The following is a 72089-nucleotide window of genomic DNA, read 5'->3' on the forward strand; positions in this document are numbered from 1 at the left end:
GAGGAAGGGATCTCTAGCTGATGTGGAGGTACAGGCCCAGTGGCAGTAAGGGGTGGGCAGTCAGCTGCAGAGGCTGCGGGGCCAGCGGCCCCACTGTACACATGGACCGCAGGGAATCTCAGCATGTTGTGCCCAAAGTCCAGCACACATGCCGTGCTCCGGGGGAAATTCAGGCCCAGGATGGAGGGATCGAGCATGTCAGCCATCCACATAGTTACTATTCACAACTAAACCCCCCATGTCAAAAGGGAACAACCCCGTCCCTCTTAAAGGGGCCAGGTCACCAGTCATTGTTCTCACCTGCACCAATGTCAGTTCTAGACAGTGTCTGGTCTCACCAGGGTTGCAGTGGAACCTGTATGGACTAGGGCAGTACATGCGACTCACATCACTATGGTGGGTATGTGACAGAAGTTGCCTCTGTGAGTCCAATCCGTAGTCACAACCTCTGCAGCAGGTGGCAGCAGGGCCACCTCCCCGGTGTCAACAAGGAAGTTCCGGAAATTAACCTTGTTGGCCCACATCTTCCCGGCTATGCGTGCCCTTGGCGGAACCCTGGGTGGCAGTGAACTTGGGACACTGTCTGAGGATTGAGGGGTGGGGGGGGGTGCTGCTGCCTGTCAGCCTACAGGCAGTCTGCCTCCAGGAAGTAAACCTGAGGGCCTGGGTCCTCCAAGCCCTTTGGCGTTTACAGCTTGGTTGATTTCTCCCGCCTCGTTCCCCGCCACCTTGCTGCCCACAATTTCTCTCTCCAAAGCCAGTTCCAGGGCCTCGTCTAGGGACGCAGAGGGGTTGGCTGTGTCTGAATGTGAGCTATCTGGGGTTAAGTGTCTAGATAAACTGATCCCTGGCCAGTTCACTCTGTACTGATAGAGCCATGTGAGCACAGACACGCCTACACAACCCCTTGATATCATTAAGCAGGATGCAGAGAGACTCATTTGACTCAGTCCCTGCACCTATTGTTTAACTGAGAGGGCAGAAGTCCTCACACTGCCCACAGCGATTCTGCAGGGCACTGACCAGTGTCTCATCCAGGGGCTCAAGCAACCAGCAGTGTACACCTCAGAAAAACATGTGTGACAACCCTGAGGACCTGCTTGCATACCACAATGGTATCCCATCTCCCCTTGCTCTTTGAAGGGGTACCACCCATCCAGTATAGTTATCACTGGGCTATCACAATGTCATCACAATACTAAAGACTGAAACAAAGCCGTGAGGTCAGACCCTCTGTATACAGCACACAGTCTCACCCTCACATCCTGTATGACCACATTTCTGCTGTTCACATGGCATTTCTCCAGCTTCCATTGCCCTGCAATGGACTGACGTGCTGTTGAAGGTCTACCTCACTTTACACTTTGCCCATGTCTTGTGTGTATACCCTGTCCGCTCCTAACGTGTATTTAGTTTGTGTAAATCTATCACTGCATCTGCATTTCGCAGTTCAGCTTCTGACAACATTGTGTTTCCCATCTGTGTATTTGGGTTCGGTGCTTGTTGGGTGCCTGTCGTGGTCCTTCTATTTACAATTGTACGCGGGGCGCCAATTCATCTTCTTTATTCATCATGAATATTTTAATTCATTAATGCAGGAGTCTGTGATAAATCGCTATCAGCATTTGGTTTATAATGGCCAATTAATGATAACTAAAAAGAAACAGAGAGACTGAAGACACAACTTTCAACCATGATATGAGTGCTGTTGCTGCATAATTTGTCCACCAGGGGTCACAGCGCAACCCCCATCTCGGCAAGATGGATGACTTGAAATATGTTTCTATATCAAGTTGAATTATTTTTATTTCTATAGCACATTTAAAAACAATCTATGTTGTGCCAAAGTGCTGTAGGTCAAAATAATATAAATATATAGTAAAAGTAGAGACATTGGCCAATGTTACACAATGTTACACAAAAAAATAATCAGAATCAGACTGTGGTTTATTGCCAAGTAGGTTGACCCTACAAGGAATTCTTTTTGGTATAATGGTGCTCCATGGAAAAACAAGACTAAGCAACAACCAAGTTCAAAAAACAGTGCAAAAGTTATACAATAATCTAGTAATAAATATAAAATCACTATAAATGTTAAATACATGATGTGCAAAGCAGAATAGTCAGATTAAATAGATAAATAAAATGTGTTCCTGTGTGTGCAGGGTCAGTACAGAGATGCATCTAATAAGAAGCGGTGTAAGGCTGAATTAGCTCCGAGACGGACTGGGGACCTATGCCATGTATCGCCTTAGAAAGAAATAAGAAATCTTTAAACTGTATTCTCAGAAATTCTCAAAACTTAACAGGTAGCCAATGCAATGCAGCCAACACAGGGGAAATTTGGTGTCTATTTTTTGTTGAGAGCCTGGTAGCACCGTTTTGAACAAGGTGTAGTCAGAATAAAGATGCTTCTGGTAAACCTGGGTACAGAGAACGGCAGTAACCCAATCAGGATAAAAGCAGGAGTAACTCTCCAGGTCTTTGGCTGAAAGGTGTGGTTTAAGCCAGGCTATTGAACTCAGCTGACAGAAACACCCCTTCACAACAGCATTTATTTGTTTATCAAACTCAGTGATGAATCAAAGATGACACCAAGATTTTTAGTATGTGACTGGAAGTTTTCTGAATGAGGCCCTAATTGTTCTCTGAGATCATGAACAGTGACCAGAACTCATTACCTCTGTCTTGTTTTCATTAATCTGGACGAAAGTCATTGCTGTCCTGTTCTTAATATCCTCCAGACAGTTAGAAAGGGCCACCAGAGAGCAGCAGTCACCAGGTTTTAATGGCAGATAGAGCTGCGTATCACCAGCATAGCAATGATATTTTACATAATAACGTTCACAAATAGAGCCCAAAGGAAGCATGTATAGAGGGAATATGAGAGGGCCTGTATCACAGGACTGGATATGTTTACAAATAAGGCCATAGTACTGAAGGGGTGTGGCCATCCCACACAGTGACAAGCCCATTCATTCACCTCATCTAGGCCTTTTACTAGGGATTTAAGGTCCTGGTTTTCCTCTCAGACCCTAGAGCACACTGCCAGGCTCAGATTCCCGATCCCACATCCTGCTGAAGCCCTTCCCAAGATCAGACACTAGTTTTGTTTTCCTTGTTCTTATAGTAAAATGATGGTCTTTGACTTCTATACATCATCACTGTTCTGTTAATTACACATGACCTAATCTAAGTATTACACAAACCAAGCATAATTACTTAGAGATGTCATGAGATGGAAAATCCTTATTCAGTTAATTATTTTCCCCACAGGTGCTGACAGTGTGTCTACAGTGAAATGGGCCTGTGTACAGAGAGGATGATCTGTAACAATCCCATGTTCCTATGGTGACAGATATAAAACTCATGTGAAATACTGGTGCAGAGGGTATAATGTGAGGTCATGTACTCCCATAGTACACACTGACTCTCCACTGGAGGGTAAAGTGTGAGTCAGAGATGATCCTGACCAGCGAGTCTTCACTGTGACCATCAACAATCTGACAGCTGAGGACTCCGATCGGTACTGGTGTGGTGTGAAGATCAGTGGAGCCTCTCTGATCAGGTTAATCTGTCAGTCACTGATGGTAAGATGTCTGTACTGCAGACTGTAGCCAATGAGATGCACAGTATGTAACATGTCACTGAGTCAAAAAGGAAGGACCTTAACACAAACACTGATGGAAAAAATGTTTTAATATTTTAAAAATCTGCATTTTAATTTAATTCAATATGATAAACGAGACTTGGAAGAAGTAACAGTGTCAGCTAAATCGGGCGACTTCATGAGGTTAAATATGATAAGCAATATGTTAAAAAATGTCAGTTTATTGGCCAAACATTTACATACAGTATGTATGTTGTAATGGGCTGATATTCATAAACATTTCATTGCTGTGCAAATCTTTGAGTGTTTTACCTGTGTGTTGAAGTCCTCCAGGGCTGACAGTGGACAAACAGGAGGTGACGGGTGTGGATGGAGACAGTGTCAGTGTTACTATGGAAACAACAAAAGACAAAGGATGTGGTGTAAGATTGGGGGCTCCTGTGCATCAGAGAGATCAGTGAGTTTGCATGGGAGGCCTGTCCTGATCAGGGATGACACAGAAAATGAAACCTTCTTTGTGACAATGAGTGGGCTGGAGAGGAAGGACACTGGCTGGTATTGGTGTGCTGCTGGAATCCTGCAGATTCCAGTTCATATTACTGTTAAACATAAGTAATTGATTTAAATCTGCCTGTGAATTATTTATGCTTGAATATAAATAGATACATACTAATCAACCCAGCAGTTTCACTCACGAAGGGGTTTGTGCTTCTTTGTGGGGATAATCCCCTATTTATCAGCTGTTGTGAAACAGAGTTATTTATTGGGATTATTGTTTCAATGATAGTGGCACGGTGGTCCAGTAGGCGGCGCTGTTGCTTCACGCATCCATGTTTAGGGGTTTGAATCTGGCTTCTGCTCTGTCTGTGTGGAGTTTGCATGTTCTCCACATGCTGTGTGGGTTTCCTCCAACAATCCAAAAACGCACAGTCAGGCTAATTGGTGTCTTTAATATTGAATGTGTGTCTTCTAGTTTATGATCAGTCTGTAATATGACAAAAATCACAGCATTTTCCACAGACATACAGCCAGTCACTTGTTATGTATACAAATCCAGACAAATCCATGTAGCTTGCAACATAATTCAGGCATTTTTTCATCTTTGTGAGGATGAATTGTTACTAATGGTGTGCAGACTGACTAACATGTCTGTAGGTGGTTTTTCATTGCAGCGTAGACCAGTGTTACAATTGTACTCTGTAATATCTGTTCCAGTGCTGCATCCATCCATTGTCTGAAACTGCTTGTCTAATTCAGGGTCCCTATGGGCGCAAGGCAGGGAACGTCCCATGACAGGGTGCCAACCAATTGCAGGACACGCTCACACTCCATTCCCTCGCACAAGCACACCTACCGGCAATTTGACAACTCCAATTAGCCTCAGCATGTTTTTGGACTGTGGGGGGAAATCAGAGTCCCTGGAAGGAACCCCACAATGACACAGGGGGAGCATGCAAACTCCATACACACGGAACTCCAGCGAAGACTTGAGTACACGTGCCAGAGGAGTGAGGCGACAGTGCAAACCCTGCTTTTTATTAACTATCCTTTCTCCTGTTTCCACTGCTCTCCTTTTCTCTGCACATGATGAAGAAGGAGGGGATAATGAAAAACGGAGGTAAGCATTCAGCAGCATTTACAGTAGTGTGGGGGTCCAGCTAGCAGCATTTACCTGATCACACAGTAATGGGAAACTGTCATTTTAATTTTAAGGGAAAAAAATATTTTTTATTTGATTTTCTTAATAATAAACTTGAGATCCCATCCCATCCAGGGTGAGCCCTTGCCTTCTGCCCTGTGCTGCTGGGGAATGACTGCAGGCCTGTTTTTACAAAATAGTGTAACATGTTGTGTGATAATCTCTAGCTATTTTCATGCTCTTTGTTAATGTCTCCTGTTCCTCACATGTGTCCTGTGTAATAGTACCGATGTGGCTGTACCGTGTTTCTATAAAGCATGTAAGACTTTACTGTTCACATCCACCCTCTTATTCAGCTCTTTGGTCCAGCTGGCTCTGTATGTAGGACTGAGCTGATCGGTGCTGCTGTCGATTATCAAGGTGGTTTTACTTCAGTCAGAACAGATTCACTGTTTTGTTCTTCAGGTTTAAATGTGATATGTGTGACTGACAGACACACTGGTGTATTATATGTCTCACAGGTGGGAGCAGGTTCTGGATGCTGTACTGAAAGCTGGGACTGGTGTGTTTTACCTGATTTGCACCATCATCACCATTCAGCTGCACTGGACCTCCTGTAGAAAGCAGGAACCAATCAGAGAGAAGCAGAGGGTCTCCCTGGATCAGAGGAAGCTGGCAGAGGAGATGACCTTCGTGGAGCAGAATGAGTCAGACGAGCTGTAAAATAAACGGTTATGCTAACTGCAGTGAAGCCTCTCTCACTCGGCCCTGCTCAGTCTGTACAGTCATAGCATGAGAGTCAGTTAAACACAGAGGGGATGATTATCTGCTGGCAACCTGTACAACCACGTATTGGCCACTTATTCACAAGTGCTTTGCTGCCACCTGCTGGTTAATGTTTAATAATCGTTATCTTGTGAAGGTAAGACTGGTTTTTATTAAATTGTCTCTTGATTCTGAAAAAATATGGTACTATGCAAAAGTCTTGGGCCATCAAAGAAAACGTTTAATGCTATTTAATTGGGTTGTGTATATTTGCTCAGAACAAAAACACAATTATCATAAAAATATATGCAAATTAAAAGTGACACAATAAAAACTAACAAGAATTTCTTCTTTTCTCCATAAAGTTACTGATGCCTTGTTGGATCGCTAGATGAACCACGCTTTGGATCCTAAACCTCTCCTCAGGGGCACCCCAGCCATTCCATGTATTTGTTAAATTCTGCCACCAGCTCACTTAATTAATTAATTTAATTAAACAAATGTGTCATGCCCGGCTCGTCCGCTCCTCCTGTGTGCCACGCCCCCTGATTACCCACGTGTTTTCTCCCGATTGTACCCAGCTGTATCTAGTTAATTTGCTCAGTCCTGTGTATTTCAGTCCGTGTCTTACCCGAGTCCTTTGTCCGTCATTGATGTCAGTTGATGTTCGTGCCCTCGTCCCTGAGATTAAACCCCTCGTTTGCCCTGATTCTCGGCTGTCTGCCTGCTTCTTACCCGCCTGCCCGCGATCGCTGCCGTCTCCCGTGACAAAATGTTAATGATGCATTGATTAGCCATAGGAGTTGTGTTATAAAAAGATATAGGTCTATTGGATGGTTGGTGCAAATGTTTTACTAACTTTAGAAGAGATTTTGAAATGACTGGGCTGCCACACTTTGACGGACAAAATATTATAATTCTAGACCAAGATGAAGATCATTTGAACATCATTTTCTTCGACAGCCCAAGACTTTTGTACAGTTTTGTATGTGTCTTTTATACTGGTCATAATTTGTTTAAATACATGATTAATAAATTGATACTTTACAAAACATTTCATATTTTTCTGAAATTGGTAATTATTAAAAATGAATTTCACAAACTTAAATGGTTTGGCTGCGATGGGCTGGCCCCCCATCCAGGGTTGTTCCCGTGCCCATTGCTTCCGGGATAGGCTCCGGACCCCCCACGACCCAGTAGGATAAGCGGTTTGGAAAATGGATGGATGGATGGATGGTAATTATTAAAAATGAATTTCACAAACTTAAATGGTTTGGCTGCGATGGGCTGGCCCCCCATCCAGGTTTGTTCCCGTGCCCATTGCTTCCGGGATAGGCTCCGGACCCCCCACGACCCAGTAGGATAAGCGGTTTGGAAAATGGATGGATGGATGGAGGGATAAATGGTTTGGAGTTTTTAGGTCACCCCTCCTCGTCAGAGCCCACCAATCAGGGACTCTTTAAAAGAGTGATGTAATCGGGAACGCCCACTTTTCAATCTGCAGTACAAATACACCAGCTTGTCTCTGCTAACAACAGCCTGTGAATGTCAGTTAAGGAGGAAACAGTACCACATACATATTGGCCAACATCAAATGAAAATGTAACACACGAAAACAGGACTGCCCACTTATCACTCTGCGTAAAATCACACCAGCTTGTCTGAGCTGACAGCAGCCTCACATATCAGCTAAGGAGGAAGACGGCATATCAAAAGTAAAAAGAAAGACACCATCAAATGAAAATATCCCTGTGTGATCTATTGGTTTCTGCTTTCACTCCCATTAAATGACAGTAAGTCTAGTTGGTGTCCGTGGTACTGAAAACCTGGATCAGTAAATTCCAAATGAAACTTCTTTACCTGATTTAACTGTAACTCACTTATTTTGTTGGCAATGATGCTTTGTTGAGTCTAGAAAGGCGCAAAGTGGGTTTCAGATAAATTAAATGAAGTAGTTTTGCTTAAAAACCAAAAAGCTTTGAACAATCAGTTCAGCTTTGGACTGTAGTGCTTCACAAAAGTAAAATCCATCCAGTTAAATCTCTTTATCCCCAAGTCAAGAAGATATCAAATGCAGAAGCACATTGTGGGAGATACAAGGTGCAGACACATTAAAAGCACTTTTTTTGTGTGAACATTATAAAACAGATTGATACACATTAAGCAGTTTGTAACTTTACATCCAGACCTACATCAGTCAGAAAAAGCAGGCGATGACCATCCCATCCAGCAGCTTCATCTCTGATTGTACAGAATCCCATGTCAGCGTAACTTCTGAAGTCATGACTAAACTAATTTCCAGCTCTGCCTTCAGTTTCATCTGTTAAATTAAATTAGGAACTAAACTAAACTAGGAGGGAAATATAGTCAAGCTACTTAAGTAGCCGAATTTTGTGTATCCACTAGAGGGCAGCCACACATAGATTCCCTTATGAATGGTTCTGATGCTTCCGGAAAGCACTGCACAAAGACCCAGGTATGCCAGTGAGGAACGGATAAAGAGCAGACGGATCCAAATACTAGCTGTAATATATAGTATTTTCAATGAATTTAAACAAATTAATATAACAGTGTCAGAGTGTCAGATCCATGTGACTTTTTATGATTGAAGAACTTTGAAAGCCTGAATATAACTGAGGAGGCCCACGGACCCCATTATGTGTGAAACATCATTGTGGTGCTGAGAGAAACACAGGACTGCTGATAAGACCCAGATGAAGTGAATTACCTGACTTTGCCCCCACCCATCCCCCCCCCCCCAGGATACCCCCACCCCTGTCATACAGACACCTTCCTAACGGACCTCATGATTTGTGCTGATCCACACATATGAAAAAGACCTACTGCAGTGACATTTTAAAACTGTATAAAACATAATAAAGACTGAAATAAAGGCCTGAGGTCAGACCCTCTGTATGTAGCACACAGTGTTTCTGCAGAGTCTCACACTCACATCCTGTATGACGACTTTTCTGCTTTTCAGAATAAGTCTGATTTCACTGCTCTTTGCTCATTTGCAATATGAGGAAGTAACAGTTTAGAAAAGAACTAGACTTATTTGATTAATTTGTTTGTGAGCATGAATGATTCACTGTGAAGACCAGCTATCAATAATTTTGCTATGAAATCATGTTTCTAAAATGATAAGATTCTAGATGAAATCAAAATATTTATTCCTGGGAAGAGCAGGACAACAGCAGCATCAAACTGTTTTCCTTTTTACAGACAAGAAATAGACAGGAAATGCATCAGTGCACAAACAGTTTATGAAAATCAAAGATAGATGGATGATTTTTAAACATTTAAAACCCACAAAAAGGGAGGCAGTGAGGTTAAGGAGAGTCAGGAAGTCAGTGTCAGTCTCCACAGATCTGAGGTCAGCGATACACACATAAGGCTCCTCTGATGCTCCTCTTCATCCTCTTCTTCACTGATGGGCCTCCAGGTGAGGATCACTTACTCTGGGACTCCACCATTCAGCGTAGTTAAGATGAAGATACATTTTGCACAATATACTTACTACATCTGTTTGTTTATATTCATATTGTTCCATGAAGTTTGATCACTTCCCGATTATAGTCTGTGGTGGTAGCATGTTGACCGACTGATTTTAGAATTGACTGCAGTCTTCTTTGTGTCCACTATGTGGCAGCAGTATAAAGGAAATATCTTATTCTGTCACAGCTGCTGGTGTGTGTAAAAATTCACATACTCTGATAACAAGTAATTCTGCCTCCAACTGTTTGTCAGGGATCTGGGCAGGAATGAATTACATGCCGACTGTACATACAACAGAGATAGGCTCCTGGGAGAACTTTGCCAGAAGTTGAAACACGACTTTAAGAATGACACTGATACAGAGTACTCAGCTGTTTGGTTGAAACTAAATCTTGGTCTGGATTTTTACATTCTGGACCTGAACTACCCACTGCTGCACTGACCCCCACCTTCTTCTTTTTTTTTCCCTTTGTCCTGTCCGGCAGCTTTAGCAGAATCATGGTCTGAATGCACTGCTGTGACAAACATGTTTGCTTTACCATGAGGGGTTCTATAAACTCTGTATAGGCCTCTCATGTTGATCGATTTCATTTTTTAAATTTAAAAAATGTATTTATTTCATTTTTAACCCGTAAAGTATTGCAGTGGGTGAGCTGGCCGAAGAGGATGGACAGATTAGGAGGGAAAAAAAGAAGGAAAAAGAAGAAAGGAGCAAGTGAGATGAAATGAAAGTTTTTAGCGGGTGTCTCTAACTTTGCTCTGCCATTGCATGCACACCACTTCCAGGGCCAGCCTTGCTCTCACGCTGATATACTGTCAGATTATGCACATCTTATATGTTGTTTTAACCCTTAGCGTATTAGTAAAGGCTGTTTTGTACTTACTTGATGTGATGGTCCACTTTACTGTGGCCTTGAGCCACATTAGAAATTTATTTCTGATATATTTAACTTAATCCTCATTTTTCTTTTGCCCATGAGCACGAAACAGCTAAATAATTAGCATGATGCAGAAGTTATTCTCAGACAAGCACTTAATCTAAAAAGCAGAAATGTCATCATACACGATGTGAGGGTGAGACTGCAGACACACTGTGTGCTGCATACAGAGGGTCTGACCTCAGGCCTTTGTGTCAGTTGTTATTATGTTTGATTTGTGATTCTCACCTGGAGGCCCATCAGCGGATGAAGAGGAGCATCAGAGGAGCCTTATGTGTGTCTCACTGACCTCAGATCTGCGCAGACTGGCACTTACTTCCTGATTCTCCATAACTTTGCTGTTTCTCTGTCTTTATCTGTTACTCAGGAGTCCTGAAGTCCAATGAAAAATCCGCTTTCTCCTGTCTATTTGGCTGATACAAGTTCTGCTCACTTCTGCTTGGGTTGCATGGATCACCAGCCACTTGTCACCAACTAACAGACCACAGCCTACCTGACCAATGTCATAACTGGTGCACCTAGGTATAAAATTTAGTCTCACTGTCTCCAAAAAAGGTCACTGTCTGGAACCCCATGGAACCACATTTTTGATTCCTTAGGCAATTTTTACACTATGTGACAAACAAAAACAACACACAAGTTTGTCTCAACACAGGCTCCATAGTCAAGAAAGCACAGCAGCACCTCTACTTTCAGCGGAAGCTGAGAAAAGTCCATCTCCCATCCTCACAACATTTTACTGGGGAACTACTGAGAGCATCCTGAGCAGCTGCATCACGGTCTGATTTGGGAACTGCCTCGCCTCAGATCATAAGACCAGCGGATAGTGAGGATAGCTGAGAAGATTATTAGAGTCTCTCTCCCCTCCATCATGGACATTCACATCACACGCTCCATCCGCAAAGCCACCAACATTGTGGATGACCGCACCCACCCCTCACATAATCTTTTCACTCTGGCATCTGGAAAAGCATTCAGGCCTCCACAACCAGACTCAGAAACATGGCGCCTGACTACTGAACTCTCAGGGACTGATCTGATACCACACACAACACACACACACACACAGCTGTGTAATTATATCTTCGTGGGGACTCTCCATTCATTTCTATGGGGAAAACTGTAATCCCAACATGACAACTTTAACCCCTACCAACCCCTAACCTTAACCATATGTAACCAAACCAAAAACAAGACTTTTGGCATTTTTAGTTTTTTGACTGTATTTACAGATCTTTGTGAGTACCTGAAAATGCCCCCCAAAACATCAAAATAACAGGTTTTTGTCACATTGTGGGGGACATTTGGTCCCCACAATGTAATATACACCTAATCCACACACACACACAGAGTAGGTATTTGAATCTTTGTGGGGATTCTCCATTCATTTGTATGGGCGTAACCCCAATCCTAACTATGGGAACCTTAAACATTGCAGTAGTTACCAAGCAGTAACAGTAAGCAACCAAATAAAATGCAAGACTTTTTGAATTATTCCTTTGGCTGCATTCAAAGAATTTAATAAAATTCAGTATCTTCTTACTTTCGGGAACGAAAACATGTCCCTACAAAGTCAAAATAACATGTTTTTATAGCACTATGTACATAACCACCCACCCAAACGCGCGCACACACACACACAAACAGGCCTACCTACAGTATACCCTCCATAGATTCCTGAATGAAATATCTGTAAAGCAGTTATTATGGCATGGCGTTTGGTTTGAACATGCAGTTTTTAAGAATATTGCGCTAATTCTAAACGAAAGACTGCACTAATTCTAAAATAGCTATATAAGAACTTTATTTACCATTAAATAAATTATAAATCAAACCAAAATTTAGTCTCTCAAAAAACTTGTATATGACATATCTTTGTTCACATTATGAGAAATTAAAAACACCAGGACACAGAATGTGAATAACAAGAACTATAGTGTTCTTTCTCAAAAGCGTACCTACCAACGTGGCTAAAATGCTAATTGCGTTCACCAGCTGTGGAAAAAAAACAGCGGGGCACCCCAAACATCGCGGTATTACGCATTACCGTAATACTGCGTAGCAAAGACATAATGTCATAAAAAAATTACAGTCAGTATTTATAGACAGAACTGCGTGGTTTCCCATTGACAAGTAGATACATGGTTTACGGGCTTGAAGGCGGTTAGATCAACAAATCCAATCACGCTCAGCCAAAACAAGCACGAGCTAAACATACTACTATTGATTGGTTCACCTTCAAATTCGTCCCGCCCTGACAATTAATTCTCGTTTTCATTCGTTGAAAATGGCGTCAGTACATATCTTCATCCTTTCGACCAATGAAAAATTTCGCTGGTTTCCATAGAAACAAAATCAGTGCAGTTTGAACATAAACTTTCTGACAGAGCGATGGCGCAGCGGTGAGAAGCATCTCTTCCTATGTTTCTTGCTATTTCTTCAGATTATGTTTTGTTAGCATAGTTAATTATATATTTCATTGTATGTCGTGATATAGTTCATGCAAATATTGCCGCAAAATATAATTGAAATATATTTAAAATTAGTAGCTTAAACTGTAGATGCTGTGGCCATTTTTCGTAATGTGATTGTTTATATTTAAATTGTAAGAGAAAATAATTGTGTTAAACTTAAAAACAACAAGCCTTATGGTTGATATGATTGGTTTTACTCATCCGGTCTGTCGTAATGCGTTTCATCTGAAGATGTTATTCTGAAAAGAGCCCCTATACGTTTACTTTTTAAATGTCCCATGTTGTTGAAGTAAGATTAACCGTTTGCTGGGTTCATTACCATGGCGATGTTATAACGTACCGAAGCAGCGTCCTGATTTCGCCAGCGTTACTGTATAGGTTGTGAAACAGTTTTAGCAATTTGGCCGCTTCTATCGGAGTAGCCTCGATGCCACGAGCAGCCAATGAAGGCTCCATCCCTTTCCATAGGCATTCTTGGTGAATAGCATTTAGCAAATGTCTGGAGTACGTTGAAAATACAGTGTCTAGTTTGGCTTTGAGAGTATCACAGACGGCTAGTTAATTATGTTAACCAGAATGAAAATTCCGAAAGCTGTTTCCTGGACCAACGACCAGCACTGGGGAGCCTGGGACCTGTGGGACGAGGTGATCGACTGGGGAGAGAGGAAAGGTTTGGAGGAGTGCTCACCAGCGACACCCCCCACTGTCCAGGCTGGGGAGGTTATGGGGGGACTGGGAGGTGTGACGGACTGGTGTAAGGGAGGGGAGGGTGTGAGAGTGATAGGCAATGCTGGCATTGTTTCTGAGACTCTTCAGAGAGGAAACTGGCGGTGTAGAGATAGATGTGGGTCTGGTATAGATAGAAGATGTAGAAGTGGTGGAAAATTAATATTAAAGTTGAGCTTGTAGAGCTCTTGACACAGAGAAGAGCCAAAATACAAGGAAGATGAAGCTGTGGTTCTTCTGCTGCTGTTTGGGGAACATTAAATGTTTGAAACAGTATCAAAGATAATGAATTAAGTGTGCTAAATTTTGAGATGTATAGTGGAATGTTTATTAATAATTGTTAATGTGGCGCCCCTGAACCCCCTCGGTTGGCCGCCCCTGCCGGTTGTGTGGGGTCGGGGATGAGGACTAATCGGGGCCAGTCGGGGATCTGGCCCCGGTGCCGGGGGGGGCCCACTCCTGCACGCCCTTATTGCTCCCCTGGGCCGGACACCACATTTCATACAACACTAGAGCTTTGAGGGGCAGTGGGGAGGTTTTACTTGCACATTAGACACCACATGACACTAGGGCTGAGGAGGTGGGTATAGGCAGGTGGGGTTCTGCCGTCTGCCAGCGGTGGGGTGCCCGTGCCTCGACTGTTCACCTGCTTTTTGCACTTTAGTTATATACACAGTCCATGCTACATTAGGGCCTTGGGGTGCAGGGAGGGGGATGGGGGACTCTGCCATCTGCCAGTGGTGGGGCCCTCATACTCGATCTGCACCCACTAATTTTAATGCATTGTAGACATAAACACACAACTCTCTCACACTTGTACATGCACACTTCACATTAACATGGGATGGGGAATCAGTGGGGGCTGAGGGGTCCCCCCTAACTCTCTGTCTCTGGCCCTGCGCGTGTGGGGTGGCCCGGCAGGTAGAAGACGGCTCTGGCCGGTGTGGGCCGTCTCCTCTTGTGGGCTGCGGGCTGGGTGGTCCTTGGCTCTGCTGCGCCGTGGTGGGGCCCTGGCAGGCGGTCCGGGGTATCTAGGGATGCTCTGAGCCCTTCTAGGCGAATTGTAGGGTTCGGTCTGGGCTGGGCGGGGGGTCTGCCGCTCCCCGGTTGACGCAGGTCCGCTCCTGGGTGGTGGGGGGGGGGGGGTGCACTTTGTTTGTATGGGTCTCCCTTAGATCATCCTGCAGTGTCGGGGAGGGGGGGGGACGTGCCGGGTCGCTACAGTGGGCGGTGATCCGTCCTGCCGGGGAGCGGGCTGGGGGGACCGTCCGCCAGGGGAGTGTTCCCGGTTGATGGGGCCCTTTGGCCCTGGACCCGCTTCCCTCGGTGGAGGGCTTGCGGGAGGGACTGGGGGGCTCGCTGTCTGTCCCCCCTATGCGGACCTCCTTTTACAGGGGTTGGGCCCCCCTTAGTCCCTCGTGGGCTCCCTCTCGGGTTGGGCGGGTGGTTGTCTTGTGGACATATGGCCATGGGCCGTGTGTTTCTTATGGTTGTTTGTACTCTGTATTCCCCTACACTTTATTTTCTCCATCCCACCATTACATCTCCAGCCCGCTGTTCCTGGGAAAAGCCACCTGCCAATCATCCTTGGAGCAGCAGCCATTCTCAGGATCTCCTACATCACAGATCACCTAATAAACACAGGACCTGTCGACGACTGGAGAAAAGGAGAAACGCTGAAGCACACTGGGCATTTTGGAAGCATTTCATCATAATAAATTACCTTTGCCTTTACAGTTTCTGTGTACAGTTTCATTATAGTAAATTGCACTTAGTTGTGATTACTCAGTTACAAAGACAATGGGTCACTCTATAATGGGTGATGGTATGCTTTTAGCTGTGCTTCCACAGGTTGTATCTGCCTTAGTAAATGACTAAATGTCTTTTTCACAAATGATTTTGATTATGTTTGTAGAATTAAATTAAAGGTAAACCTGTACATTGGTTAAAATAACATCTGACTGCTACAATAATACATCATACAGCGTTTTTTGTACTAATGTGCTACCTTGAGACATTCAGGTTGTATAATAAACAATTTTAATAAGAATTGTGTTAAGTAATTAACTTTCAAAATCTATCAATACCATGCAAAAGTGTAAAGTCAAATTTATGAGATACTTATTACAATAAACGGAAGTAGTCTGTACCCATTTAAAGAGGCTTTACATCGTACAGCTTCTTATACTGGTCTGGTTGGTGGGTATAAAGGATCTATTAGAAATCTTCCTCCTCCAAATGTATCATATCATTTCATGAGTTTTGGTAGAGTGGGGGTAGCAGGATAATAATAGGATTTACTGGTTATGTTTAAACAAAGAGGAAGTACACAGTCCAACCAGGTACTATATTGAAATGCTAACAAGTTTTTAAATATTTTTATTCAAGTGACTTTAAGTCTGGATAATGTTTTTAATGGTTGGCAACGTGTGTATTACTGTATAATTAAATAATTAAACTTCTGAAATGGCCGCTCAGTGCAGGAGGAGGCTGCAAACCTGAAGAGGCACACAACCGTATGGGTGGGGCAGGGGATCAATGGTGTGAGGTAGAGGACCAGGGCAGTGGGATTGCAGTGGCACAAGGGCAACCGTGTGGTCATCATGGGCTCCTCCAATGGCAGCTTCAGGTAAGTCGCTCTGGTAAACCCCGTTAGACTCCAGTGAAGTGAGTGAGGCTGCAGCGCAACACTGGAGGGGACACATGTGGGCTCAGGGGCCCACGTGACTGTAGCAGAGGAAGGGATCTCTAGCTGATGTGGAGGTACAGGCCCAGTGGCAGTAAGGGGTGGGCAGTCAGCTGCAGAGGCTGCGGGGCCAGCGGCCCCACTGTACACATGGACCGCAGGGAATCTCAGCATGTTGTGCCCAAAGTCCAGCACACATGCCGTGCTCCGGGGGAAATTCAGGCCCAGGATGGAGGGATCGAGCATGTCAGCCATCCACATAGTTACTATTCACAACTAAACCCCCCATGTCAAAAGGGAACAACCCCGTCCCTCTTAAAGGGGCCAGGTCACCAGTCATTGTTCTCACCTGCACCAATGTCAGTTCTAGACAGTGTCTGGTCTCACCAGGGTTGCAGTGGAACCTGTATGGACTAGGGCAGTACATGCGACTCACATCACTATGGTGGGTATGTGACAGAAGTTGCCTCTGTGAGTCCAATCCGTAGTCACCACCTCTGCAGCAGGTGGCAGCAGGGCCACCTCCCCGGTGTCACCAAGGAAGTTCCGGAAATTAACCTTGTTGGCCCACATCTTCCCGGCTATGCGTGCCCTTGGCGGAACCCTGGGTGGCGGTGAACTTGGGACACTGTCTGAGGATTGAGGGGTGGGGGGGGTGCTGCTGCCTGTCAGCCTACAGGCAGTCTGCATCCAGGAAGTAAACCTGAGGGCCTGGGTCCTCCAAGCCCTTTGGCGTTTACAGCTTGGTTGATTTCTCCCGCCTCGTTCCCCGCCACCTCGCTGCCCACAATTTCTCTCTCCAAAGCCAGTTCCAGGGCCTCGTCTAGGGACGCAGAGGGGTTGACTGTGTCTGAATGTGAGCTATCTGGGGTTAAGTGTCTAGATAAACTGATCCCTGGCCAGTTCACTCTGTACTGATAGAGCCATGTGAGCACAGACACGCCTACACAACCCCTTGATATCATTAAGCAGGATGCAGAGAGACTCATTTGACTCAATCCCTGCACCTATTGTTTAACTGAGAGGGCAGAAGTCCTCACACTGCCCACAGCGATTCTGCAGGGCACTGACCAGTGTCTCATCCAGGGGCTCAAGCAACCAGCAGTGTACACCTCAGAAAAGCATGTGTGACAACCCTGAGGACCTGCTTGCATACCACAATGGTATCCCATCTCCCCTTGCTCTTTGAAGGGGTACAACCCATCCAGTATAGTTATCACTGGGCTATCACAATGTCATCACAATACTAAAGACTGAAACAAAGCCGTGAGGTCAGACCCTCTGTATACAGCACACAGTCTCACCCTCACATCCTGTATGACCACATTTCTGCTGTTCACATGGCAATTCTCCAGCTTCCTTTGCCCTACAATGGACTGACGACCTGTTGAAGGTCTACCTCACTTTACACTTTGCCCATGTCTTGTGTGTATACCCTGTCCGATCCTAACGTGTATTTAGTGTGTGTAAATCTCTCACTGCATCTGCATTTCGCAGTTCAGCTTCTGACAACATTGTGTTTCCCATCTGTGTATTTGGGTTCGGTGCTTGTTGGGTGCCTGTCGTGGTCCTTCTATTTACAATTGTACGCAGGGCATGCTGGGATATGCGCCCCGCCGGTGTTACACTAGTATAAAAAAGGAATCTGGTCGAGTTTGTTCATTGACCAAATTTTGTTTTTGCGAACCAAATTGTTTGTAGGCCAAAGCATTTGTGAATTGCAAGCACTACTGTACTAATGATAAATTGGTATGAAAAAATGGAGACAATTTCTGAGACACCAGAGCGATCCGTGTACTGTAATATTTATCTTATCAATAACACAGTAAAAATACACATTAGCGCCAATTCATCTTCTTTATTCATCATGAATATTTTAATTCATTAATGCAGGAGTCTGTGATAAATCGCTATCAGCATTTGGTTTATAATGGCCAATTAATGATAACTAAAAAGAAACAGAGAGACTAAAGACACAACTTTCAACCATGATATGAGTGCTGTTGCTGCATAATTTGTCCACCAGGGGTCACAGCGCAACCCCCATCTCGGCAAGATGGATGACTTGAAATATGTTTCTATATCAAGTTGAATTATTTTTATTTCTATAGCACATTTAAAAACAATCTATGTTGTGCCAAAGTGCTGTAGGTCAAAATAATATAAATATATAGTAAAAGTAGAGACATTGGCCAATGTTACACAATGTTACACAAAAAATAATCAGAATCAGACTGTGGTTTATTGCCAAGTAGGTTGACCCTACAAGGAATTCTTTTTGGTATAATGGTGCTCCATGGAAAAACAAGACTAAGCAACAACCAAGTTCAAAAAACAGTGCAAAAGTTATACAATAATCTAGTAATAAATATAAAATCACTATAAATGTTAAATACATGATGTGCAAAGCAGAATAGTCAGATTAAATAGATAAATAAAATGTGTTCCTGTGTGTGCAGGGTCAGTACAGAGATGCATCTAATAAGAAGCGGTGTAAGGCTGAATTAGCTCCGAGACGGACTGGGGACCTATGCCATGTATCGCCTTAGAAAGAAATAAGAAATCTTTAAACTGTATTCTCAGAAATTCTCAAAACTTAACAGGTAGCCAATGCAATGTAGCCAACACAGGGGAAATTTGGTGTCTAATTTTTGTTGAGAGCCTGGTAGCACCGTTTTGAACAAGGAGTAGTCAGAATAAAGATGCTTCTGGTAAACCTGGGTACAGAGAACGGCAGTAACCCAATCAGGATAAAAGCAGGAGTAACTCTCCAGGTCTTTGGCTGAAAGGTGTGGTTTAAGCCAGGCTATTGAACTCAGCTGACAGAAACACCCCTTCACAACAGCATTTATTTGTTTATCAAACTCAGTGATGAATCAAAGATGACACCAAGATTTTTATTATGTGACTGGAGGTTTTCTGAATGAGGCCCTAATTGTTCTCTGAGATCATGAACAGTGACCAAAACTCATTACCTCTGTCTTGTTTTCATTAATCTGGACGAAAGTCATTGCTGTCCTGTTCTTAATATCCTCCAGACAGTTAGAAAGGGCCACCAGAGAGCAGCAGTCACCAGGTTTTAATGGCAGATATGGCTGCGTATCACCAGCATAGCAATGATATTTTACATAATAACGTTCACAAATAGAGCGCAAAGGAAACATGTATAGAGGGAATATGAGAGGGCCTGTATCACAGGACTGGATATGTTTACAAGTAAGGCCATAGTACTTAAGGGGTGTGGCCATCCCACACAGTGACAAGCCCATTCATTCACCTCATCTAGGCCTTTTACTAGGGATTTAAGGTCCTGGTTTTCCTCTCAGACCCTAGAACACACTGCCAGGCTCAGATTCCCGATCCCACATCCTGCTGAAGCCCTTCCCAAGATCAGACACTAGTTTTGTTTTCCTTGTTCTTATAGTAAAATGATGGTCTTTGACTTTTATACATCATCACTGTTCTGTTAATTACACATGACCTAATCTAAGTATTACACAAACCAAGCATAATTACTTAGAGATGTCATAAGATGGAAAATCCTTATTCAGTTAATTATTTTCCCCACAGGTGCTGACAGTGTGTCTACAGTGAAATGGGCCTGTGTACAGAGAGGATGATCTGTAACAATCCCATGTTCCTATGGTGACAGATATAAAACTCATGTGAAATACTGGTGCAGAGGGTATAATGTGAGGTCATGTACTCCCATAGTACACACTGACTCTCCACAGGAGGGTAAAGTGTGAGTCAGAGATGATCCTGACCAGCGAGTCTTCACTGTGACCATCAACAATCTGACAGCTGAGGACTCCGATCGGTACTGGTGTGGTGTGAAGATCAGTGGAGCCTTTCTGATCAGGTTAATCTGTCAGTCACTGATGGTAAGATGTCTGTACTGCAGACTGTAGCCAATGAGATGCACAGTATGTAACATGTCACTGAGTCAAAAAGGAAGGACCTTAACACAAACACTGATGAAAAAAATGTTTTAATATTTTAAAAATCTGCATTTTAATTTAATTCAATATGATAAACGAGACTTGGAAGAAGTAACAGTGTCAGCTAAATCGGGCGACTTCATGAGGTTAAATATGATAAGCAATATGTTAAAAAATGTCAGTTTATTGGCCAAACATTTACATACAGTATGTATGTTGTAATGGGCTGATATTCATAAACATTTCATTGCTGTGGAAATCGTTGAGTGTTTTACCTGTGTGTTGAAGTCCTCCAGGGCTGTCAGTGGACAAACAGGAGGTGACGGGTGTGGATGGAGACAGTGTCAGTGTTACTATGGAAACAACAAAAGACAAAGGATGTGGTGTAAGATTGGGGGCTCCTGTGCATCAGAGAGATCAGTGAGTTTGCATGGGAGGCCTGTCCTGATCAGGGATGACACAGAAAATAAAACCTTCATTGTGACAATGAGTGGGCTGGAGAGGAAGGACACTGGCTGGTATTGGTGGCTGGTTGTGGAATCCTGCAGATTCCAGTTCATATTACTGTTAAACATAAGTAATTGATTTAAATCTGCCTGTGAATTATTTATGCTTGAATATAAATAGATACATACTAATCAACCCAGCAGTTTCACTCACGAAGGGGTTTGTGCTTCTTTGTGGGGATAATCCCCTATTTATCAGCTGTTGTGAAACAGAGTTATTTATTGGGATTATTGTTTCAATGATAGTGGCACGGTGGTCCAGTAGGCGGCGCTGTTGCTTCACGCCTCCATGTTTAGGGGTTTGAATCTGGCTTCTGCTCTGTCTGTGTGGAGTCTGCATGTTCTCCACATGCTGTGTGGGTTTCCTCCAACAATCCAAAAACGCACAGTCAGGCTAATTGGTGTCTTTAATATTGAATGTGTGTCTTCTAGTTTATGATCAGTCTGTAATATGACAAAAATCACAGCATTTTCCACAGACATACAGCCAGTCACTTGTTATGTATACAAATCCAGACAAATCCATGTAGCTTGCAACATAATTCAGGCATTTTTTCATCTTTGTGAGGATGAATTGTTACTAATGGTGTGCAGACTGACTAACATGTCTGTAGGTGGTTTTTCATTGCAGCGTAGACCAGTGTTACAATTGTACTCTGTAATATCTGTTCCAGTGCTGCATCCATCCATTGTCTGAAACTGCTTGTCTAATTCAGGGTCCCTATGGGCGCAAGGCAGGGAACGTCCCATGACAGGGTGCCAACCAATTGCAGGACACGCTCACACTCCATTCCCTCGCACAAGCACACCTACCGGCAATTTGACAACTCCAATTAGCCTCAGCATGTTTTTGGACTGTGGGGGGAAATCAGAGTCCCTGGAAGGAACCCCACAATGACACAGGGGGAGCATGCAAACTCCATACACACGGAACTCCAGCGAAGACTTGAGTACACGTGCCAGAGGAGTGAGGCGACAGTGCAAACCCTGCTTTTTATTAACTATCCTTTCTCCTGTTTCCACTGCTCTCCTTTTCTCTGCACATGATGAAGAAGGAGGGGATAATGAAAAACGGAGGTAAGCATTCAGCAGCATTTACAGTAGTGTGGGGGTCCAGCTAGCAGCATTTACCTGATCACACAGTAATGGGAAACTGTCATTTTAATTTTAAGAGAAAAAAATATTTTTTATTTGATTTTCTTAATAATAAACTTGAGATCCCATCCCATCCAGGGTGAGCCCTTGCCTTCTGCCCTGTGCTGCTGGGGAATGACTGCAGGCCTGTTTTTACAAAATAGTGTAACATGTTGTGTGATAATCTCTAGCTATTTTCATGCTCTTTGTTAATGTCTCCTGTTCCTCACATGTGTCCTGTGTAATAGTACCGATGTGGCTGTACCGTGTTTCTATAAAGCATGTAAGACTTTACTGTTCACATCCACCCTCTTATTCAGCTCTTTGGTCCAGCTGGCTCTGTATGTAGGACTGAGCTGATCGGTGCTGCTGTCGATTATCAAGGTGGTTTTACTTCAGTCAGAACAGATTCACTGTTTTGTTCTTCAGGTTTAAATGTGATATGTGTGACTGACAGACACACTGGTGTATTATATGTCTCACAGGTGGGAGCAGGTTCTGGATGCTGTACTGAAAGCTGGGACTGGTGTGTTTTACCTGATTTGCACCATCATCACCATTCAGCTGCACTGGACCTCCTGTAGAAAGCGGGAACCAATCAGAGAGAAGCAGAGGGTCTCCCTGGATCAGAGGAAGCTGGCAGAGGAGATGACCTTCGTGGAGCAGAATGAGTCAGACGAGCTGTAAAATAAACGGTTATGCTAACTGCAGTGAAGCCTCTCTCACTCGGCCCTGCTCAGTCTGTACAGTCATAGCATGAGAGTCAGTTAAACACAGAGGGGATGATTATCTGCTGGCAACCTGTACAACCACGTATTGGCCACTTATTCACAAGTGCTTTGCTGCCACCTGCTGGTTAATGTTTAATAATCGTTATCTTGTGAAGGTAAGACTGGTTTTTATTAAATTGTCTCTTGATTCTGAAAAAATATGGTACTATGCAAAAGTCTTGGGCCATCAAAGAAAACGTTTAATGCTATTTAATTGGGTTGTGTATATTTGCTCAGAACAAAAACACAATTATCATAAAAATATATGCAAATTAAAAGTGACACAATAAAAACTAACAAGAATTTCTTCTTTTCTCCATAAAGTTACTGATGCCTTGTTGGATCGCTAGATGAACCACGCTTTGGATCCTAAACCTCTCCTCAGGGGCACCCCAGCCATTCCATGTATTTGTTAAATTCTGCCACCAGCTCACTTAATTAATTAATTTAATTAAACAAATGTGTCATGCCCGGCTCGTCCGCTCCTCCTGTGTGCCACGCCCCCTGATTACCCACGTGTTTTCTCCCGATTGTACCCAGCTGTATCTAGTTAATTTGCTCAGTCCTGTGTATTTCAGTCCGTGTCTTACCCGAGTCCTTTGTCCGTCATTGATGTCAGTTGATGTTCGTGCCCTCGTCCCTGAGATTAAACCCCTCGTTTGCCCTGATTCTCGGCTGTCTGCCTGCTTCTTACCCGCCTGCCCGCGATCGCTGCCGTCTCCCGTGACAAAATGTTAATGATGCATTGATTAGCCATAGGAGTTGTGTTATAAAAAGATATAGGTCTATTGGATGGTTGGTGCAAATGTTTTACTAACTTTAGAAGAGATTTTGAAATGACTGGGCTGCCACACTTTGACGGACAAAATATTATAATTCTAGACCAAGATGAAGATCATTTGAACATCATTTTCTTCGACAGCCCAAGACTTTTGTACAGTTTTGTATGTGTCTTTTATACTGGTCATAATTTGTTTAAATACATGATTAATAAATTGATACTTTACAAAACATTTCATATTTTTCTGAAATTGGTAATTATTAAAAATGAATTTCACAAACTTAAATGGTTTGGCTGCGATGGGCTGGCCCCCCATCCAGGGTTGTTCCCGTGCCCATTGCTTCCGGGATAGGCTCCGGACCCCCCACGACCCAGTAGGATAAGCGGTTTGGAAAATGGATGGATGGATGGATGGTAATTATTAAAAATGAATTTCACAAACTTAAATGGTTTGGCTGCGATGGGCTGGCCCCCCATCCAGGTTTGTTCCCGTGCCCATTGCTTCCGGGATAGGCTCCGGACCCCCCACGACCCAGTAGGATAAGCGGTTTGGAAAATGGATGGATGGATGGAGGGATAAATGGTTTGGAGTTTTTAGGTCACCCCTCCTCGTCAGAGCCCACCAATCAGGGACTCTTTAAAAGAGTGATGTAATCGGGAACGCCCACTTTTCAATCTGCAGTACAAATACACCAGCTTGTCTCTGCTAACAACAGCCTGTGAATGTCAGTTAAGGAGGAAACAGTACCACATACATATTGGCCAACATCAAATGAAAATGTAACACACGAAAACAGGACTGCCCACTTATCACTCTGCGTAAAATCACACCAGCTTGTCTGAGCTGACAGCAGCCTCACATATCAGCTAAGGAGGAAGACGGCATATCAAAAGTAAAAAGAAAGACACCATCAAATGAAAATATCCCTGTGTGATCTATTGGTTTCTGCTTTCACTCCCATTAAATGACAGTAAGTCTAGTTGGTGTCCGTGGTACTGAAAACCTGGATCAGTAAATTCCAAATGAAACTTCTTTACCTGATTTAACTGTAACTCACTTATTTTGTTGGCAATGATGCTTTGTTGAGTCTAGAAAGGCGCAAAGTGGGTTTCAGATAAATTAAATGAAGTAGTTTTGCTTAAAAACCAAAAAGCTTTGAACAATCAGTTCAGCTTTGGACTGTAGTGCTTCACAAAAGTAAAATCCATCCAGTTAAATCTCTTTATCCCCAAGTCAAGAAGATATCAAATGCAGAAGCACATTGTGGGAGATACAAGGTGCAGACACATTAAAAGCACTTTTTTTGTGTGAACATTATAAAACAGATTGATACACATTAAGCAGTTTGTAACTTTACATCCAGACCTACATCAGTCAGAAAAAGCAGGCGATGACCATCCCATCCAGCAGCTTCATCTCTGATTGTACAGAATCCCATGTCAGCGTAACTTCTGAAGTCATGACTAAACTAATTTCCAGCTCTGCCTTCAGTTTCATCTGTTAAATTAAATTAGGAACTAAACTAAACTAGGAGGGAAATATAGTCAAGCTACTTAAGTAGCCGAATTTTGTGTATCCACTAGAGGGCAGCCACACATAGATTCCCTTATGAATGGTTCTGATGCTTCCGGAAAGCACTGCACAAAGACCCAGGTATGCCAGTGAGGAACGGATAAAGAGCAGACGGATCCAAATACTAGCTGTAATATATAGTATTTTCAATGAATTTAAACAAATTAATATAACAGTGTCAGAGTGTCAGATCCATGTGACTTTTTATGATTGAAGAACTTTGAAAGCCTGAATATAACTGAGGAGGCCCACGGACCCCATTATGTGTGAAACATCATTGTGGTGCTGAGAGAAACACAGGACTGCTGATAAGACCCAGATGAAGTGAATTACCTGACTTTGCCCCCACCCATCCCCCCCCCCCAGGATACCCCCACCCCTGTCATACAGACACCTTCCTAACGGACCTCATGATTTGTGCTGATCCACACATATGAAAAGGACCTACTGCAGTGACATTTTAAAACTGTATAAAACATAATAAAGACTGAAATAAAGGCCTGAGGTCAGACCCTCTGTATGTAGCACACAGTGTTTCTGCAGAGTCTCACACTCACATCCTGTATGACGACTTTTCTGCTTTTCAGAATAAGTCTGATTTCACTGCTCTTTGCTCATTTGCAATATGAGGAAGTAACAGTTTAGAAAAGAACTAGACTTATTTGATTAATTTGTTTGTAGTTTAAATTCTGTGAGCATGAATGATTCACTGTGAAGACCAGCTATCAATAATTTTGCTATGAAATCATGTTTCTAAAATGATAAGATTCTAGATGAAATCAAAATATTTATTCCTGGTAAGAGCAGGACAACAGCAGCATCAAACTGTTTTCCTTTTTACAGACAAGAAATAGACAGGAAATGCATCAGTGCACAAACAGTTTATGAAAATCAAAGATAGATGGATGATTTTTAAACATTTAAAACCCACAAAAAGGGAGGCAGTGAGGTTAAGGAGAGTCAGGAAGTCAGTGTCAGTCTCCACAGATCTGAGGTCAGCGATACACACATAAGGCTCCTCTGATGCTCCTTTTCATCCTCTTCTTCACTGATGGGCCTCCAGGTGAGGATCACTTACTCTGGGACTCCACCATTCAGCGTAGTTAAGATGAAGATACATTTTGCACAATATACTTACTACATCTGTTTGTTTATATTCATATTGTTCCATGAAGTTTGATCACTTCCCGATTATAGTCTGTGGTGGTAGCATGTTGACTGACTGATTTTAGAATTGACTGCAGTCTTCTTTGTGTCCACTATGTGGCAGCAGTATAAAGGAAATATCTTATTCTGTCACAGCTGCTGGTGTGTGTAAAAATTCACATACTCTGATAACAAGTAATTCTGCCTCCAACTGTTTGTCAGGGACCTGGGCAGGAATGAATTACATGCCGACTGTACATACAACAGAGATAGGCTCCTGGGAGAACTTTGCCAGAAGTTGAAACACGACTTTAAGAATGACACTGATACAGAGTACTCAGCTGTTTGGTTGAAACTAAATCTTGGTCTGGATTTTTACATTCTGGACCTGAACTACCCACTGCTGCACTGACCCCCACCTTCTTCTTTTTTTTCCCTTTGTCCTGTCCGGCAGCTTTAGCAGAATCATGGTCTGAATGCACTGCTGTGACAAACATGTTTGCTTTACCATGAGGGGTTCTATAAACTCTGTATAGGCCTCTCATGTTGATCGATTTCATTTTTTAAATTTAAAAAAATTATTTATTTCATTTTTAGGCGGCATGGTGATGCAGTGGGTGAGCTGGCCGAAGAGGATGGACAGATTAGGAGGGAAAAAAAGAAGGAAAAAGAAGAAAGGAGCAAGTGAGATGAAATGAAAGTTTTTAGCGGGTGTCTCTAACTTTGCTCTGCCATTGCATGCACACCACTTCCAGGGCCAGCCTTGCTCTCACGCTGATATACTGTCAGATTATGCACATCTTATATGTTGTTTTAACCCTTAGCGTATTAGTAAAGGCTGTTTTGTACTTACTTGATGTGATGGTCCACTTTACTGTGGCCTTGAGCCACATTAGAAATTTATTTCTGATATATTTAACTTAATCCTCATTTTTCTTTTGCCCATGAGCACGAAACAGCTAAATAATTAGCATGATGCAGAAGTTATTCTCAGACAAGCACTTAATCTAAAAAGCAGAAATGTCATCATACACGATGTGAGGGTGAGACTGCAGACACACTGTGTGCTGCATACAGAGGGTCTGACCTCAGGCCTTTGTGTCAGTTGTTATTATGTTTGATTTGTGATTCTCACCTGGAGGCCCATCAGCGGATGAAGAGGAGCATCAGAGGAGCCTTATGTGTGTCTCACTGACCTCAGATCTGCGCAGACTGGCACTTACTTCCTGATTCTCCATAACTTTGCTGTTTCTCTGTCTTTATCTGTTACTCAGGAGTCCTGAAGTCCAATGAAAAATCCGCTTTCTCCTGTCTATTTGGCTGATACAAGTTCTGCTCACTTCTGCTTGGGTTGCATGGATCACCAGCCACTTGTCACCAACTAACAGACCACAGCCTACCTGACCAATGTCATAACTGGTGCACCTAGGTATAAAATTTAGTCTCACTGTCTCCAAAAAAGGTCACTGTCTGGAACCCCATGGAACCACATTTTTGATTCCTTAGACAAGAGCATCCTGAGCAGCTGCATCACGGTCTGAATTGGGAACTGCCTCGCCTCAGATCATAAGACCAGCGGATAGTGAGGATAGCTGAGAAGATTATTAGAGTCTCTCTCCCCTCCATCATGGACATTCACATCACACGCTCCATCCGCAAAGCCACCAACATTGTGGATGACCGCACCCACCCCTCACATAATCTTTTCACTCTGGCATCTGGAAAAGCATTCAGGCCTCCACAACCAGACTCAGAAACATGGCGCCTGACTACTGAACTCTCAGGGACTGATCTGATACCACACACAACACACACACACATACAGCTGTGTAATTATATCTTCGTGGGGACTCTCCATTCATTTCTATGGGGAAAACTGTAATCCCAACATGACAACTTTAACCCCTACCAACCCCTAACCTTAACCATATGTAACCAAACCAAATACAAGACTTTTGGCATTTTTAGTTTTTTGACTGTATTTACAGATCTTTGTGAGTACCTGAAAATGCCCCCCAAAACATCAAAATAACGGGGTTTTTGTCACATTGTGGGGGACATTTGGTCCCCACAATGTAATATACACCTACTCCACACACACACACACACACACACACAGAGATTAGGTATTTGAATCTTTGTGGAGATTCTCCATTCATTTGTATGGGCGTAACCCCAATCCTAACTATGGCAACCTTAAACATTGCAGTAGTTACCAAGCAGTAACAGTAAGCAACCAAACAAAATGCAAGACTTTTTGAATTATTCATTTGACTGCATTCACAGAATTTAATAAAATTCAGTATCTTACTTTCGGGACCGAAAACATGTCCCTACAAAGTCAAAATAACATGTTTTTATAGCACTATGTACATAACCACCCACCCAAACGCGCGCACACACACACACAAACAGGCCTACCTACAGTATACCCTCCATAGATTCCTGAATGAAATATCTGTAAAGCAGTTATTATGGCATGGCGTTTGGTTTGAACATGCAGTTTTTAAGAATATTGCGCTAATTCTAAACGAAAGACTGCACTAATTCTAAAATAGCTATATAAGAACTTTATTTACCATTAAATAAATTATAAATCAAACCAAAATTTAGTCTCTCAAAAAACTTGTATATGACATATCTTTGTTCACATTATGAGAAATTAAAAACACCAGGACACAGAATGTGAATAACAAGAACTATAGTGTTCTTTCTCAAAAGCGTACCTACCAACGTGGCTAAAATGCTAATTGCGTTCACCAGCTGTGGAAAAAAAACAGCGGGGCACCCCAAACATCGCGGTATTACGCATTACCGTAATACTGCATAGCAAAGACATAATGTCATAAAAAAATTACAGTCAGTATTTATAGACAGAACTGCGTGGTTTCCCATTGACAAGTAGATACATGGTTTACGGGCTTGAAGGCGGTTAGATCAACAAATCCAATCACGCTCAGCCAAAACAAGCACGAGCTAAACATACTACTATTGATTGGTTCACCTTCAAATTCGTCCCGCCCTGACAATTAATTCTCGTTTTCATTCGTTGAAAATGGCGTCAGTACATATCTTCATCCTTTCGACCAATGAAAAATTTCGCTGGTTTCCATAGAAACAAAATCAGTGCAGTTTGAACATAAACTTTCTGACAGAGCGATGGCGCAGCGGTGAGAAGCATCTCTTCCTATGTTTCTTGCTATTTCTTCAGATTATGTTTTGTTAGCATAGTTAATTATATATTTCATTGTATGTCGTGATATAGTTCATGCAAATATTGCCGCAAAATATAATTGAAATATATTTAAAATTAGTAGCTTAAACTGTAGATGCTGTGGCCATTTTTCGTAATGTGATTGTTTATATTTAAATTGTAAGAGAAAATAATTGTGTTAAACTTAAAAACAACAAGCCTTATGGTTGATATGATTGGTTTTACTCATCCGGTCTGTCGTAATGCGTTTCATCTGAAGATGTTATTCTGAAAAGAGCCCCTATACGTTTACTTTTTAAATGTCCCATGTTGTTGAAGTAAGATTAACCGTTTGCTGGGTTCATTACCATGGCGATGTTATAACGTACCGAAGCAGCGTCCTGATTTCGCCAGCGTTACTGTATAGGTTGTGAAACAGTTTTAGCAATTTGGCCGCTTCTATCGGAGTAGCCTCGATGCCACGAGCAGCCAATGAAGGCTCCATCCCTTTCCATAGGCATTCTTGGTGAATAGCATTTAGCAAATGTCTGGAGTACGTTGAAAATACAGTGTCTAGTTTGGCTTTGAGAGTATCACAGACGGCTAGTTAATTATGTTAACCAGAATGAAAATTCCGAAAGCTGTTTCCTGGACCAACGACCAGCACTGGGGAGCCTGGGACCTGTGGGACGAGGTGATCGACTGGGGAGAGAGGAAAGGTTTGGAGGAGTGCTCACCAGCGACACCCCCCACTGTCCAGGCTGGGGAGGTTATGGGGGGACTGGGAGGTGTGACGGACTGGTGTAAGGGAGGGGAGGGTGTGAGAGTGATAGGCAATGCTGGCATTGTTTCTGAGACTCTTCAGAGAGGAAACTGGCGGTGTAGAGATAGATGTGGGTCTGGTATAGATAGAAGATGTAGAAGTGGTGGAAAATTAATATTAAAGTTGAGCTTGTAGAGCTCTTGACACAGAGAAGAGCCAAAATACAAGGAAGATGAAGCTGTGGTTCTTCTGCTGCTGTTTGGGGAACATTAAATGTTTGAAACAGTATCAAAGATAATGAATTAAGTGTGCTAAATTTTGAGATGTATAGTGGAATGTTTATTAATAATTGTTAATGTGGCGCCCCTGAACCCCCTCGGTTGGCCGCCCCTGCCGGTTGTGTGGGGTCGGGGATGAGGACTAATCGGGGCCAGTCGGGGATCTGGCCCCGGTGCCGGGGGGGGCCCACTCCTGCACGCCCTTATTGCTCCCCTGGGCCGGACACCACATTTCATACAACACTAGAGCTTTGAGGGGCAGTGGGGAGGTTTTACTTGCACATTAGACACCACATGACACTAGGGCTGAGGAGGTGGGTATAGGCAGGTGGGGTTCTGCCGTCTGCCAGCGGTGGGGTGCCCGTGCCTCGACTGTTCACCTGCTTTTTGCACTTTAGTTATATACACAGTCCATGCTACATTAGGGCCTTGGGGTGCAGGGAGGGGGATAGGGGACTCTGCCATCTGCCAGTGGTGGGGCCCTCATACTCGATCTGCACCCACTAATTTTAATGCATTGTAGACATAAACACACAACTCTCTCACACTTGTACATGCACACTTCACATTAACATGGGACGGGGAATCAGTGGGGGCTGAGGGGTCCCCCCTAACTCTCTGTCTCTGGCCCTGCGCGTGTGGGGTGGCCCAGCAGGTAGAAGATGGCCCTGGCCGGTGTGGGCCGTCTCCTCTTGTGGGCTGCGGGCTGGGTGGTCCTTGGCTCTGCTGCGCCGTGGTGGGGCCCTGGCAGGCGGTCCGGGGTATCTAGGGATGCTCTGAGCCCTTCTAGGCGAATTGTAGGGTTCGGTCTGGGCTGGGCGGGGGGTCTGCCGCTCCCCAGTTGACGCAGGTCCGCTCCTGGGTGGTGGGGGGGGGGGGGTGCACTTTGTTTGTATGGGTCTCCCTTAGATCATCCTGCAGTGTCGGGGAGGGGGGGGACGTGCCGGGTCGCTACAGTGGGCGGTGATCCGTCCTGCCGGGGAGCGGGCTGGGGGGACCGTCCGCCAGGGGAGTGTTCCCGGTTGATGGGGCCCTTTGGCCCTGGACCCGCTTCCCTCGGTGGAGGGCTTGCGGGAGGGACTGGGGGGCTCGCTGTCTGTCCCCCCTCTGCGGACCTCCTTTTACAGGGGTTGGGCCCCCCTTAGTCCCTCGTGGGCTCCCTCTCGGGTTGGGCGGATGGTTGTCTTGTGGACATATGGCCATGGGCCGTGTGTTTCTTATGGTTGTTTGTACTCTGTATTCCCCTACACTTTATTTTCTCCATCCCACCTTTACATCTCCAGCCCGCTGTTCCTGGGAAAAGCCACCTGCCAATCATCCTTGGAGCAGCAGCCATTCTCAGGATCTCCTACATCACAGATCACCTAATAAACACAGGACCTGTCGACGACTGGAGAAAAGGAGAAACGCTGAAGCACACTGGGCATTTTGGAAGCATTTCATCATAATAAATTACCTTTGCCTTTACAGTTTCTGTGTACAGTTTCATTATAGTAAATTGCACTTAGTTGTGATTACTCAGTTACAAAGACAATGGGTCACTCTATAATGGGTGATGGTATGCTTTTAGCTGTGCTTCCACAGGTTGTATCTGCCTTAGTAAATGACTAAATGTCTTTTTCACAAGTGATTTTGATTATGTTTGTAGAATTAAATTAAAGGTAAACCTGTACATTGGTTAAAATAACATCTGACTGCTACAATAATACATCATACAGCGTCTTTTGTACTAATGTGCTACCTTGAGACATTCAGGTTGTATAATGAACAATTTTAATAAGAATTGTGTTAAGTAATTAACTTTCAAAATCTATCAATACCATGCAAAAGTGTAAAGTCAAATTTATGAGATACTTATTACAATAAACGGAAGTAGTCTGTACCCATTTAAAGAGGCTTTACATCGTACAGCTTCTTATACTGGTCTGGTTGGTGGGTATAAAGGATCAATTAGAAATCTTCCTCCTCCAAATGTATCATTTCATGAGTTTTGGTAGAGTGGGGGTAGCAGGATAATAATAGGATTTACTGGTTATTTTTGATACGGTAAAATCGCAAGACTCAGAAAAATAAAAATTTGTGTATGGTCAGAATTATCAGTGGTAGGAGATTTTGTCCCTACTACCATCTGGGAAAAAAACATTCTGGTGCTTATCTGTGAAGAAGCAATTTCAGGAGATATAAATCCTTGCAAAAAGTAGTCTCCCACTCTATAAATAGGGTGCAATTTGTTTTTTCACGCAGTGGAAATGGAAATGTTTTTTTAATGTTGATGACGACTGTAACTGGTCAAAAGGTGGCGCCAAAGATCCCCAGTAATGCATCGCCCATTAATGTACAGATATCCCCCTGCCTCACCATGCATGACTCCTCCAATGGTGCTGCTGTTTAACAGTACATTCATCCTAACTATACAATTTGATATCTGGTATCGTCCTGTCAGTTTTAACCCATTTCTAAGTCCCGTATGGTTTAGGTAGCTTTTTTTCCAAAATGATGACCATGAAATTCAGCACATATAACAAATATTGAACTATAGGCATTAATTGAAATGCTCTCTCTCACAGACACACACATATTAGATGTCTATGTCTTTGAAATTGTTTAATACGAATTAATCTGTTTTATAATGTTCACACAAAAAAAGCTTTTGTGTTCACATTTTACAACCCCAAATCAGAAAAAGTTGGGATGGTATGTAAAATGAAAATCAAACTGAAAACAGCACTTTGTTAAATTATCTTTGACCTGTATTACATTGAAAACAATACAACAGCACATTATTTAATGTGTTCCTCGTGAATTTCATTGTTCTTTTTCAAACACGTATTCCAATTTTGGTTCTTAGAACACATTTCAAAAAAAGTTGGGACAGTAAAGCATTTAGTACTTTGTAATGTCGCCATTCCTTTTCACAACACTTAAAAGACATTTAGGGACTGAAGACACCAAGTGATGTAGTGTTTCAGGTGTAATTTTGTCCCATTCTTCCTGCAAACAAGTCTTAAAGCGGACAACAGTACGGGGTCTTCGTTGTCACATATTGCGCTTCAAAATGAACCACACATTCTCTATTGGAGACAGGTCGGGACTGCAGGCAGTCAAGTACCCATACCCTCTTCCTCCACAGCCAGGACTTTGTAATGTGTGCAGAATGTGGTTTCGCATTGTTTGTTGAAAAATGCATGGGCGTCCCTGGAAAAAATGTCTTCTTGAAGGTAACATATTGTGCTCCAAAATCTCTATGTACTTTTCAGCATTAATGGTGCCATCACAGAACTGCAAGTTACCTTTGCCAAGGGCACTGACACAACCCCATACCATGACAGACCCTGGCTTTTGGACTTATTGCTGGTAACAGTCTGGGTGATCCTTTTCTTCTTTGGTCTGGAGCACACGGCATCCATTTCTCACAAAAAATACCTGAAATACTGATTCATCTGACCACAGTACACGTTTTCACTGTGTGATGGTCCAACTCAGATGCGTTCTGAGCCCAGAGAAGCCGACGGCGCTTCTGGACACTGTTAAGATGGGGCTTGCTTTTGGCACAGTACAGTTTTAACTGGCATTTGTGGATGTAACTACGTATTGTGGTACTTGACAAAGGTTTGCCAAAGTAGTCATATGTGGTCATATCGCTTATAGATGAATGACGATTCTTGATGCAGTGGGATGCTGAGGGATCGGAGATCACGGTAGTTCAACTTAGGCTTGCTTCCTTGTCCTTTACGCACTGAAATTGCTTCAGATTCCTTCAATCTTTTAATTATGGTATGCACTGATGAAGGTGAAATATCCAAATCTCTTCCTGTCGTTCTTTGAGGAACATTGTTTTTAAACATTTCAATAATTTTCTCACGTATTTGTGCTGCTTTTGTACCAAATCATAATTACAATCACCTGTTGACATCACTTGTTTCAAATCACATCATTATTTAACCAATTTACCTCACTACTGGCCCTAAATCGCTCCTGTCCCAACTTTTTTGGAAATGTGTTGCAAGAACCAAAATTGGAATACGTGTTTATTTTGAGGAAAACAATGAAATTCATGAGGAACACATTAAATAATGTGATGGGGGTAACACAATAAATTCAAGATTTTTATTTGTCGTACAAATGTAGTGGTACACTGGCAGCGAAATGAAATTGTCGTTACTCCAGTCGGTGTAATAAACACACTAGTAAAAGGACATCAAAATTAAACAACGTGAATTAACTGAAACTACAGAAAGATAATAAGAAAATATAACAATAAAAGGTATATAAAAAGTAAAGATGAAAATGTATAAAAAATATGTAGAAATGTTTAAAGTACAGATTGTAGTTATAGCATATTTTAGCTTTTAATCTGTGATGTTAATGATCCTACTGGCCGGGGGTAGAAGCTTCTCCTCGGCCTCTCAGTCCCGGCCATAAGGCCCCGGGGACTTATGCAGGGCGGCAGTTCTGTCCTGGTGATTCTCTGGGCGCATCGTATCACCCTCAGCGGGACTCGGCGGCCCTCAGAGCTGGAGCTGCCGTACCGAGCAGTTATGCTCCCGGAGAGCACAGATCCCACATTGCCGCTGTAGAAGGTTTTTTGTGGCACAGACGAGAGTCTGTATTTCCACAGCTGCCTCACATGATACACTCACTGTCAGGCTTTCAGCACTAAAGTTACAGATTACTGGGTGGCCGAGAGGTCTGTGAAATTTGGAGGGTCAGTAGCTTGCCTGGGAAGCCTTAGCATTCAGCGAAAACTGAACAGAGAGCCCTGTAGCAGGGTTGTCTAATTTGTTTAGCTGGCTGGCATAAGATTTTCAGTTTGAAACAAGTATGCACACAGATTTACATGTACGTAACAGTTTTATTACCTTGTAAATAGTTTGCAGGGTTTTCAAAGTACCCCAGTGCATTTGATATAGCGAATTTTAGGTTTATAATGAAATAATATAGATTTGCCCTAAGATTTAATAAGATTTCTTGCGTGAGCGTGAGAGTCTGAAGGTGTGAGTGTCACACCAGATGGGTGAGAGCTGGCAACCCTGGCTCTGTTCAGTAGCCTCAGAAATTCTTTCGAACTTTCCAAACACAGCTGATGGAAATCAATGGACGCAAAGGTTCTCAGTGACCATTTTAGCTTGTTTTTAGACTAAAGGCCTATGATGGATCTTTGGAATGTTGCGGAGATACGAATGCTGAGGACAGCATACTTTGTGCTGTGAGTGTTATGTTAACCATGTAAACAAAGAGGAAGTACACAGTCCAACCAGATACTATATTGAAATGCTAACAAGTTTTTAAATATTTTTATTCAAGTGACTTTAAGTCTGGATAATGTTTTTAATGGTTGGAAACGTGTGTATTACTGTATAATTAAATAATTAAACTTCTGAAATGGCCGCTCAGTGCAGGAGGAGGCTGCAAACCTGAAGAGGCACACAACCGTATGGGTGGGGCAGGGGATCAATGGTGTGAGGTAGAGGACCAGGGCAGTGGGATTGCAGTGGCACAAGGGCAACCGTGTGGTCATCATGGGCTCCTCCAATGGCAGCTTCAGGTAAGTCGCTCTGATAAACCCCGTTAGACTCCAGTGAAGTGAGTGAGGCTGCAGCGCTACACTGGAGGGGACACATGTGGGCTCAGGGGCCCATGTGACTGTAGCAGAGGAAGGGGTCTCTAGCTGATGTGGAGGTACAGGCCCAGTGGCAGTAAGGGGTGGGCAGTCAGCTGCAGAGGCTGCGGGGCCAGCGGCCCCACTGTACACATGGACCGCAGGGAATCTCAGCATGTTGTGCCCAAAGTCCAGCACACATGCCGTGCTCCGGGGGAAATTCAGGCCCAGGATGGAGGGATCGAGCATGTCAGCCATCCACATAGTTACTATTCACAACTAAACCCCCCATGTCAAAAGGGAACAACCCCGTCCCTCTTAAAGGGGCCAGGTCACCAGTCATTGTTCTCACCTGCACCAATGTCAGTTCTAGACAGTGTCTGGTCTCACCAGGGTTGCAGTGGAACCTGTATGGACTAGGGCAGTACATGCGACTCACATCACTATGGTGGGTATGTGACAGAAGTTGCCTCTGTGAGTCCAATCCGTAGTCACCACCTCTGCAGCAGGTGGCAGCAGGGCCACCTCCCCGGTGTCAACAAGGAAGTTCCGGAAATTAACCTTGTTGGCCCACATCATCCCGGCTATGCGTGCCCTTGGCGGAACCCTGGGTGGCGGTGAACTTGGGACACTGTCTGAGGATTGAGGGGTGGGGGGGGGGTGCTGCTGCCTGTCAGCCTACAGGCAGTCTGCCTCCAGGAAGTAAACCTGAGGGCCTGGGTCCTCCAAGCCCTTTGGCGTTTACAGCTTGGTTGATTTCTCCCGCCTCGTTCCCCGCCACCTTGCTGCCCACAATTTCTCTCTCCAAAGCCAGTTCCAGGGCCTCGTCTAGGGACGCAGAGGGGTTGGCTGTGTCTGAATGTGAGCTATCTGGGGTTAAGTGTCTAGATAAACTGATCCCTGGCCAGTTCACTCTGTACTGATAGAGCCATGTGAGCACAGACACGCCTACACAACCCCTTGATATCATTAAGCAGGATGCAGAGAGACTCATTTGACTCAGTCCCTGCACCTATTGTTTAACTGAGAGGGCAGAAGTCCTCACACTGCCCACAGCGATTCTGCAGGGCACTGACCAGTGTCTCATCCAGGGGCTCAAGCAACCAGCAGTGTACACCTCAGAAAAACATGTGTGACAACCCTGAGGACCTGCTTGCATACCACAATGGTATCCCATCTCCCCTTGCTCTTTGAAGGGGTACCACCCATCCAGTATAGTTATCACTGGGCTATCACAATGTCATCACAATACTAAAGACTGAAACAAAGCCGTGAGGTCAGACCCTCTGTATACAGCACACAGTCTCACCCTCACATCCTGTATGACCACATTTCTGCTGTTCACATGGCATTTCTCCAGCTTCCATTGCCCTGCAATGGACTGACGTGCTGTTGAAGGTCTACCTCACTTTACACTTTGCCCATGTCTTGTGTGTATACCCTGTCCGCTCCTAACGTGTATTTAGTTTGTGTAAATCTATCACTGCATCTGCATTTCGCAGTTCAGCTTCTGACAACATTGTGTTTCCCATCTGTGTATTTGGGTTCGGTGCTTGTTGGGTGCCTGTCGTGGTCCTTCAATTTACAATTGTACGCGGAGCATGCTGGGATATGCGCCCCGCCGGTGTTACACTAGTATAAAAAAAGGAATCTGGTCGAGTTTGTTCATTGACCAAATTTAGTTTTTGCGAACCAAATTGTTTGTAGGCCAAAGCATTTGTGAACTGCAAGCACTACTGTACTAATGATAAATTTGTATGAAAAAATGGAGACAATTTCTGAGATACCAGAGCGATCCGTGTACTGTAATATTTATCTCATCAATAACACAGTAAAAATACACATTAGCGCCAATTCATCTTCTTTATTCATCATGAATATTTTAATTCATTAATGCAGGAGTCTGTGATAAATCGCTATCAGCATTTGGTTTATAATGGCCAATTAATGATAACTAAAAAGAAACAGAGAGACTGAAGACAGAACTTTCAACCATGATATGAGTGCTGTTGCTGCATAATTTGTCCACCAGGGGTCACAGCGCAACCCCCATCTCGGCAAGATGGATGACTTGAAATATGTTTCTATATCAAGTTGAATTATTTTTATTTCTATAGCACATTTAAAAACAATCTATGTTGTGCCAAAGTGCTGTAGGTCAAAATAATATAAATATATAGTAAAAGTAGAGACATTGGCCAATGTTACACAATGTTACACAAAAAATAATCAGAATCAGACTGTGGTTTATTGCCAAGTAGGTTGACCCTACAAGGAATTCTTTTTGGTATAATGGTGCTCCATGGAAAAACAAGACTAAGCAACAACCAAGTTCAAAAAACAGTGCAAAAGTTATACAATAATCTAGTAATAAATATAAAATCACTATAAATGTTAAATACATGATGTGCAAAGCAGAATAGTCTGATTAAATAGATAAATAAAATGTGTTCCTGTGTGTGCAGGGTCAGTACAGAGATGCATCTAATAAGAAGCGGTGTAAGGCTGAATTAGCTCCGAGACGGACTGGGGACCTATGCCATGTATCGCCTTAGAAAGAAATAAGAAATCTTTAAACTGTATTCTCAGAAATTCTCAAAACTTAACAGGTAGCCAATGCAATGCAGCCAACACAGGGGAAATTTGGTGTCTATTTTTTGTTGAGAGCCTGGTAGCACCGTTTTGAACAAGGTGTAGTCAGAATAAAGATGCTTCTGGTAAACCTGGGTACAGAGAACGGCAGTAACCCAATCAGGATAAAAGCAGGAGTAACTCTCCAGGTCTTTGGCTGAAAGGTGTGGTTTAAGCCAGGCTATTGAACTCAGCTGACAGAAACACCCCTTCACAACAGCATTTATTTGTTTATCAAACTCAGTGATGAATCAAAGATGACACCAAGATTTTTAGTATGTGACTGGAAGTTTTCTGAATGAGGCCCTAATTGTTCTCTGAGATCATGAACAGTGACCAAAACTCATTACCTCTGTCTTGTTTTCATTAATCTGGACGAAAGTCATTGCTGTCCTGTTCTTAATATCCTCCAGACAGTTAGAAAGGGCCACCAGAGAGCAGCAGTCACCAGGTTTTAATGGCAGATAGAGCTGCGTATCACCAGCATAGCAATGATATTTTACATAATAACGTTCACAAATAGAGCCCAAAGGAAGCATGTATAGAGGGAATATGAGAGGGCCTGTATCACAGGACTGGATATGTTTACAAATAAGGCCATAGTACTGAAGGGGTGTGGCCATCCCACACAGTGACAAGCCCATTCATTCACCTCATCTAGGCCTTTTTTTTCCAACAATATCTTTATTAAAATTTTAAAAAATACAGAAATTACAGAAGTTTGAGTGCTTCCACATCGAAAGGAGCATCCAAGGCAACTAAATTATTGTATAACAATCAATCAACCTTCCTTGCAAATCAGACATTTAAAAGATGATAGAAAAATATTTAGGTGGAAGTACAAAATATGACCTGTAAATAATAACTTAATCAAATAAAAGAAAAACACAAAGCCCAAAAAAAACCCCCAAAAAACATAAAAAATAAATAAATAAATAAATAAATAAATAAATAAATAAATAAAAAACCCCAACAACAAATAAGTTTCTCTATTTTCCAAGGGTCGCTCAACTCCACCTCAATTGTACTGTTCTGTATTGTTCAAAATTACAAACTCAAATTTATTTAGTTTAGGAAGCTGCAGAGGGCCGACATCAATTACATCTCATCTGCCTCATTCACAATACTACTAAGATCCACATTTTCCATATATTGCATAAAGGGACCCCAAATGTTTTGAAAAAGTGACAGTTTTCCCTTGACAATGTAAGTAATTTTCTCCATAGGTAAAGTTGTGGACAGTTCCTTTATCCAGTTAATGAGTTTTGGTTTACTGGTCTTCCTCCATGAGAGTGCTATGACTCTTTTTGCTAACAGTAGACATAAGTCCATGGCGGTAATTATCTTTCTAGACATAAGATGTCCATCAGGATATAAACCTAAAATAAATAGTTTAGGGTCAAGATCTAATTGTATACCCAATATAGTATCCAGAGCTTGTTTGATCTCTTTCCAAAACAATTGTACTTTATTGCATTCCCAGATACAGTGGAAGAATGTCCCTTTCTCCTCTCCACACCTGAAACACAAGTCTGGGCTATCACCATTATACTTATTAAGCTTTTCTGGAGTCACATATGTCCTCATTAGCCAATTATATTGCAGTACTTTAAGACGGGTACTGGTAGTTTGTGTTTGTGCTTCAGCACATGCCTCCTCCCAGTCTTCGGAGGATAAGTCCTCCTGTAAGTCTTCCCTCCAGGCATTAAGTTTCCCTAAAGAAGATTCAGGGGAACCCTCTACTAATATATTATATAGTTTGGAGATTATTCCCTTTCCAAAGCAATCTTTTTTCATTTCTGTTTCCAATGTGGATAACGGAGGGATTGACAAGCATTGATTTTGAGATAATCTAATAAAGTTTCTCATTTGTAGATATTTAAATCGATGTTTGCATGGAATATCATACTTGGCAATCAACTCCTCAAATGACATCAAAGTCTCATCCTCTGATCCCATGAGGTCCCCTATTGTCTTTAAACCTTTGTCAGCCCACTTCCTAAAACCAGGGTCTGCTCTGCCTGGAGGGAAAAAATGATTACCCCATATTGGGCTGAAGCGTGCGAGAGAGGTGGATTCACCCAGATATTTCTTAACCTGATACCAGATTATAATCATATTTCTGACTATAGGATTTTTTGTCTTTTTTTTCAACATTTTGACTTTTGCTGAATATAGGTATTGGGGAAGGGGAAGAGGTACCGAGCAGTTTTCAATATTCATCCAAGGCGGGAGGGATTTATCTGTAAAATAATACATCATAGTCCTCAATTGAGCTGCCCAATAGTACCAAAGTGGATTGGGACATTTGAGGCCTCCTCTTTCATACGGTAAGTACAAGAGTGATAAACGCAGCCTCGGTCGTCTATTATTCCACAAAAAACGTACAAAAATTGTTTTCAGGTGTGAGAATAAATTAGCAGGAGGTGACAATGGAATGTTCTGGAACAAGTACAGAAGTTTGGGCATTATGTTTAGTTTAAGAACATTAATTCTTGCTATAAGTGACAAGGGCAAGGGTTTCCATCTATCTACAGATGAGATGATGGAATTTATCATAGGGGTGTAGTTAGCTCCAACAATGTCTCTCAAACATGGCACTATCCTAATCCCGAGATAGGTAAAACAGTCTACCATTTTGAATTGGAAAGAATTTCCGGCACTTCTTCTCTCTTCTGAGTTAAGTATCATTAATGAAGATTTTTCTTTGTTCACTTTATATCCTGATATCCGTCCAAATGTGTGTAATAAATCCAACAAGGCTGGGATAGAATCTTTCAGTTTTTCCAAAAAAAGGATGACATCATCTGCAAATAAAGCAATTCTATGTTCCTGTTGATTTACTGATAAACCAGTTATGTTTTTATGAGACCGCACCGCAATGGCAAACGGTTCAATTGCTAAAATAAACAATAAGGGGGACAAAGGGCACCCTTGCCTACATCCCCGTTTAATTTCAAATGGTTTAGATATAATTCCATTTGTCAGTATTTCAGCATATGGTTCATTATATAGAAGTCTAATCCACCGACAGAAATTATCCCCACAGCCAAATCTTTTTAATATTTCAAATAAGTAGGGCCACTCAACTCTATCAAAGGCCTTTTTGGCATCCAGTGATAGTAAAGCATTGTCTGTTTTTCCTTCCTGATTATGAAGAATATCCAACACTCGTCTCACATTATGAAATCCCTGTCTACCTGCAATAAACCCATTCTGGTCACAGGGAATTAGATCAGGTAAGAATCTCTCCAGTCTTCGAGCCAAAATTTTACAAAGTATCTTTAAATCCACATTAAGAAGACTTATTGGTCTTAGGTTTCCACATTTATTGCACGGTTTACCTGGTTTGGGTAGTAAAGTTATCAGAGCTCCTCTTAATGAAGCCGGAAGGATTCCCTTCTCAAATGAATCCGCGAACATGTCAAAAAGAGGGGACAGCAATTTAGTTTTAAATTTCCTATAAATTTCTGTCGGCAGCCCATCTGGGCCTGGGGTTTTACCTGTTTTCAAATGATCTATTGCTATAGATATTTCCTCCTTTGTTATAGGTGTATTAAGGTCTGCACTTATTAGTTCTGAAATGCTAGGTATCTGAAGGGTATCTAAGAAGAGATTTTGCTCTTGTCCCATATGTGTTATGTCTGAGCTGTATAGTTTTTCATAAAAAAAAAACTTAAAAGTTTCATTAATTCCTAGAGGGTCAACAATGATCTGTCCATCACTGTTTACAACTGAAGTAATGTTTTTCTCATTTTGTAATTGTCGGAGGCGCCAGGCTAATAATTTCCCGGGCTTTTCCCCTTGGTCATAGAATGATTGTTTAAGACGCAAAAGATGTGAGGCTGCTTTAGAAGCAGAAAGTTCGTTATACTGTGTTCTTAGTAATAAAAGCTTTTGATGGACTCTTGGACAAAAGGTTTGAAAGTATTCTCCCTCAAGCAGCTCAATCTCCGCCTCCAACTTTTTTGTTTTCTTATAAGTTTGGTTTGCTCTATAACTTGTAAAACTAATAATCTGACCTCTTAAGTAGGCCTTAAATGCTTCCCACCTTGTGCAGGGTGACGTTTAATCCGTATTAGTTTCAAAATAAATATTTATTTGCATAGTCTATTTTTGTTTAAATCTCCATCTAGGGGGATCTCTTTTTAGTCTTAAATCTTCATATATTAATGAGTTTGGCGAATGGTCAGATATTAAAATGCTATCGTAGTGACAATCCTTTATTTTGTACCTCATATTGCCAGAAACTAAAAAAAAAAAAAAAAAAAAAGTGTATTTGAGTAGCAGGAGAATTTTAAGACCTTGGGGTTCATATCCCTCCAAATATCCCTCAGATCAAGTTCTTTCATAAAATGTTGAATAGTTTGTCTACTTTTAGGATGCGAGAAATCAATACCTGAGCTCCTATCCAATTCTGGATTCAATGTACAATTAAAATCCCCTCCTATAATAAAGCTACCAGACAGAGATGATGCTGTCAAAAAAAGATTATGAAAAAACTTTGGGTCGTCAATGTTTGGAGCATAGATATTTATCAGGATTATTTTTTCCGTAATAAGTGTGCCCTGTAAAATAATATATCTCCCCGCCTTGTCTTTAATAACCCTTGTCACATGGAATGGTATAGATTTGTGGATCAAAATCATAACACCTCTTGCCTGAGAGGTGAAGGGTGCAGAATATATACTGCCCTGCCACCTCCTCCTAATCTTCGCCTCTTGACTAGACAACAGGTGTGTTTCCTGAAGTAGCATGATATCAGAGTGCATAGATTTCACCCTAGTCATTACTTGTTTTACCTTCTCCAGTTTTTGTAGTCCTCTGCAGTTCCAAGAAGAAATTTTAATTCTTATTCCACCAGACATAACACACAGCACTAAATGAGCTTCCCAACACATTTGAAATATTAAAGGATAGAGAAACAAATAACATCTGAATGTCAAAAACTACACCCACAACAATAAGTATTGAACATACCCCTTTAACTTGAACTTTGGTACCCATTTCCCTCCCCCTATATATACTGGTACTTGTCTAACAGCTAAAGGTTGTTCCACCCAAAAGTGAGGATCAACCGACTATGCCTAAACACCTTTCCCCCCTACCCCACCCCGCTACATAAACAGAAAAACTCGTTATTGGATACATTAAGAAAATTAGGCTACTAATAGTAGCTGTAAGCCTCTGGACCGATAAACAAATATAACAAATTGGCCTTTCTCTTTCACTCTTCTTTTAAAACTTAAAGCTCAGTAATTATTCCTTCATGCCAACACACAGCATGTCAATGATTACATTCTCAACCCAGTCCACTTTCTGACCTCAGAGCCTTCACAAAATTCTCCGCTTCACCTGGCTGGTTAAAGATGCGAGACTTTCCGTTGTATGTCACTATCAGTGGCGCGGGAGGAATCATGCCGTACCGGATCCCCATGGAGCGAAGCTGTTGTCTCACGGCGTTAAACTCTTTCTGTTTTCTGTGTACACCGGTCGCCAGGTCCTCATAAAATCTCACCGGACGGTTCTTGAAAAGAATCTGTCCCTTTGCCCTGGCAGCTCTTATCACGGTCATTTTATCCTTGTAATTTAGGAACTTCATGATCATTGTCCTCGGTGCAGCGGTGTTTGACGTATTCTTCTGGCCGATCCGATGAGCTCTCTCCAGCGTCAGAGCGGTATGTAGCGGTGCCAAGTTCAGAGCCTCCGGCAGCCAGTTTTCCAAGAAGACGCACGCGTCCTCTCCTTCCGCGCCCTCGGGCAGGTTAACAAGTCTCAAGTTAGAACGTCGCGATCTGGCCTCCAGATCCAGCACTTTGTCTTCGAGATCTTTGTTGTTATTTTCAAGAGTCCGTGCCTTTGCTTCCAAGGTGGTGATACTATCTTCTGCTGCAGATATCCGGGCCTCCGCCTCACCGACCCGCTTAGCACACTCATTAACATCCTTCCTCACAGTCTCTATTGCTGACAAAATACCGTCCAGTTTGGAGGAAAAATCCGATTTCAAGTTTGCAATAGCCGCCAGTACTGCGTCTAAGCTTTCGACCGTCTTTCCCCTCTCATTTGGCTTGTCAATTTTCTCCTCCATCACCTGACAGGTGTTGGTATTATTCTCGCTATCTTCACCACTAACATTAGCTTCACAGCTAGCCTCGGAGCTCGACTTAGAAGTGAAGTTAGACAATTTCGACTGAGTCGGTCTACTAATGTTTTTACCAAGTTTCTTTTGCGAGAGAGGCATCACTACTGGTCTTGTTCAACGTCCAATAAACGAGTATTATTCAGGATTTTACAGAAACATAGCGGAGCAGAAGTGGGCACGTCTTCTCAGCAAGCCGCCATTACCGGAAACCCTCATCTAGGCCTTTTACTAGGGATTTAAGGTCCTGGTTTTCCTCTCAGACCCTAGAACACACTGCCAGGCTCAGATTCCCGATCCCACATCCTGCTGAAGCCCTTCCCAAGATCAGACACTAGTTTTGTTTTCCTTGTTCTTATAGTAAAATGATGGTCTTTGACTTTTATACATCATCACTGTTCTGTTAATTACACATGACCTAATCTAAGTATTACACAAACCAAGCATAATTACTTAGAGATGTCATGAGATGGAAAATCCTTATTCAGTTAATTATTTTCCCTACAGGTGCTGACAGTGTGTCTACAGTGAAATGGGCCTGTGTACAGAGAGGATGATCTGTAACAATCCCATGTTCCTATGGTGACAGATATAAAACTCATGTGAAATACTGGTGCAGAGGGTATAATGTGAGGTCATGTACTCCCATAGTACACACTGACTCTCCACTGGAGGGTAAAGTGTGAGTCAGAGATGATCCTGACCAGCGAGTCTTCACTGTGACCATCAACAATCTGACAGCTGTAGGAATTATTAGCTCAGGTATATTTTAATATCTCCACCAAAATGTTTTGAAATTAATTAACTTTTAATTAATTATTATTTGATGCTGATTAGTAACCAATTGTTATGCCGAATGGTCGGCTCCTCCAAACACAAATGCGAATCCCAGTGAGTCTGTTAATGTGAGACTTAAATGGGATTCATTAATAACCTGTATCGCTTAATAACCTGGGTTAGTAGGCTCGTCCAGCGAGCTGGGTCACCAGGTAATGTAAACGATCGGTAGCGAAGCTCCCCTCACGGCCAATGAGAGAGAGTCTCGCGATATTTCAGGCGAGTTTGAGGTTTCAGAGCGTAGTAGCCAGATCGCAGAGGCAGGGACTATTGTGAGCACTCAATGACGGAGGCTGAAGTTGTGTAAAAAGACATACATTTATTCCTACAACTAACATAAGACAGACATTATACCTAACAAACAATAAACATGAAATAACGGAAAAGACACAAACGATGTAATCATGAAAATGCAGTGACCAGATTTAAAATGATTAACCTAAAAAGGGAAAAACTGTTCTGCAAAGCAAGCAGTTTGTAGGAATATAAACCTAAAGGAATATAGCAGGTGAATAGGACAGTTTAGGTTGTTAGAAAGGAAAGGAATTGGTTTACTTGGATGCAGGAAAGAGGGAGGTCTTTGCAGTTGGTTGCAGTGGCTGATGAGCTGATGGGTGATGGCTCTCAGGGAGGCGCGGTGTTTGCAGCGGTTGTTGGAGTGGAGTCCCGTACTGGTGCAGAGGGTATAATGTGAGGTCATGTACTCCCATAGTACACACTGACTCTCCACAGGAGGGTAAAGTGTGAGTCAGAGATGATCCTGACCAGCGAGTCTTCACTGTGACCATCAACAATCTGACAGCTGAGGATTCCGATCGGTACTGGTGTGGTGTGAAGATCAGTGGAGCCTCTCTGATCAGGTTAATCTGTCAGTCACTGATGGTAAGATGTCTGTACTGCAGACTGTAGCCAATGAGATGCACAGTATGTAACATGTCACTGAGTCAAAAAGGAAGGACCTTAACACAAACACTGATGGAAAAATGTTTTAATATTTTAAAAATCTGCATTTTAATTTAATTCAATATGATAAACGAGACTTGGAAGAAGTAACAGTGTCAGTTAAATCGGGCGACTTCATGAGGTTAAATATGATAAGCAATATGTTAAAAAATGTCAGGGGTTGGCCAAACATTTACATACAGTATGTATGTTGTAATGGGCTGATATTCATAAACATTTCATTGCTGTGCAAATCGTTGAGTGTTTTACCTGTGTGTTGAAGTCCTCCAGGGCTGTCAGTGGACAAACAGGAGGTGACGGGTGTGGATGGAGACAGTGTCAGTGTTACTATGGAAACAACAAAAGACAAAGGATGTGGTGTAAGATTGGGGGCTCCTGTGCATCAGAGAGATCAGTGAGTTTGCATGGGAGGCCTGTTCTGATCAGGGATGACACAGAAAATAAAACCTTCATTGTGACAATGAGTGGGCTGGAGAGGAAGGACACTGGCTGGTATTGGTGGCTGGTTGTGGAATCCTGCAGATTCCAGTTCATATTACTGTTAAACATAAGTAATTGATTTAAATCTGCCTGTGAATTATTTATGCTTGAATATAAATAGATACATACTAATCAACCCAGCAGTTTCACTCACGAAGGGGTTTGTGCTTCTTTGTGGGGATAATCCCCTATTTATCAGCTGTTGTGAAACAGAGTTATTTATTGGGATTATTGTTTCAATGATAGTGGCACGGTGGTCCAGTAGGCGGCGCTGTTGCTTCACGCCTCCATGTTTAGGGGTTTGAATCTGGCTTCTGCTCTGTCTGTGTGGAGTCTGCATGTTCTCCACATGCTGTGTGGGTTTCCTCCAACAATCCAAAAACGCACAGTCAGGCTAATTGGTGTCTTTAATATTGAATGTGTGTCTTCTAGTTTATGATCAGTCTGTAATATGACAAAAATCACAGCATTTTCCACAGACATACAGCCAGTCACTTATTTTGTATACAAATCCAGACAAATCCATGTAGCTTGCAACATAATTCAGGCATTTTTTCATCTTTGTGAGGATGAATTGTTACTAATGGTGTGCAGACTGACTAACATGTCTGTAGGTGGTTTTTCATTGCAGCGTAGACCAGTGTTACAGTTGTACTCTGTAATATCTGTTCCAGTGCTGCATCCATCCATTGTCTGAAACTGCTTGTCTAACTCAGGGTCCCTATGGGCGCAAGGCAGGGAACGTCCCATGACAGGGTGCCAACCCATTGCAGAACACGCTCACACTCCATTCCCTCGCACAAGCACACCTACCGGCAATTTGACAACTCCAATTAGCCTCAGCATGTTTTTGGACTGTGGGGGGAAATCAGAGTCCCTGGAGGAAACCCCACAATGACACAGGGGGAGCATGCAAACTCCATACACACGGAATTCCAGCGAAGACTTGAGTACACGTGCCAGAGGAGTGAGGCGACAGTGCAAACCACTGCACCACCATGCCACCCTGATACAATAGATACATTAAAATATGTTAATAAAATCATTTATCTCACCTGTTCACTATCAGTGCCCTGGGATGTGAACACTAATTCATTGTTCTCCATCTAATCATTTTCTCTGTAGAATATCTTTCATAATTTATATTTCAGTTTCAAGAGTGACCTTTTCTTAGTCTTACTTACTTCAGTCAGAATAGATTCACTGTTTTGTTCTTCAGGTTTAAATGTGATATGTGTGACTGACAGACACACTGGTGTATTATATGTCTCACAGGTGGGAGCAGGTTCTGGATGCTGTACTGAAAGCTGGGACTGGTGTGTTTTACCTGATTTGCACCATCATCACCATTCAGCTGCACTGGACCTCCTGTAGAAAGCGGGAACCAATCAGAGAGAAGCAGAGGGTCTCCCTGGATCAGAGGAATCTGGCAGAGGAGATGACCTTCGTGGAGCAGAATGAGTCAGACGAGCTGTAAAATAAACGGTTATGCTAACTGCAGTGAGGCCTCTCTCACTCAGCCCTGCTCAGTCTGTACAGTCATAGCATGAGAGTCAGTTAAACAGAGGGGATGATTATCTGCTGGCAACCTGTACAACCACGTATTGGCCACTTATTCACAAGTGCTTTGCTGCCACCTGCTGGTTAATGTTTAATAATCGTTATCTTGTGAAGGTAAGACTGGTTTTTATTAAATTGTCTCTTGATTCTGAAAAAATATGGTACTATGCAAAAGTCTTGGGCCATCAAAGAAAACGTTTAATGCTATTTAATTGGGTTGTGTATATTTGCTCAGAACAAAAACACAATTATCATAAAAATATATGCAAATTAAAAGTGACACAATAAAAACTAACAAGAATTTCTTCTTTTCTCCATAAAGTTACTGATGCCTTGTTGGATCGCTAGGTGAACCACGCTTTGGATCCTAAACCTCTCCTCAGGGGCACCCCAGCCATTCCATGTATTTGTTAAATTCTGCCACCAGCTCACTTAATTAATTAATTAAATTAAACAAATGTGTCATGCCCGGCTCGTCCGCTCCTCCTGTGTGCCACGCCCCCTGATTACCCACGTGTTTTCTCCCGATTGTACCCAGCTGTATCTAGTTAATTTGCTCAGTCCTGTGTATTTCAGTCCGTGTCTTACCCGAGTCCTTTGTCCGTCATTGATGTCAGTTGATGTTCGTGCCCTCGTCCCTGAGATTAAACCCCTCGTTTGCCCTGATTCTCGGCTGTCTGCCTGCTTCTTACCCGCCTGCCCGCATGATCGCCGCTCTGCCCGCGATCGCTGCCGTCTCCCGTGACAAAATGTTAATGATGCATTGATTAGCCATAGGAGTTGTGTTATAAAAAGATATAGGTCTATTGGATGGTTGGTGCAAATGTTTTACTAACTTTAGAAGAGATTTTGAAATGACTGAGCTGCCACACTTTGACGGACAAAATATTATAATTCTAGACCAAGATGAAGATCATTTGAACATCATTTTCTTCGACAGCCCAAGACTTTTGTACAGTTTTGTATGTGTCTTTTATACTGGTCATAATTTGTTTAAATACATGATTAATAAATTGATACTTTACAAAACATTTCATATTTTTCTGAAATTGGTAATTATTAAAAATGAATTTCACAAACTTAAATGGTTTGGCTGCGATGGGCTGGCCCCCCATCCAGGTTTGTTCCCGTGCCCATTGCTTCCGGGATAGGCTCCGGACCCCCCACGACCCAGTAGGATAAGCGGTTTGGAAAATGGATGGATGGATGGATGGATAAATGGTTTGGAGTTTTTAGGTCACCCCTCCTCGTCAGAGCCCACCAATCAGGGACTCTTTAAAAGAGTGATGTAATCGGGAACGCCCACTTTTCAATCTGCGGTACAAATACACCAGCTTGTCTCTGCTAACAACAGCCTGTGCATATCAGTTAAGGAGGAAACAGTACCACATACATATTGGCCAACATCAAATGAAAATGTAACACACGAAAACAGGACCGCCCACTTATCACTCTGCGTAAAATCACACCAGCTTGTCTCAGCTGACAGCAGCCTCACATATCAGCTAAGGAGGAAGACGGCATATCAAAAGTAAAAAGAAAGACACCATCAAATGAAAATATCCCTGTGTGATCTATTGGTTTCTGCTTTCACTCCCATTAAATGACAGTAAGTCTAGTTGCTGTCCGTGGTGCTGAAAACCTGGATCAGTAAATTCCAAATGAAACTTCTTTACCTGATTTAACTGTAACTCACTTATTTTGTTGGCAATGATGCTTTGTTGAGTCTAGAAAGGCGCAAAGTGGGTTTCAGATAAATTAAATGAAGTAGTTTTGCTTAAAAACCAAAAAGCTTTGAACAATCAGTTCAGCTTTGGACTGTAGTGCTTCACAAAAGTAAAATCCATCCAGTTAAATCTCTTTATCCCCAAGTCAAGAAGATATCAAATGCAGAAGCACATTGTGGGAGATACAAGGTGCAGACACATTAAAAGCACTTTTTTTGTGTGAACATTATAAAACAGATTGATACACATTAAGCAGTTTGTAACTTTACATCCAGACCTACATCAGTCAGAAAAAGCAGGCGATGACCATCCCATCCAGCAGCTTCATCTCTGATTGTACAGAATCCCATGTCAGCGTAACTTCTGAAGTCATGACTAAACTAATTTCCAGCTCTGCCTTCAGTTTCATCTGTTAAATTAAATTAGGAACTAAACTAAACTAGGAGGTAAATATAGTCAAGCTACTTAAGTAGCCGAATTTTGTGTATCCACTAGAGGGCAGCCACACATAGATTCCCTTATGAATGGTTCTGATGCTTCCGGAAAGCACTGCACAGACACCCAGGTATGCCAGTGAGGAACGGATAAAGAGCAGACGGATCCAAATACTAGCTGTAATATATAGTATTTTCAATGAATTTAAACAAATTAATATAACAGTGTCAGAGTGTCAGATCCATGTGACTTTTTATGATTGAAGAACTTTGAAAGCCTGAATATAACTGAGGAGGCCCACGGACCCCATTATGTGTGAAACATCATTGTGGTGCTGAGAGAAACACAGGACTGCTGATAAGACCCAGATGAAGTGAATTACCTGACTTTGCCCCCACCCATCCCCCCCCCCCCCCAGGATACCCCCACCCCTGTCATACAGACACCTTCCTAACGGACCTCATGATTTGTGCTGATCCACACATATGAAAAGGACCTACTGCAGTGACATTTTAAAACTGTATAAAACATAATAAAGACTGAAACAAAGGCCTGAGGTCAGACCCTCTGTATGTAGCACACAGTGTTTCTGCAGAGTCTCACACTCACATCCTGTATGACGACTTTTCTGCTTTTCAGAATAAGTCTGATTTCACTGCTCTTTGCTCATTTGCAATATGAGGAAGTAACAGTTTAGAAAAGAACTAGACTTATTTGATTAATTTGTTTGTAGTTTAAACTCTGTGAGCATGAATGATTCACTGTGAAGACCAGCTATCAATAATTTTGCTATGAAATCATGTTTCTAAAATGATAAGGTTCTAGATGAAATCAAAATATTTATTCCTGGTAAGAGCAGGACAACAGCAGCATCAAACTGTTTTCCTTTTAACAGACAAGAAATAGACAGGAAATGCATCAGTGCACAAACAGTTTATGAAAATCAAAGATAGATGGATGATTTTTAAAACATTTAAAACCCACAAAAAGGGAGGCAGTGAGGTTAAGGAGAGTCAGGAAGTCAGTGTCAGTCTCCACAGATCTGAGGTCAGCGATACACACATAAGGCTCCTCTGATGCTCCTCTTCATCCTCTTCTTCACTGATGGGCCTCCAGGTGAGGATCACTTACTCTGGGACTCCACCATTCAGCGTAGTTAAGATGAAGATACATTTTGCACAATATACTTACTACATCTGTTTGTTTATATTCATATTGTTCCATGAAGTTTGATCACTTCCCGATTATAGTCTGTGGTGGTAGCATGTTGACCGACTGATTTTAGAATTGACTGCAGTCTTCTTTGTGTCCACTATGTGGCAGCAGTATAAAGGAAATATCTTATTCTGTCACAGCTGCTGGTGTGTGTAAAAATTCATACTCTGATAACAAGTAATTCTGCCTCCAACTGTTTGTCAGGGACCTGGGCAGGAATGAATTACATGCCGACTGTACATACAACAGAGATAGGCTCCTGGGAGAACTTTGCCAGAAGTTGAAACACGACTTTAAGAATGACACTGATACAGAGTACTCAGCTGTTTGGTTGAAACTAAATCTTGGTCTGGATTTTTACATTCTGGACCTGAACTACCCACTGCTGCACTGACCCCCACCTTCTTCTTTTTTTTTCCCTTTGTCCTGTCCGGCAGCTTTAGCAGAATCATGGTCTGAATGCACTGCTGTGACAAACATGTTTGCTTTACCATGAGGGGTTCTATAAACTCTGTATAGGCCTCTCATGTTGATCGATTTCATTTTTTAAATTAAAAAAATTTATTTATTTCATTTTTAACCCGTAAAGTATTGCAGTGGGTGAGCTGGCCGAAGAGGATGGACAGATTAGGAGGGAAAAAAAGAAGGAAAATGAAGGAAAAAGAAGAAAGGAGCAAGTGAGATGAAATGAAAGTTTTTAGCGGGTGTCTCTAACTTTGCTCTGCCATTGCATGCACACCACTTCCAGGGCCAGCCTTGCTCTCACGCTGATATACTGTCAGATTATGCACATCTTATATGTTGTTTTAACCCTTAGCGTATTAGTAAAGGCAGTTTTGTACTTACTTGATGTGATGGTCCACTTTACTGTGGCCTTGAGCCACATTAGAAATTTATTTCTGATATATTTAACTTAATCCTCATTTTTCTTTTGCCCATGAGCACGAAACAGCTAAATAATTAGCATGATGCAGAAGTTATTCTCAGACAGGCACTTAATCTAAAAAGCAGAAATGTCATCATACACGATGTGAGGGTGAGACTGCAGACACACTGTGTGCTGCATACAGAGGGTCTGACCTCAGGCCTTTGTGTCAGTTGTTATTATGTTTGATTTGTGATTCTCACCTGGAGGCCCATCAGCGGATGAAGAGGAGCATCAGAGGAGCCTTATGTGTGTCTCACTGACCTCAGATCTGCGCAGACTGGCACTTACTTCCTGATTCTCCATAACTTTGCTGTTTCTCTGTCTTTATCTGTTACTCAGGAGTCCTGAAGTCCAATGAAAAATCCGCTTTCTCCTGTCTATTTGGCTGATACAAGTTCTGCTCACTTCTGCTTGGGTTGCATGGATCACCAGCCACTTGTCACCAACTAACAGACCACAGCCTACCTGACCAATGTCATAACTGGTGCACCTAGGTATAAAATTTAGTCTCACTGTCTCCAAAAAAGGTCACTGTCTGGAACCCCATGGAACCACATTTTTGATTCCTTAGACAAGAGCATCCTGAGCAGCTGCATCACGGTCTGAATTGGGAACTGCCTCGCCTCAGATCATAAGACCAGCGGATAGTGAGGATAGCTGAGAAGATTATTAGAGTCTCTCTCCCCTCCATCATGGACATTCACATCACACGCTCCATCCGCAAAGCCACCAACATTGTGGATGACCGCACCCACCCCTCACATAATCTTTTCACTCTGGCATCTGGAAAAGCATTCAGGCCTCCACAACCAGACTCAGAAACATGGCGCCTGACTACTGAACTCTCAGGGACTGATCTGATACCACACACAACACACACACACATACAGCTGTGTAATCATATCTTCGTGGGGACTCTCCATTCATTTCTATGGGGAAAACTGTAATCCCAACATGACAACTTTAACCCCTACCAACCCCTAACCTTAACCATATGTAACCAAACCAAATACAAGACTTTTGGCATTTTTAGTTTTTTGACTGTATTTACAGATCTTTGTGAGTACCTGAAAATGCCCCCCAAAACATCAAAATAACGGGGTTTTTGTCACATTGTGGGGGACATTTGGTCCCCACAATGTAATATACACCTACTCCACACACACACACACACACACAGATTAGGTATTTGAATCTTTGTGGAGATTCTCCATTCATTTGTATGGGCGTAACCCCAATCCTAACTATGGCAACCTTAAACATTGCAGTAGTTACCAAGCAGTAACAGTAAGCAACCAAACAAAATGCAAGACTTTTTGAATTATTCATTTGACTGCATTCACAGAATTTAATAAAATTCAGTATCTTACTTTCGGGACCGAAAACATGTCCCTACAAAGTCAAAATAACATGTTTTTATAGCACTATGTACATAACCACCCACCCAAACGCGCGCACACACACACACAAACAGGCCTACCTACAGTATACCCTCCATAGATTCCTGAATGAAATATCTGTAAAGCAGTTATTATGGCATGGCGTTTGCTTTGAACATGCAGTTTTTAAGAATATTGCGCTAATTCTAAACGAAAGACTGCACTAATTCTAAAATGGCTATATAAGAACTTTATTTACCATTAAATAAATTATAAATCAAACCAAAATTTAGTCTCTCAAAAAACTTGTATATGACATATCATTGTTCACATTATGAGAAATTAAAAACACCAGGACACAGAATGTGAATAACAAGAACTATAGTGTTCTTTCTCAAAAGCGTACCTACCAACGTGGCTAAAATGCTAATTGCGTTCGTCAGCTATGGAAAAAAAACAGCGGGGCACCCCAAACATCGCGGTATTACGCATTACCGTAATACTGCGTAGCAAAGACATAATGTCATAAAAAAATTACAGTCAGTATTTATAGACAGAACTGCGTGTTTTCCCATTGACAAGTAGATACATGGTTTACGGGCTTGAAGGCGGTTAGATCAACAAATCCAATCACGCTCAGCCAAAACAAGCACGAGCTAAACATACTACTATTGATTGGTTCACCTTCAAATTCGTCCCGCCCTGACAATTAATTCTCGTATTCATTCGTTGAAAATGGCGTCAGTACATATCTTCATCCTTTCGACCAATGAAAAATTTCGCTGGTTTCCATAGAAACAAAATCAGTGCAGTTTGAACATAAACTTTCTGACAGAGCGATGGCGCAGCGGTGAGAAGCATCTCTTCCTATGTTTCTTGCTATTTCTTCAGATTATGTTTTGTTAGCATAGTTAATTATATATTTCATTGTATGTCGTGATATAGTTCATGCAAATATTGCCGCAAAATATAATTGAAATATATTTAAAATTAGTAGCTTAAACTGTAGATGCTGTGGCCATTTTTCGTAATGTGATTGTTTATATTTAAATTGTAAGAGAAAATAATTGTGTTAAACTTAAAAACAACAAGCCTTATGGTTGATATGATTGGTTTTACTCATCCGGTCTGTCGTAATGCGTTTCATCTGAAGATGTTATTCTGAAAAGAGCCCCTATACGTTTACTTTTTAAATGTCCCATGTTGTTGAAGTAAGATTAACCGTTTGCTGGGTTCATTACCATGGCGATGTTATAACGTACCGAAGCAGCGTCCTGATTTCGCCAGCGTTACTGTATAGGTTGTGAAACAGTTTTAGCAATTTGGCCGCTTCTATCGGAGTAGCCTCGATGCCACGAGCAGCTAATGAAGGCTCCATCCCTTTCCATAGGCATTCTTGGTGAATAGCATTTAGCAAATGTCTGGAGTACGTTGAAAATACAGTGTCTAGTTTGGCTTTGAGAGTATCACAGACGGCTAGTTAATTATGTTAACCAGAATGAAAATTCCGAAAGCTGTTTCCTGGACCAACGACCAGCACTGGGGAGCCTGGGACCTGTGGGACGAGGTGATCGACTGGGGAGAGAGGAAAGGTTTGGAGGAGTGCTCACCAGCGACACCCCCCACTGTCCAGGCTGGGGAGGTTATGGGGGGACTGGGAGGTGTGACGGACTGGTGTAAGGGAGGGGAGGGTGTGAGAGTGATAGGCAATGCTGGCATTGTTTCTGAGACTCTTCAGAGAGGAAACTGGCGGTGTAGAGATAGATGTGGGTCTGGTATAGATAGAAGATGTAGAAGTGGTGGAAAATTAATATTAAAGTTGAGCTTGTAGAGCTCTTGACACAGAGAAGAGCCAAAATACAAGGAAGATGAAGCTGTGGTTCTTCTGCTGCTGTTTGGGGAACATTAAATGTTTGAAACAGTATCAAAGATAATGAATTAAGTGTGCTAAATTTTGAGATGTATAGTGGAATGTTTATTAACAATTGTTAATGTGGCGCCCCTGAACCCCCTCGGTTGGCCGCCCCTGCCGGTTGTGTGGGGTCGGGGATGAGGACTAATCGGGGCCAGTCGGGGATCTGGCCCCGGTGCCGGGGGGGCCCACTCCTGCACGCCCTTATTGCTCCCCTGGGCCGGACACCACATTTCATACAACACTAGAGCTTTGAGGGGCAGTGGGGAGGTTTTACTTGCACATTAGACACCACATGACACTAGGGCTGAGGAGGTGGGTATAGGCAGGTGGGGTTCTGCCGTCTGCCAGCGGTGGGGTGCCCGTGCCTCGACTGTTCACCTGCTTTTTGCACTTTAGTTATATACACAGTCCATGCTACATTAGGGCCTTGGGGTGCAGGGAGGGGGATGGGGGACTCTGCCATCTGCCAGTGGTGGGACCCTCATACTCGAACTGCACCCACTAATTTTAATGCATTGTAGACATAAACACACAACTCTCTCACACTTGTACATGCACACTTCACATTAACATGGGACGGGGAATCAGTGGGGGCTGAGGGGTCCCCCCTAACTCTCTGTCTCTGGCCCTGCGCGTGTGGGGTGGCCCGGCAGGTAGAAGACGGCTCTGGCCGGTGTGGGCCGTCTCCTCTTGTGGGCTGCGGGCTGGGTGGTCCTTGGCTCTGCTGCGCCGTGGTGGGGCCCTGGCAGGCGGTCCGGGGTATCTAGGGATGCTCTGAGCCCTTCTAGGCGAATTGTAGGGTTCGGTCTGGGCTGGGCGGGGGGTCTGCCGCTCCCCAGTTGACGCAGGTCCGCTCCTGGGTGGTGGGGGGGGGGGGTGCACTTTGTTTGTATGGGTCTCCCTTAGATCATCCTGCAGTGTCGGGGAGGGGGGGGACGTGCCGGGTCGCTACAGTGGGCGGTGATCCGTCCTGCCGGGGAGCGGGCTGGGGGGACCGTCCGCCAGGGGAGTGTTCCCGGTTGATGGGGCCCTTTGGCCCTGGACCCGCTTCCCTCGGTGGAGGGCTTGCGGGAGGGACTGGGGGGCTCGCTGTCTGTCCCCCCTCTGCGGACCTCCTTTTACAGGGGTTGGGCCCCCCTTAGTCCCTCGTGGGCTCCCTCTCGGGTTGGGCGGGTGGTTGTCTTGTGGACATATGGCCATGGGCCGTGTGTTTCTTATGGTTGTTTGTACTCTGTATTCCCCTACACTTTATTTTCTCCATCCCACCTTTACATCTCCAGCCCGCTGTTCCTGGGAAAAGCCACCTGCCAATCATCCTTGGAGCAGCAGCCATTCTCAGGATCTCCTACATCACAGATCACCTAATAAACACAGGACCTGTCGACGACTGGAGAAAAGGAGAAACGCTGAAGCACACTGGGCATTTTGGAAGCATTTCATCATAATAAATTACCTTTGCCTTTACAGTTTCTGTGTACAGTTTCATTATAGTAAATTGCACTTAGTTGTGATTACTCAGTTACAAAGACAATGGGTCACTCTATAATGGGTGATGGTATGCTTTTAGCTGTGCTTCCACAGGTTGTATCTGCCTTAGTAAATGACTAAATGTCTTTTTCACAAGTGATTTTGATTATGTTTGTAGAATTAAATTAAAGGTAAACCTGTACATTGGTTAAAATAACATCTGACTGCTACAATAATACATCATACAGCGTCTTTTGTACTAATGTGCTACCTTGGGACATTCAGGTTGTATAATGAACAATTTTAATAAGAATTGTGTTAAGTAATTAACTTTCAAAATCTATCAATACCATGCAAAAGTGTAAAGTCAAATTCATGAGATACTTATTACAATAAACGGAAGTAGTCTGTACCCATTTAAAGAGGCTTTACATCGTACAGCTTCTTATACTGGTCTGGTTGGTGGGTATAAAGGATCAATTAGAAATCTTCCTCCTCCAAATGTATCATTTCATGAGTTTTGGTAGAGTGGGGGTAGCAGGATAATAATAGGATTTACTGGTTATTTTTGATACGGTAAAATCGCAAGACTCAGAAAAATAAAAATTTGTGTATGGTCAGAATTATCAGTGGTAGGAGATTTTGTCCCTACTACCATCTGGGAAAAAAACATTCTGGTGCTTATCTGTGAAGAAGCAATTTCAGGAGATATAAATCCTTGCAAAATGTAGTCTCCCACTCTATAAATAGGGTGCAATTTGTTTTTTCACGCAGTGGAAAAGGAAATGTTTTTTTAATGTTGATGACGACTGTAACTGGTCAAAAGGTGGCGCCAAAGATCCCCAGTAATGCATCGCCCATTAATGTACAGATATCCCCCTGCCTCACCATGCATGACTCCTCCAATGGTGCTGCTGTTTAACAGTACATTCATCCTAACCATACAATTTGATATCTGGTATCGTCCTGTCAGTTTTAACCCATTTCTAAGTCCCGTATGGTTTAGGTAGCTTTTTTTCCAAAATGATGACCATGAAATTCAGCACATATAACAAATATTGAACTATAGGCATTAATTGAAATGCTCTCTCTCACAGACACACACATATTAGATGTCTATGTCTTTGAAATTGTTTAATACGAATTAATCTGTTTTATAATGTTCACACAAAAAAAGCTTTTGTGTTCACATTTTACAACCCCAAATCAGAAAAAGTTGGGATGGTATGTAAAATGAAAATCAAACTGAAAACAGCACTTTGTTAAATTATCTTTGACCTGTATTACATTGAAAACAATACAACAGCACTGAATTTCATTGTTCTTTTTCAAACACGTATTCCAATTTTGGTTCTTAGAACACATTTCAAAAAAAGTTGGGACAGTAAAGCATTTAGTACTTTGTAATGTCGCCATTCCTTTTCACAACACTTAAAAGGCATTTAGGGACTGAAGACACCAAGTGATGTAGTGTTTCAGGTGTAATTTTGTCCCATTCTTCCTGCAAACAAGTCTTAAAGCGGACAACAGTACGGGGTCTTCGTTGTCACATATTGCGCTTCAAAATGAACCACACATTCTCTATTGGAGACAGGTCGGGACTGCAGGCAGTCAAGTACCCATACCCTCTTCCTCCACAGCCAGGACTTTGTAATGTGTGCAGAATGTGGTTTCGCATTGTTTGTTGAAAAATGCATGGGCTTCCCTGGAAAAAATGTCTTCTTGAAGGTAACATATTGTGCTCCAAAATCTCTATGTACTTTTCAGCATTAATGGTGCCATCACAGAACTGCAAGTTACCTTTGCCAAGGGCACTGACACAACCCCATACCATGACAGACCCTGGCTTTTGGACTTATTGCTGGTAACAGTCTGGGTGATCCTTTTCTTCTTTGGTCTGGAGCACACGGCATCCATTTCTCACAAAAAATACCTGAAATACTGATTCATCTGACCACAGTACACGTTTTCACTGTGTGATGGTCCAACTCAGATGCGTTCTGAGCCCAGAGAAGCCGACGGCGCTTCTGGACACTGTTAAGATGGGGCTTGCTTTTGGCACAGTACAGTTTTAACTGGCATTTGTGGATGTAACTACGTATTGTGGTACTTGACAAAGGTTTGCCAAAGTAGTCATATGTGGTCATATCGCTTATAGATGAATGACGATTCTTGATGCAGTGGGATGCTGAGGGATCGGAGATCACGGTAGTTCAACTTAGGCTTGCTTCCTTGTCCTTTACGCACTGAAATTGCTTCAGATTCCTTCAATCTTTTAATTATGGTATGCACTGATGAAGGTGAAATATCCAAATCTCTTCCTGTCGTTCTTTGAGGAACATTGTTTTTAAACATTTCAATAATTTTCTCACGTATTTGTGCTGCTTTTGTACCAAATCATAATTACAATCACCTGTTGACATCACTTGTTTCAAATCACATCATTATTTAACCAATTTACCTCACTACTGGCCCTAAATCGCTCCTGTCCCAACTTTTTTGGAAATGTGTTGCAAGAACCAAAATTGGAATACGTGTTTATTTTGAGGAATACAATGAAATTCATGAGGAACACATTAAATAATGTGATGGGGGTAACACAATAAATTCAAGATTTTTATTTGTCGTACAAATGTAGTGGTACACTGGCAGCGAAATGAAATTGTCGTTACTCCAGTCGGTGTAATAAACACACTAGTAAAAGGACATCAAAATTAAACAACATGAATTAACTGAAACTACAGAAAGATAATAAGAAAATATAACAATAAAAGGTATATAAAAAGTAAAGATGAAAATGTATAAAAAATATGTAGAAATGTTTAAAGTACAGATTGTAGTTATAGCATATTTTAGCTTTTAATCTGTGATGTTAATGATCCTACTGGCCGGGGGTAGAAGCTTCTCCTCGGCCTCTCAGTCCCGGCCATAAGGCCCCGGGGACTTATGCAGGGCGGCAGTTCTGTCCTGGTGATTCTCTGGGCGCATCGTATCACCCTCAGCGGGACTCGGCGGCCCTCAGAGCTGGAGCTGCCGTACCGAGCAGTTATGCTCCCGGAGAGCACAGATCCCACATTGCCGCTGTAGAAGGTTTTTTGTGGCACAGACGAGAGTCTGTATTTCCACAGCTGCCTCACATGATACACTCACTGTCAGGCTTTCAGCACTAAAGTTACAGATTACTGGGTGGCCGAGAGGTCTGTGAAATTTGGAGGGTCAGTAGCTTGCCTGGGAAGCCTTAGCATTCAGCGAAAACTGAACAGAGAGCCCTGTAGCAGGGTTGTCTAATTTGTTTAGCTGGCTGGCATAAGATTTTCAGTTTGAAACAAGTATGCACACAGATTTACATGTACGTAACAGTTTTATTACCTTGTAAATAGTTTGCAGGGTTTTCAAAGTACCCCAGTGCATTTGATATAGCGAATTTTAGGTTTATAATGAAATAATATAGATTTGCCCTAAGATTTAATAAGATTTCTTGCGTGAGCGTGAGAGTCTGAAGGTGTGAGTGTCACACCAGATGGGTGAGAGCTGGCAACCCTGGCTCTGTTCAGTAGCCTCAGAAATTCTTTCGAACTTTCCAAACACAGCTGATGGAAATCAATGGACGCAAAGGTTCTCAGTGACCATTTTAGCTTGTTTTTAGACTAAAGGCCTATGATGGATCTTTGGAATGTTGCGGAGATACGAATGCTGAGGACAGCATACTTTGTGCTGTGAGTGTTATGTTAACCATGTAAACAAAGAGGAAGTACACAGTCCAACCAGGTACTATATTGAAATGCTAACAAGTTTTTAAATATTTTTATTCAAGTGACTTTAAGTCTGGATAATTTTTTTAATGGTTGGAAACATGTGTATTACTGTAAATTAAATAATTAAACTTCTGAAATGGCCGCTCAGTGCAGGAGGAGGCTGCAAACCTGAAGAGGCACACAACCGTATGGGTGGGGCAGGGGATCAATGGTGTGAGGTAGAGGACCAGGGCAGTGGGATTGCAGTGGCACAAGGGCAACCGTGTGGTCATCATGGGCTCCTCCAATGGCAGCTTCAGGTAAGTCGCTCTGATAAACCCCGTTAGACTCCAGTGAAGTGAGTGAGGCTGCAGCGCTACACTGGAGGGGACACATGTGGGCTCAGGGGCCCACGTGACTGTAGCAGAGGAAGGGATCTCTAGCTGATGTGGAGGTACAGGCCCAGTGGCAGTAAGGGGTGGGCAGTCAGCTGCAGAGGCTGCGGGGCCAGCGGCCCCACTGTACACATGGACCGCAGGGAATCTCAGCATGTTGTGCCCAAAGTCCAGCACACATGCCGTGCTCCGGGGGAAATTCAGGCCCAGGATGGAGGGATCGAGCATGTCAGCCATCCACATAGTTACTATTCACAACTAAACCCCCCATGTCAAAAGGGAACAACCCCGTCCCTCTTAAAGGGGCCAGGTCACCAGTCATTGTTCTCACCTGCACCAATGTCAGTTCTTGACAGTGTCTGGTCTCACCAGGGTTGCAGTGGAACCTGTATGGACTAGGGCAGTACATGCGACTCACATCACTATGGTGGGTATGTGACAGAAGTTGCCTCTGTGAGTCCAATCCGTAGTCACAACCTCTGCAGCAGGTGGCAGCAGGGCCACCTCCCCGGTGTCAACAAGGAAGTTCCGGAAATTAACCTTGTTGGCCCACATCTCCCCGGCTATGCATGCCCTTGGCGGAACCCTGGGTGGCGGTGAACTTGGGACACTGTCTGAGGATTGAGGGGTGGGGGGGGGGTGCTGCTGCCTGTCAGCCTACAGGCAGTCTGCCTCCAGGAAGTAAACCTGAGGGCCTGGGTCCTCCAAGCCCTTTGGCGTTTACAGCTTGGTTGATTTCTCCCGCCTCGTTCCCCGCCACCTTGCTGCCCACAATTTCTCTCTCCAAAGCCAGTTCCAGGGCCTCGTCTAGGGACGCAGAGGGGTTGGCTGTGTCTGAATGTGAGCTATCTGGGGTTAAGTGTCTAGATAAACTGATCCCTGGCCAGTTCACTCTGTACTGATAGAGCCATGTGAGCACAGACACGCCTACACAACCCCTTGATATCATTAAGCAGGATGCAGAGAGACTCATTTGACTCAGTCCCTGCACCTATTGTTTAACTGAGAGGGCAGAAGTCCTCACACTGCCCACAGCGATTCTGCAGGGCACTGACCAGTGTCTCATCCAGGGGCTCAAGCAACCAGCAGTGTACACCTCAGAAAAACATGTGTGACAACCCTGAGGACCTGCTTGCATACCACAATGGTATCCCATCTCCCCTTGCTCTTTGAAGGGGTACCACCCATCCAGTATAGTTATCACTGGGCTATCACAATGTCATCACAATACTAAAGACTGAAACAAAGCCGTGAGGTCAGACCCTCTGTATACAGCACACAGTCTCACCCTCACATCCTGTATGACCACATTTCTGCTGTTCACATGGCATTTCTCCAGCTTCCATTGCCCTGCAATGGACTGACGTGCTGTTGAAGGTCTACCTCACTTTACACTTTGCCCATGTCTTGTGTGTATACCCTGTCCGCTCCTAACGTGTATTTAGTTTGTGTAAATCTATCACTGCATCTGCATTTCGCAGTTCAGCTTCTGACAACATTGTGTTTCCCATCTGTGTATTTGGGTTCGGTGCTTGTTGGGTGCCTGTCGTGGTCCTTCTATTTACAATTGTACGCGGGGCGCCAATTCATCTTCTTTATTCATCATGAATATTTTAATTCATTAATGCAGGAGTCTGTGATAAATCGCTATCAGCATTTGGTTTATAATGGCCAATTAATGATAACTAAAAAGAAACAGAGAGACTGAAGACACAACTTTCAACCATGATATGAGTGCTGTTGCTGCATAATTTGTCCACCAGGGGTCACAGCGCAACCCCCATCTCGGCAAGATGGATGACTTGAAATATGTTTCTATATCAAGTTGAATTATTTTTATTTCTATAGCACATTTAAAAACAATCTATGTTGTGCCAAAGTGCTGTAGGTCAAAATAATATAAATATATAGTAAAAGTAGAGACATTGGCCAATGTTACACAATGTTACACAAAAAATAATCAGAATCAGACTGTGGTTTATTGCCAAGTAGGTTGACCCTACAAGGAATTCTTTTTGGTATAATGGTGCTCCATGGAAAAACAAGACTAAGCAACAACCAAGTTCAAAAAACAGTGCAAAAGTTATACAATAATCTAGTAATAAATATAAAATCACTATAAATGTTAAATACATGATGTGCAAAGCAGAATAGTCAGATTAAATAGATAAATAAAATGTGTTCCTGTGTGTGCAGGGTCAGTACAGAGATGCATCTAATAAGAAGCGGTGTAAGGCTGAATTAGCTCCGAGACGGACTGGGGACCTATGCCATGTATCGCCTTAGAAAGAAATAAGAAATCTTTAAACTGTATTCTCAGAAATTCTCAAAACTTAACAGGTAGCCAATGCAATGCAGCCAACACAGGGGAAATTTGGTGTCTATTTTTTGTTGAGAGCCTGGTAGCACCGTTTTGAACAAGGTGTAGTCAGAATAAAGATGCTTCTGGTAAACCTGGGTACAGAGAACGGCAGTAACCCAATCAGGATAAAAGCAGGAGTAACTCTCCAGGTCTTTGGCTGAAAGGTGTGGTTTAAGCCAGGCTATTGAACTCAGCTGACAGAAACACCCCTTCACAACAGCATTTATTTGTTTATCAAACTCAGTGATGAATCAAAGATGACACCAAGATTTTTAGTATGTGACTGGAAGTTTTCTGAATGAGGCCCTAATTGTTCTCTGAGATCATGAACAGTGACCAGAACTCATTACCTCTGTCTTGTTTTCATTAATCTGGACGAAAGTCATTGCTGTCCTGTTCTTAATATCCTCCAGACAGTTAGAAAGGGCCACCAGAGAGCAGCAGTCACCAGGTTTTAATGGCAGATATGGCTGCGTATCACCAGCATAGCAATGATATTTTACATAATAACGTTCACAAATAGAGCGCAAAGGAAACATGTATAGAGGGAATATGAGAGGGCCTGTATCACAGGACTGGATATGTTTACAAGTAAGGCCATAGTACTTAAGGGGTGTGGCCATCCCACACAGTGACAAGCCCATTCATTCACCTCATCTAGGCCTTTTACTAGGGATTTAAGGTCCTGGTTTTCCTCTCAGACCCTAGAACACACTGCCAGGCTCAGATTCCCGATCCCACATCCTGCTGAAGCCCTTCCCAAGATCAGACACTAGTTTTGTTTTCCTTGTTCTTATAGTAAAATGATGGTCTTTGACTTTTATACATCATCACTGTTCTGTTAATTACACATGACCTAATCTAAGTATTACACAAACCAAGCATAATTACTTAGAGATGTCATAAGATGGAAAATCCTTATTCAGTTAATTATTTTCCCCACAGGTGCTGACAGTGTGTCTACAGTGAAATGGGCCTGTGTACAGAGAGGATGATCTGTAACAATCCCATGTTCCTATGGTGACAGATATAAAACTCATGTGAAATACTGGTGCAGAGGGTATAATGTGAGGTCATGTACTCCCATAGTACACACTGACTCTCCACAGGAGGGTAAAGTGTGAGTCAGAGATGATCCTGACCAGCGAGTCTTCACTGTGACCATCAACAATCTGACAGCTGAGGACTCCGATCGGTACTGGTGTGGTGTGAAGATCAGTGGAGCCTTTCTGATCAGGTTAATCTGTCAGTCACTGATGGTAAGATGTCTGTACTGCAGACTGTAGCCAATGAGATGCACAGTATGTAACATGTCACTGAGTCAAAAAGGAAGGACCTTAACACAAACACTGATGAAAAAAATGTTTTAATATTTTAAAAATCTGCATTTTAATTTAATTCAATATGATAAACGAGACTTGGAAGAAGTAACAGTGTCAGCTAAATCGGGCGACTTCATGAGGTTAAATATGATAAGCAATATGTTAAAAAATGTCAGTTTATTGGCCAAACATTTACATACAGTATGTATGTTGTAATGGGCTGATATTCATAAACATTTCATTGCTGTGGAAATCGTTGAGTGTTTTACCTGTGTGTTGAAGTCCTCCAGGGCTGTCAGTGGACAAACAGGAGGTGACGGGTGTGGATGGAGACAGTGTCAGTGTTACTATGGAAACAACAAAAGACAAAGGATGTGGTGTAAGATTGGGGGCTCCTGTGCATCAGAGAGATCAGTGAGTTTGCATGGGAGGCCTGTCCTGATCAGGGATGACACAGAAAATAAAACCTTCATTGTGACAATGAGTGGGCTGGAGAGGAAGGACACTGGCTGGTATTGGTGGCTGGTTGTGGAATCCTGCAGATTCCAGTTCATATTACTGTTAAACATAAGTAATTGATTTAAATCTGCCTGTGAATTATTTATGCTTGAATATAAATAGATACATACTAATCAACCCAGCAGTTTCACTCACGAAGGGGTTTGTGCTTCTTTGTGGGGATAATCCCCTATTTATCAGCTGTTGTGAAACAGAGTTATTTATTGGGATTATTGTTTCAATGATAGTGGCACGGTGGTCCAGTAGGCGGCGCTGTTGCTTCACGCCTCCATGTTTAGGGGTTTGAATCTGGCTTCTGCTCTGTCTGTGTGGAGTTTGCATGTTCTCCACATGCTGTGTGGGTTTCCTCCAACAATCCAAAAACGCACAGTCAGGCTAATTGGTGTCTTTAATATTGAATGTGTGTCTTCTAGTTTATGATCAGTCTGTAATATGACAAAAATCACAGCATTTTCCACAGACATACAGCCAGTCACTTGTTATGTATACAAATCCAGACAAATCCATGTAGCTTGCAACATAATTCAGGCATTTTTTCATCTTTGTGAGGATGAATTGTTACTAATGGTGTGCAGACTGACTAACATGTCTGTAGGTGGTTTTTCATTGCAGCGTAGACCAGTGTTACAGTTGTACTCTGTAATATCTGTTCCAGTGCTGCATCCATCCATTGTCTGAAACTGCTTGTCTAACTCAGGGTCCCTATGGGCGCAAGGCAGGGAACGTCCCATGACAGGGTGCCAACCCATTGCAGGACACGCTCACACTCCATTCCCTCGCACAAGCACACCTACCGGCAATTTGACAACTCCAATTAGCCTCAGCATGTTTTTGGACTGTGGGGGGAAATCAGAGTCCCTGGAGGAAACCCCACAATGACACAGGGGGAGCATGCAAACTCCATACACACGGAATTCCAGCGAAGACTTGAGTACACGTGCCAGAGGAGTGAGGCGACAGTGCAAACCACTGCACCACCATGCCACCCTGATACAATAGATACATTAAAATATGTTAATAAAATCATTTATCTCACCTGTTCACTATCAGTGCCCTGGGATGTGAACACTAATTCATTGTTCTCCATCTAATCATTTTCTCTGTAGAATATCTTTCATAATTTATATTTCAGTTTCAAGAGTGACCTTTTCTTAGTCTTACTTACTTCAGTCAGAATAGATTCACTGTTTTGCTCTTCAAGTTTAAATGTGATATGTGTGACTGACAGACACACTGGTGTATTATATGTCTCACAGGTGGGAGCAGGTTCTGGATGCTGTACTGAAAGCTGGGACTGGTGTGTTTTACCTGATTTGCACTATCATCACCATTCAGCTGCACTGGACCTCCTGTAGAAAGCTGGAACCAATCAGAGAGAAGCAGAGGGTCTCCCTGGATCAGAGGAAGCTGGCAGAGGAGATGACCTTCGTGGAGTAGAATGAGTCAGACGAGCTGTAAAATAAACGGTTATGCTAACTGCAGTGAGGCCTCTCTCACTTGGCCCTGCTCAGTCTGTACAGTCATAGCATGAGAGTCAGTTAAACACAGAGGGGATGATTATCTGCTGGCAACCTGTACAACCACGTATTGGCCACTTATTCACAAGTGCTTTGCTGCCACCTGCTGGTTAATGTTTAATAATCGTTATCTTGTGAAGGTAAGACTGGTTTTTATTAAATTGTCTCTTGATTCTGAAAAAATATGGTACTATGCAAAAGTCTTGGGCCATCAAAGAAAACGTTTAATGCTATTTAATTGGGTTGTGTATATTTGCTCAGAACAAAAACACAATTATCATAAAAATATATGCAAATTAAAAGTGACACAATAAAAACTAACAAGAATTTCTTCTTTTCTCCATAAAGTTACTGATGCCTTGTTGGATCGCTAGATGAACCACGCTTTGGATCCTAAACCTCTCCTCAGGGGCACCCCAGCCATTCCATGTATTTGTTAAATTCTGCCACCAGCTCACTTAATTAATTAATTTAATTAAACAAATGTGTCATGCCCGGCTCGTCCGCTCCTCCTGTGTGCCACGCCCCCTGATTACCCACGTGTTTTCTCCCGATTGTACCCAGCTGTATCTAGTTAATTTGCTCAGTCCTGTGTATTTCAGTCCGTGTCTTACCCGAGTCCTTTGTCCGTCATTGATGTCAGTTGATGTTCGTGCCCTCGTCCCTGAGATTAAACCCCTCGTTTGCCCTGATTCTCGGCTGTCTGCCTGCTTCTTACCCGCCTGCCCGCGATCGCTGCCGTCTCCCGTGACAAAATGTTAATGATGCATTGATTAGCCATAGGAGTTGTGTTATAAAAAGATATAGGTCTATTGGATGGTTGGTGCAAATGTTTTACTAACTTTAGAAGAGATTTTGAAATGACTGGGCTGCCACACTTTCACGGACAAAATATTATAATTCTAGACCAAGATGAAGATCATTTGAACATCATTTTCTTCGACAGCCCAAGACTTTTGTACAGTTTTGTATGTGTCTTTTATACTGGTCATAATTTGTTTGAATACATGATTAATAAATTGATACTTTACAAAACATTTCATATTTTTCTGAAATTGGTAATTATTAAAAATGAATTTCACAAACTTAAATGGTTTGGCTGCGATGGGCTGGCCCCCCATCCAGGGTTGTTCCCGTGCCCATTGCTTCCGGGATAGGCTCCGGACCCCCCACGACCCAGTAGGATAAGCGGTTTGGAAAATGGATGGATGGATGGATGGATAAATGGTTTGGAGTTTTTAGGTCACCCCTCCACGTCAGAGCCCACCAATCAGGGACTCTTTAAAAGAGTGATGTAATCGGGAACGCCCACTTTTCAATCTGCGGTACAAATACACCAGCTTGTCTCTGCTAACAACAGCCTGTGCATATCAGTTAAGGAGGAAACAGTACCACATACATATTGGCCAAAATCAAATGAAAATGTAACACACGAAAACAGGACCGCCCACTTATCACTCTGCGTAAAATCACACCAGCTTGTCTCAGCTGACAGCAGCCTCACATATCAGCTAAGGAGGAAGACGGCATATCAAAAGTAAAAAGAAAGACACCATCAAATGAAAATATCCCTGTGTGATCTATTGGTTTCTGCTTTCACTCCCATTAAATGACAGTAAGTCTAGTTGGTGTCCGTGGTGCTGAAAACCTGGATCAGTAAATTCCAAATGAAACTTCTTTACCTGATTTAACTGTAACTCACTTATTTTGTTGGCAATGATGCTTTGTTGAGTCTAGAAAGGCGCAAAGTGGGTTTCAGATAAATTAAATGAAGTAGTTTTGCTTAAAAACCAAAAAGCTTTGAACAATCAGTTCAGCTTTGGACTGTAGTGCTTCACAAAAGTAAAATCCATCCAGTTAAATCTCTTTATCCCCAAGTCAAGAAGATATCAAATGCAGAAGCACATTGTGGGAGATACAAGGTGCAGACACATTAAAAGCACTTTTTTTGTGTGAACATTATAAAACAGATTGATACACATTAAGCAGTTTGTAACTTTACATCCAGACCTACATCAGTCAGAAAAAGCAGGCGATGACCATCCCATCCAGCAGCTTCATCTCTGATTGTACAGAATCCCATGTCAGCGTAACTTCTGAAGTCATGACTAAACTAATTTCCAGCTCTGCCTTCAGTTTCATCTGTTAAATTAAATTAGGAACTAAACTAAACTAGGAGGGAAATATAGTCAAGCTACTTAAGTAGCCGAATTTTGTGTATCCACTAGAGGGCAGCCACACATAGATTCCCTTATGAATGGTTCTGATGCTTCCGGAAAGCACTGCACAAAGACCCAGGTATGCCAGTGAGGAACGGATAAAGAGCAGACGGATCCAAATACTAGCTGTAATATATAGTATTTTCAATGAATTTAAACAAATTAATATAACAGTGTCAGAGTGTCAGATCCATGTGACTTTTTATGATTGAAGAACTTTGAAAGCCTGAATATAACTGAGGAGGCCCACGGACCCCATTATGTGTGAAACATCATTGTGGTGCTGAGAGAAACACAGGACTGCTGATAAGACCCAGATGAAGTGAATTACCTGACTTTGCCCCCACCCATCCCCCCCCCCCAGGATACCCCCACCCCTGTCATACAGACACCTTCCTAACGGACCTCATGATTTGTGCTGATCCACACATATGAAAAAGACCTACTGCAGTGACATTTTAAAACTGTACAAAACATAATAAAGACTGAAATAAAGGCCTGAGGTCAGACCCTCTGTATGTAGCACACAGTGTTTCTGCAGAGTCTCACACTCACATCCTGTATGACGACTTTTCTGCTTTTCAGAATAAGTCTGATTTCACTGCTCTTTGCTCATTTGCAATATGAGGAAGTAAAAGTTTAGAAAAGAACTAGACTTATTTGATTAATTTGTTTGTAGTTTAAATTCTGTGAGCATGAATGATTCACTGTGAAGACCAGCTATCAATAATTTTGCTATGAAATCATGTTTCTAAAATGATAAGATTCTAGATGAAATCAAAATATTTATTCCTGGTAAGAGCAGGACAACAGCAGCATCAAACTGTTTTCCTTTTTACAGACAAGAAATAGACAGGAAATGCATCAGTGCACAAACAGTTTATGAAAATCAAAGATAGATGGATGATTTTTAAACATTTAAAACCCACAAAAAGGGAGGCAGTGAGGTTAAGGAGAGTCAGGAAGTCAGTGTCAGTCTCCACAGATCTGAGGTCAGCGATACACACATAAGGCTCCTCTGATGCTCCTCTTCATCCTCTTCTTCACTGATGGGCCTCCAGGTGAGGATCACTTACTCTGGGACTCCACCATTCAGCGTAGTTAAGATGAAGATACATTTTGCACAATATACTTACTACATCTGTTTGTTTATATTCATATTGTTCCATGAAGTTTGATCACTTCCCGATTATAGTCTGTGGTGGTAGCATGTTGACCGACTGATTTTAGAATTGACTGCAGTCTTCTTTGTGTCCACTATGTGGCAGCAGTATAAAGGAAATATCTTATTCTGTCACAGCTGCTGGTGTGTGTAAAAATTCACATACTCTGATAACAAGTAATTCTGCCTCCAACTGTTTGTCAGGGATCTGGGCAGGAATGAATTACATGCCGACTGTACATACAACAGAGATAGGCTCCTGGGAGAACTTTGCCAGAAGTTGAAACACGACTTTAAGAATGACACTGATACAGAGTACTCAGCTGTTTGGTTGAAACTAAATCTTGGTCTGGATTTTTACATTCTGGACCTGAACTACCCACTGCTGCACTGACCCCCACCTTCTTCTTTTTTTTCCCTTTGTCCTGTCCGGCAGCTTTAGCAGAATCATGGTCTGAATGCACTGCTGTGACAAACATGTTTGCTTTACCATGAGGGGTTCTATAAACTCTGTATAGGCCTCTCATGTTGATCGATTTCATTTTTTAAATTTAAAAAATGTATTTATTTCATTTTTAACCCGTAAAGTATTGCAGTGGGTGAGCTGGCCGAAGAGGATGGACAGATTAGGAGGGAAAAAAAGAAGGAAAAAGAAGAAAGGAGCAAGTGAGATGAAATGAAAGTTTTTAGCGGGTGTCTCTAACTTTGCTCTGCCATTGCATGCACACCACTTCCAGGGCCAGCCTTGCTCTCACGCTGATATACTGTCAGATTATGCACATCTTATATGTTGTTTTAACCCTTAGCGTATTAGTAAAGGCTGTTTTGTACTTACTTGATGTGATGGTCCACTTTACTGTGGCCTTGAGCCACATTAGAAATTTATTTCTGATATATTTAACTTAATCCTCATTTTTCTTTTGCCCATGAGCACGAAACAGCTAAATAATTAGCATGATGCAGAAGTTATTCTCAGACAGGCACTTAATCTAAAAAGCAGAAATGTCATCATACACGATGTGAGGGTGAGACTGCAGACACACTGTGTGCTGCATACAGAGGGTCTGACCTCAGGCCTTTGTGTCAGTTGTTATTATGTTTGATTTGTGATTCTCACCTGGAGGCCCATCAGCGGATGAAGAGGAGCATCAGAGGAGCCTTAT

The 72089-nt window shown here is 42.6% G+C and overlaps 1 long non-coding RNA gene across 2 annotated transcripts; it reads right to left on the minus strand.

Annotated features, from left to right (window-relative positions):
* Positions 1-3519: 3519 nt before the first annotated feature.
* Positions 3520-48529, minus strand: LOC125727153 (uncharacterized). Of its 2 annotated transcripts, none has more exons than XR_007388574.1 (3): positions 48398-48529; positions 46840-46917; positions 3520-3611 (listed from the first exon to the last, which is right to left on the minus strand). It is a non-coding gene; the product is annotated as an uncharacterized LOC125727153 (long non-coding RNA). The 2 variants fall into 2 exon arrangements; XR_007388573.1 differs by lacking the exon at positions 3520-3611 and adding an exon at positions 46432-46530.
* Positions 48530-72089: the final 23560 nt, after the last annotated feature.

The sequence above is a fragment of the Brienomyrus brachyistius genome, unplaced genomic scaffold (assembly GCF_023856365.1).
Source record: "Brienomyrus brachyistius isolate T26 unplaced genomic scaffold, BBRACH_0.4 scaffold88, whole genome shotgun sequence".
In the NCBI taxonomy this organism is placed as follows: domain Eukaryota; kingdom Metazoa; phylum Chordata; class Actinopteri; order Osteoglossiformes; family Mormyridae; genus Brienomyrus; species Brienomyrus brachyistius.